This window comes from Cetorhinus maximus, chromosome 9 (genome assembly GCF_964194155.1).
Source record: "Cetorhinus maximus chromosome 9, sCetMax3.hap1.1, whole genome shotgun sequence".
NCBI classification, from domain to species: Eukaryota; Metazoa; Chordata; class Chondrichthyes; order Lamniformes; family Cetorhinidae; genus Cetorhinus; species Cetorhinus maximus.
The window spans coordinates 24,688,857-24,760,945 of record NC_135887.1 but is presented as its reverse complement, the minus strand read 5'-3'; the positions used below and the strand labels follow the sequence as shown (position 1 = coordinate 24,760,945).

Below are 72,089 nucleotides of genomic sequence, written 5' to 3'. Positions count from 1 at the left end.
ATGGAGTCAAGCTTCTTTAGTTTTGTGGGAGATGCACTCATCCAGCAAAGTGGGGAGTTATTCCATCACACTCCTGACTTGTGCCTTGTAGATGATGGACAGACTTTGAGGAGTCAGGAGTTGAGTTACTTGTCGCAGGATTCCTAGCCTCTAACCTGCTCTTGTAGCCACAGTATTTATATGGCTAGTCCAGTTCAGTTTCTGGTCAATGGTAACCCCCAGGATGTTGATAGCAGGGATTCAGTGATGGGAATGCCATTGAATATCAAGGGGCGATGGTTGGATTCTCTCTTATTGGAGATGGTCATTGCCTGGCATTTGTGTGGCGCAAATATTACTTGCCACTTGTCAGCCCAAGCCTGGATATTGTCCAGGTCTTGCTGCATTTGGACATGGACTGCTTCAGTATCTGAGGAATCACGAATGGTGCTGAACATTGTGCAATCATCAGCGAACATCCCCACTTCTGACCTTATGATGAAAGGAAGATCAATAAAGAAGCAGCTGAAGATGATTGGGCCGAGGACACTACCCTGAGGAACTCCTGCAGTGATGCCCTGGAGCTGAGATAACTGACCTCCAACAACCACAACCATCTTCCTTTGTGCTAGGTATGACTCCGGCCAGTGGAGAGTTTTCTCCTGATTCCCATTAACGCCAGTTTTACTAGGGCTCCTTGATGCCACACTGAGTCAAATGCAGCCTTGATGTCAAGGGCAGTCACTCTCACCTCACCTCGGGAGTTCAGCTCATTTTTGACCATGTTTGAACCAAGGCTGTAATGAGGTCAGGAGCTGAGTGGCCCTGGCAGAACCCAAACTGGGCATCAGTGAGCAGGTTATTGCTAAGCAAGTGCCGCTTGATCGCACTGTTGGTGACCCCTTCCATTACTTTACTGATGATCGAGAGTAGACTGATGGGGCGGTAATTGGCCGGGTTGGATTTGTCCTGCTTTTTGTGTACAGGACATACTTGGGCAATTTTCCACAGAGCCAGTTAGATGCCAATGTTGTAGCTGTATTGGAACAGCTTGGCTAGGGGTGTGGCAAGTTCTGGAGCACAAGTATTTAGTACAATTACTGAAATATTGTCAGGGCCCATAGCCTTTGCAGTATCCAGCGCCTACAGCCATTTATTGATATCACGTGGAGTGAATTGAATTGGTTAAAGACTGGTACCTGTGATGCTGGGGACCTCTGGAGGAGGCCAAGATGGATCATCCACTTGGCACTTCTGGTTAAAGAGTGCAGCAAATGCTTCAGTCTTATCTTTTGCATTGGTGTGCTGTGCTCCTCCATCATTGAGGATATGGATATTGTGGAGCCTCCTCCCCACAGTGAGGTGTTTAATTGTCCATCACCATTCATGACTGGATGTGGCAGGACTGCAGAGCTTAGATCTGATCCGTTGGTTGTGGGATCGCTTAGCTCTGTCTATCACTTGCTGCCTATGCTATTTGGCACGTAAGTAGTCCTGTGCTGTAGCTTCACCAGGTTGAATCTCTGACAGTCTAGTGCTCCCTCAGTACTGGCCCTCCAACGGTGCAGCACTCCCTCAGTACTGACCCTCCAGCAGTGTAGTGCTCCCTCAGTAGTACCCTGCTGACACTGCAAAGTTCCCTTAATCCTAACTGAAAGTTAGCCTGGATCATGGGGCTCGAGACTCTGGAGTGGAACTCATTAAGGGGGTATCAGCCTCTGCCCAGACAAAATCAGTGGCACAGGGGATTCTCCTGGCTGGAATTATAAGGTGGGATGTAATGGGTGGTGGGGGGGAGGGATTTTGTAAACAATTTCAGTGCATCCCAGTTGGCATTGGGGGTATTTCTAGAGGAGGTGACTCCCTTGAAGGCCCAACTGCCAAAATTTCCCCTCCCCCGCCATGACATCCACCCCCATCCCCCAAACCTGGAACAGCTGTGTGTACCAGCCTTATGCTACCAGGGTGACCTCCCACTCTCCCAGTCAAAGGTCATCGGCTAGTGGGGTCCTGAAGTAATTGCTCTGAATGTTCACTCTCCATTGCTGGTAGGCGTCTGGTCGTACAGAACTTGAGTATTGCTGAAAAAAAAAGATTTTTTGTCTTGCACTCATCAGGGCAATTCACAAGTATACCAAATGAAAAGGGAACAACCATGTATACTGTAAGAGAAGAGAGTGCTTATTGGTTGGCAAGTGGACTCTGTTTGATAAAGGTGTTGCCATGGAGAATGTATCAGTTGATGGTGACTGACAGTTAACTGCCAAGCATTGTTTGAAATGTAAACCAGGCAGCTTGACTCTGATTGGTCAAGGCATTGCCCTGAGGAATAAACCAGCGAATAACTGTCACTCATTTTGTTTAGCTGAAACAAGTGCAATGTGTGTACATGTTCTTTCTGTCTGCAATGAACAGGGCCCCGTGTATAAATATATGTATCTTCCAGTACATGCAAATGCCCCACACTGCGTGCCCGACTGACAATCTTAAATTGGTTGTCAGCGTAATTCTTCGCACGCTGAGGATTATTTAGCAAATATTGTCCAATCACGGAATCGCATCTAATGTTGGACACTGTGTTTTGAGTTTTGCAAACACGGGCTGGTTGGGTACGGTCTGTACCTTGCCTGTTTTGAACAGTGGAAGGGATGTGCTGTTTGATACGATCCGCCAGTCTTTTGGACGTATGGCCTACATTCCTAGCATCACACTAGTACTGAAATTCATACACCACTTACTTATTTGTGTGATAGGCAGAATGTCTTTTTGGCTTGATGGCAGCATCCTGTTAGTGGCTACACTCATGTAGCAGCATAAAACAGCTAGCTTCATCTGTTGCTCAAATTTGAGATACTTTATCCCATATGCCTCCTTAACCACCTTATCTACCTTCCCACTACCTTAAGGGTCTGGTGGACATGCACACCAAGGTCCCTCTGATTCTCGGTACTTCCCAGGGTCTTACCATTCATCGTGTATTCCTGTGGCTTGTTTGTCCTGCCCAAGTGCATCACCTCACATTTATCCAGATTAAATTCCATTTGCCACTGATCAGCCCATCTGACCAGCCCATCTATATCCTCCTGTAATCTAAGGCTATCCTCCTCACTATTTACCACCCTACCAATTTTCATGTCATCCGCAAACTTACTGATCAACCCTCCTACATTCAAGTCTAAATCGTTTAAAAATACCACAAACAGCAAGGGGCCCAACCCCGATCCCTGTGGAACCCCACTGAACACAGGCATCCAGTCACAAAAATACCCCCTCGACCATCACTCTCTGCTTCCTGCCACTCAGCCAATTCTGGATCCAATTTGTCAAATTGCCTTGGATTCCATGGGCTCTTACCTTCGTTATCAGTCTCCCATGTGGGACCTTATCAAAAGCCTTGCTGAAGTCCAAGTAGACTACGTCAAATGCATTGCCTTCATCTACACACCTGGTCACCTCTTCAAAAAATTCAATCAAATTGGTCAGACATGACCTCCCCTTAACAAAACTATGCTGATACAGTATCCATCATTAGATTCTGCGATTGGACAACATTTGCTAAATAATCCACAGTGTGCCGAGAATTATGCTGACAACCAATTTAAGATTGTCAGTCAGGCTCGCAGTGTGGTACATTTGTGTGTACTGGAAGCTACATATATTAATACATGGGACCCTGTCCTTTGCAGACAGAAATAACATGTACACACATTGCACCTGTTTCAACTAAACAAAATAAGCGACAGTCATTCGTTGGTTTATTCCTCAGAGCAATTCCTTGACCAATCAGAGTAAAGCTGCCTGGTTTAAATTTCAAACAATGCTTGGCAGTTAACTGTTAGTCATCATCAACCAGTGCATTCTCCATGTCAATGCCTCTACCAATCAGAGTCCACTTGCCAACCAATCAGCACCCACTTCTCTTACAGTACAAATTGTTGTTCCCATTACACCTTGCTTTTTTGCGAATTGTCTTGATGAGTGTAAGATGAAAAGCTCTGACAAAAAATGTCTTTTTTTTCAGCAATTCTCCCTTGCTGATGGATTCCAACAGTTTTCCCATTAGTATCGAATTCAGTAGCCTGGGCTCTTCCTACTTCCCTTTTTAACTTTGGAACACTATAACAAACATGTCCAGAACTCTCCACGCCAGCACTACCCCCCACCCCCAACCTTCTCTGGATGTGGAGGTAATGTCTTCAGTTCAATTTTACCCATTGAATCTGTTGTGATAACACTTGTCAGTTCCTTGTACTGACATCTGCTATCGATGCTTTTCTGGGTGAATTACCCTATCCTCTTCCAACCTCGCTCTTTCATTGTTGAGCTCAGTTGGACTGTCCTAGCTTGTTTCACTCATCCAACTGTATCCAGAGAATTGCGTGCAATGGCTTCTCTTCCCAACTCTGCACCACCGCTTCTTAAGTCTGCCAACGATTCATCTTTAACCCACTCCTCTTCCTCACCTACATGCTGCCCCTTGGAGACATGGGTTTAGCTTCCCCATGTAAGATGAGACTCCCAGATATATCTCTCCCCTATTGACCCTCCATTATCTCCATGCTGTCAGATTGCTTGCCTGATATCCAGCCCAAACGAGCCGTAGCCAGCTCCAGGTAAACACTATGAAGTCTAAAGCCATTGTCTTCAGCCACTGACTCAATTCCCCCTTCCCTTTCAGGCTAAACAATATTGTTTACAAAGTCAGTGTCTTATTCAACACTGAGCTCAGCTTCCAACCGCATATCCTCTCCATCACCAAGACAGTCCATTTCCACCCCTGTAATTCACCTATCTCCGCCCCTGCCTCAGCTCATCTGCTGCTGAAACCCTCCGTCCCATGCCTTGGTTGGCTCTAGACTTGATTATTTCAAGACTTTCCTGGCTGAATAATGGTGAAGATGGGGCACATTAGACAGGTGGAAGTATGCAGTCTTGGTGATGACCGAGAAGGTATGGGGTGGGAGTTCAGTTCAGGATCAAATACAACACTAAGATAAAAGACAGTCTGGTTGAGCCTGAGATTACGACCAGGGCGAGGGAGGGAACCTGGAGCATGGGAACAGAGTTTTCTTTGCAGGGGGGGTTGATGTTAGAGGGAAGTACCAAAGACAATGATTTCAGTCATCCCAATGTTTAATATTCAATCCAGGGACGGAAGCCAAACCAACATCCTGATAATGTGGAGTTTTGGGGGAGGCAGTGGTGTAGCGGTATTGTCACCGGATGACTAGCCAGAGGCCCAGGCTAATGCTCAGGGGACACGGGTTCGAATCCCACCACGGCAGCTGGTGGAATTTAAATGCAATTAATAAATCTAGAATTAAAAGCTAATCTTGATAATATTGACCATGAATCGATTGTCGTAAAAACCCATCTGGTTCACTAATGCCCTTTAGGGAAGGAAATCTGCTGTCCTTACCTGGTCTGGCCTACGTGTGACTCCAGACCCACAGCAATGTGGTTGACTCTTAACTGTCCTCTGAAATGGCCTAGCAAGCCACTCAGTTCTATTAAACTGACAAAGTCTACAAAAAGGAATGAAACCAGACTGGCATCGACCTAGGCACCAGAGACAATGGCACACCCAGCACTGTCGACCATACAAAATCCTCCTTGTGCTAAAATTGGGAGAGCTGTCCCACAGACTAGTCAAGCAACAGCCTGACATAGTTATCCTCATGGAATCATACTTTACAGACGATGTCCCAGACTCCACCATCACCATCCCTGGGTATGTCCTGTCCCACTGACAGGACAGGCCCAGCAGAGGTGGTGGCACAGTGGTATACAGTCGGGAGGGAGTTGCCCTGAGAGTGCCCAACATCGACTCCGGACCCCATGAAGTCTCATGGCATCAGGTCACACTCCTGTTGGTTACAACCTACTGCTGCACCACTCCACACAGACACACACCCCGCCCCACCCCCCTCCCAACCTCAGCTGATGAATAAATGCTCCTCCATGTTGAACACCACTTGGAAGAAAGCACTGAGGGTACAGAGGGTGCAGAATGTACTCTGGGTGGGGAACTTCAATGTCCATCACCAAGAGTGGCTCGGTAGCACCGCTACTGGCCGAGCTGGCCAAATCCTAAAGGGCGTAGCTGCTAGACTGGGTCTGCAGCAGGTGATGAGGGTACCAACAAGAGAGAAAAACATACTTGACCTCATCCTCACCAACCTGCCTGCTGCAGATGCATCTGTCAATGGCAGTATCGGTAGGAGTGACCACCGCACAGTCATTGTAGAGACGAAGTCCCGCCTTCACATTGAGGATACCCTCCATCGTGTTGTGTGCCACTACCACCCCATGCTAAATGGGATAGATTTTGAACAGATCTAGCAACTCAAGACTGGGCAACCATGAGGCACTGTGGGCCATCAGCAGTAGCAGAATTATACTCAACCACAATCTGTAACCTCATGGCCCAGCATATCCCCCACTCTACCATTACCACCAAGCCAGGGGATCAACCCTGGTTCAATGAAGAGTGCAGGGGGGCATGCCAGGAACAGCACCAGGCATACCTAAAAATGAAGTGTCAACCTGGTGAAGCTAAAACACAGGACTACTTGTGTGCCAAACAGTGAAAGCAGCAAATGATAGATGGAGCTAAGCGATCCCACAATCAACGGATCAGATCTACGCTCTGCAGTCCTGCCACATCCAGTCGTGAATGGTGATGGACAATTAAGCAACTCACTAGAGGAGGTGGCTCCACAAATATCCCCATTTTCAATGATGGAGGAGCCCAGCACATCAGTGCAAAAGATAAGGATGAAGCATTTGCTACAATCTTCAGCCAGAAGTGTCAAGTGGATGATCCATCTTGGCCTCCTCCGGAGGTCCCCAGCATCACAGATACCAGTCTTCAGCCAATTCGATTCACTCCATGTGATATCAAGAAACTGAAGGCACTGGATGGTGCAAAAGCTATGGGCCCTGACAATATTCCGGCAATAGTACTGAAGACTTGTGCTCCAGAACTTGCCGCACTCCTAGCCGAGCTGTTCCAGTACAGCTACAACACTGGCATCTACCCGGCTTTGTGGAAAATTGCCCAGGTATGTCCTATACACAGAAAGCAGGACAAATCCAACCCAGCCAATTACCGCCCCATCAGGCTACTCTCGACCATCAGTAAAGTAATGGAAGGGGTCATCATCGGTGCTATCAAGCGGCACTTGCTTAGCAATAACTTGCTCACTGATGCCCAGTTTGGGTTCCGCCAGGGCCACCCAGCTCCTGACCTCATTACAGCCTTGGTTCAAACATGGACAAAAGAGCTGAACTCCCGAGGTAAGGCGAGGGTGACTGCCCTTGACATCAAGGCTGCATTTGACTGAGTGTGGCATCAAGGAGCCCTAGCAAAACTGGAGTCAATGGGAATCAGGGGGAAAACTCTCCACTGGTTGGAGTCATATCTAGCACAAAGGAAAATGGCTGTGGTTGGAGGTCAGTCATCTCAGCTCTAGGGCATCACTGCAGGAGTTCCTCAGGGCAGTGTCCTCGGCCCATCTTCAGCTGCTTCATCAATGACCTTCCTTCTATCATAAGGTCAGAAGTGGGGATGTTCACTGATGATTGCACAATGTTCAGCACCATTTGTGACTCCTCAGATACTGAAGTAGTCCATGTCCAAATGCAGCAAGACCTGGACAATATCCAGGCTTGGGCTGACAAGTGACAAGTAACGTTCATGCCACACAAGTGCCAGGCAATGACCATCTCCAACAAGAGAGAATCCAACCATCTCCTCTTAGTTAGGGGCTGGATGAGCAGCAGCCTTTACCAGTTCAAAAGCTGTAAAACAGATGTGAGTGTTGGAGCTGACACCAGCCACCAGAGATATGAATAAATAACCTGCAACAAATACTGGGGTAAGCGCTGGGAGGGTTTGAACTGTTCGTCTGATTTCGATCCCTGCCCTGTCCTTACCTGACCCTGAACCAACACAATCCACATGGAATGCATTTAAAATGCACTTAACTTTCTCTCACATCAGGAATACTCAAACATTGCAAAGCTCTTCACAAACGGAAACTTACTTTGAAGAATGGTGCCTGTTACTCAGGTGAGTTCGGTAATTCTACACCACAAACTGGAAAAAATCAAACCAGCAGGTGTCTTTCATGTTCAAAGATTCAAAGAAAATCAGGAACAGTGTAACAACAAGAGGGACTTGCATTTATACAGCGCCCTTTAAGATAGAAAAATGCCCCAAGGTGCTTCACTGAGATGTAATCAAAAAAAAAGAAATAGACACAGATTGAAATCATGAAATATCATAAAATGATACATCAGATAAGAAGGCCATTTGGTCCATCGTACCTGTGCTGACTCTTTGAAAGAGCTATGGAATTAGTATCACTCTCCCACTCTTACTGTATCCAGTTCCTTTTTGAAAGTTATTGTTGAATCTGCTTGCACCGCCCTTTCAGGCAGCACCTTCCAGATCACAACAACTCGCTGTGTAAAAAAAATTCTCCATGTGGAGCCTTTGGTTCTTTGACCAATTATCTTAAATATGTGTCCTCTGGTTATCGGCTCTCTCACTACTGGAAACATTTACTCTAGCAAAGCCCCTCATGATTTCAAACACCTCTATTAAATCTTCCCTTAACCTTCTCTATTCTAAGGAGAACAATAACAGCTTCTCCAGGTTATCCATGTAGCTGATTATTTATTTTATTAATAGACAAGATGAGCAAAGGTTTGGCCAGGAGGCAGGTTTTTAGGAGGGTCTTTGAAACAGGAGAGCTCGGTGGAGAGATAGATGGTCTTTGGGAGAAAGTTTTAGAGCGTGGGGGTTGAAGGGAAGATACATACCAGGCTGGAGTCAAAGGGATGGAAAATTTGAGTGAGGCGTGGGGAAGGGTTGTAGAGTTGGGGGAGGTTACAAAGATAGAGAGGGGTGAGGCCATAAAGGGATTTAAGGATAATACGGAGAATTTTAAATTTGAGATGTTGTAGGAGTTGGGAACCAATAAGGTTCAGTGAGCTAGGGGGGGTCATTGGTGAACAAGACTTGGTGCAAGACGTGATAAGAACAGCAGGCTGCGCTGTTCTCACTGCCATCATCGAGCAAATCAATCTTCCCAAATCAACATCAGAATATTTCAGGATCAAAGCAAAGCTGCAAAGCTTTGATGTGTTTGTGTGTATGTGTGTGTTTGTGTGTATGAGAGAGCGTGTGAGTGAGTGAGTGTGTGTGTGAGGGAGAGTGTGTGTGTGTGTGTGAGAGAGACAGAGTGTGTGTTTTTGTGTGTGTGTCTGTGTGCATGAGAGTGTGCGTGTGTGAGAGAGACAGTGTGTGTGTGAGAGAGAGTGTGTGTGTGTGCGTATGTGCACGTGAGAGTGTGTGCGTGTGAGAGAGTGTGTGTTTGTGTGTGTAAGTGTATGTGTGAGAGTGTGTGAATGTGTGTGTGTATGAGAGAGAGAGTGTGTGTGTGTGTGTGTTTGTGTGTGTGAGAGAGGGTGTGGGTGTGTGTGTGAGAGTGTGTGTGTGCGTGTGTGTGTGTGTAGGAGAGGGGATGTGTGTGAGAGAATGTGTGTGTGAGAGAGCATGCGTGTGTTTGTGTGTGTGAGGGTGTGTGTGTGTATGCATGTGTGAGAGAGGGAGTTTGTAAAAGAGTTTGTGTGCATGTTTGTGTGTGTGTGAGAGACTGTGTGTGTGTTTGTGTGTGTGAGAGAGAGTGTGTGAGAGAGAGTGTGTGTATGTGAGAGTGTGTGTGTGCGTGTGTGTGTGCACGTGAGAGAGTGTGTGTGTATTTGTTTGTGAGAGAGTGTGTGTGCATGTGAGACAGAGTGTGTGACTGAGAGTATGTTTGTGTGTGTCTGTGTGTGAGAGTGTGTGTGAGAGAGGATGTGTGTAAGGGAGTGTGTGTGTGTGTGTGAGAGAGACGGTGTGTGTGAGATGCGTTTGTGCGTGTTTGTGTGTGTGTGAGAGTGTGTGTGTGTGTGTGCATGAGAGAGTGTGTGAGCATGTGTGTATGTGTGTGAGAGTGTGTGTGTGTGTTTGTGAGAGAGTATGTGTGTGTGTGTGAGAGACAGAAAGAGTATGTGTGTGTTTTTGTGTGTCTGTGTGTGCATGAGAGAGTGTGTGTGTGAGAGTGTGTGTTGTCACAGAATCACAGAATCACAAAGTGCAGAAGAGGCCCTTCGGCCCATCGAGTCTGCACCGACATGTGAGAAACACCTGACCTACCTACCTAATCCCATTTACCAGCACTTGGCCCATAGCCTTGAATGTTATGACATGCCAAGTGCTCATCCAGGTACTTTTTAAAGGATGTGAGGCAACCCGCCTCCACCACCCTCCCAGGCAGTGCATTCCAGACCGTCACCACCCTCTGGGTAAAAAATTTTTTCCTCACATCCCCCCACTAAAACCTCCTGCCCCTCACCTTGCACTTGTGTCCCCTCGTGACTGACCCTTCAACTAAGGGGAACAGCTGCTCCCTATCCACTTGTCCATGCCCCTCACAATCTTGTACACCTCGATCAGGTCACCCCTCAGTCTTCTCTGCTCCAACAAAAACAACCCAAGTCTATCCAACCTCTCTTCATAATTTAAATGTTTCATCCCAGGCAACATCCTGGTGAATCTCCTCTGCATCCCCTCCAGTGCAATCACATCCTTCCTATAATGTGGCGACCAGAACTGCACACAGTACTCCAGCTGTGGCCTCAACAAGGTTCTATACAAATCCAACATGACCTCCCTACTTTTGTAATCTATGCCTCGATTGATAAAGGCAAGTGTCCCATATGCCTTTTTCATCACCCCACTAACATGCCCCTCCGCCTTCAGAGATCTATGGACACACACACCAAGGTCCCTTTGTTCCTCAGAACTTCCTAGTGTCATGCCGTTCATTGAATACTTCCTTGTCAAATTTCTCCTTCCAAAGTGTATCACCTCACACTTTTCAGGGTTAAATTCCATCTGCCACTTATCTGCCCATTTGACCATCCCGTCTATATCTTCCTGTAGCCCAAGACACTCAACCTCACTGTTAACCACCCGGCCAATCTTTGTGTCATCCGCAAACTTACTAATCCTGTCCCCCACATAGTCATCTCTGTCGTTTATATAAATGATGAATAATAGGGGACCCAGCACAGATCCCTGTGGTACGCCACTGGACACTGGCTTCCAGTCACTAAAGCATCCTTCTGTCATCACCCTCTGTCTCCTACAACTAAGCCAATTTTGAATTGTGTGTGAGAGAGTGTGTGTGTGCATGTTTGTGTGTGGGTGAGAGTGTGTATTTGTGTGTACGTGTGTGTGTCTGTGTGAGTGTATGTGTGTGTGTGTGTGTGTGTGTGAGAGAGTGTGTGTAAATGTGTGTGTGGGTGAGCATGTGTGTTTGTGCACGTGAGAGATTGTGTGAGAGAGTGTGTGTTTGTGTGTGTAAATGTGTGTGTGTGTGTGTGTGTGTGTGAGAGTGTGTGTAAATGTATGTGAGAGAGAGGGCGTGTGTGTGTTTGTGTGTGTGTGTGAGAGAGGGTGTGTGTGTGAGAGAGTGTGTGTGAGAGAGAGTGTATCTGTGCATGTTTGTGTATGTGTGTGAGAGAGGGTGTGTGTGTGTGTGTGTGTGTGAGAGAGAGGGTGTGTGTGCATGTGTATGTGTGTCTGAGAGAGAGGGTGTGTGTGCGTGAGAAGGAGTGTGTTTGTGTGTGAGGGAGCATGTGTGTGAGAGAATGTGTGTGTATGTGAGAGAGTGTGTGTGTGAGAGAGAGTGTGTGAGTATGTGTGTTTGAGAGAGTGTGTGTGTGAGAGAGTGCATGTGCGTGTGAGAGGGGGTGTATGTGAGAGTGTGTGAGAGAGAGGGGATGTGTGTGAGAGAGTGTGTGTGTGAGAGAGAGAGAGTGTGTGTCTATGAGAGAGAGAGAGAGGTTCTGTGTGTATGAGAGAGAGCATGTGTGTATTTGTGTATGAGGGAGAGTATGTGTGAGAGAATGTGTGTGTGAGAGAGTGTGTGAGAGAGAGAGAGTGTGTGTGAGAGAGAGAGTGTGTGTGTTTGTGTGTGTGTGTGTAGGAGAGGGGATGTTTGTGAGAGAGTTTGTGTGTGTGTTTGAGAGAGAATGTGTGTGTTTGAGAGAGTGTGTGTGAGGGAGTGTGTGTATGTGTGTGTGTGCGTGCATGTGTAATTGTGGTGTGCGTGTGTGTATGTATGTATGAGAGAAAGCTAGAGTATGTGTGTGTTGTGTGTGTGAGAAAGACTGTGTGTGTGCATGTCTGTGTTTGTGTGAAAAAGTGTATCTGTGTGTCTGAAAGTGTGCATGTGTGTGTTTGTGTGTGCACGTGTGTGTGTGTCAGAGAGAGAGGGAGTGTGTGTGTGCGTGTGTCAGAGAGAGAGGGAGTGTGTGTATGTGTCAGAGAGAGAGGGAGTGTGTGTGCGTGTGTGTCAGAGAGAGAGGGAGTGTGTGTGTGTGTGTGTCAGAGAGAGGGGGAGTGTGTGTATGTGTGTCAGAGAGAGAGGGAGTGTGTGTGCGCGTGTGTCAGAGAGAGAGGGAGTGTGTGTGTGTCAGAGAGAGAGGGAGTGTGCGTGTATCAGAGAGAGAGGGAGTGTGTGCCCGTGTGTCAGAGAGAGAGGGAGAGAACGCTGAGGGCGTGGAGGAAGACCTCAGTAACCTCCAGGGTGGCAGGGTAACCAGGGACGCCTTGATCCAACACTTCTTCAGCTAGGCTACCAAAGATCAGCTTCAAACGCATGCCAGGGCTGCCACCTCCATCCCGGATATCTGAAAGGACCCCTTCATTTGAACATAAAGAACACTCAGTGCATGAGCAATAAAGTTCAGAGCCACTTACGTCCAGCATTAAACACTGACGTTCCCCACATCAATGAAATAAAAAAGGTGAAGCATACTCAGGCAATGATGACAAAACCACAATTTCTGCCATTCTGACAATTCCAAAATCTTAACAGAAGCATTTCTGGTATTCAACATCAGACCTATATACATAAAGTAAACAAAATGAACATAAAATCACCCGTGACCTGTCTCTCTTGTGTTCATGGAGCCTTTAATTTATGTTTCTGAGTGCTACATCTAGGTGTTCCCCCCTCGTTGGCAGCGGCATTGGAGACAGGTTTGGAAGGTGCTGTCTAAGGAGCCTTGGTGAATTCCTGCAGTGCATCTTGTAGATGGTACACACTGCTGCTACTGTGTGCCGGTGGTGGAGGGAGTGAATGTTTGTGGATGTGGTGCCAATCAAGCGGCTGCTTTGTCCTGGACGGTGTCAAGCTTCTCGTGTTGTGGGAGCTGCACTCATCCAGGCAAGTGGACAGTATTCCATCACACTCCTGACATGTGCCTTGTAGATGGTGGACAGACTTTGAGGAGTCAGGAGGTGAGTTACTTGTCGCAGGATTCCTAGCCTCTGACCTGCTCTTGTAGCCACAGTATTTATATGGCTGGTCCAGTTCAGTTTCTGGTCAATGGTAACCCCCAGGATGTTGATAGTGGGGATTCAGTGATGGTAATGCCATTGAACATCAAGGGGCGATGATTGGATTCTCTCTTGTTGGAGATGGTCATTGCCTGGCACTTGTGTGTGTGAGTGTCTGTGTGTGTGTCTGTGAGAGTGCGTGTGTGTGATAGAGAGAGAGAGTGTATGTTGTGTGTGTGTGGGTGTGTGTTTGAATGTCTGTGAGAGCCAGCTAGCGTGAAATCGCGGTCGGAGCCTGATCGCAGGCGTGGTTGTTCTTCCAGCTGTTCCTGGGCCTGCCCACTGTGCCCGCCCAATGAGGGGAAAATCCTGCCCTGTGTATGTATGTGTGTGTGTGTGTGTGTGTGTGAGTGTGTGTGTGGGTGTGTGTATGTGTGTGCATCTGTCTGAGTGTGTCTCTCTGAGTGTTTGTGTGTGTATGTGTGGATGTCTGTCTGAGTGTGGGTGTGTGTGTCTGTCTGTCTGAGTGTGTCTCTCTGAGTGTTTATGTGTCTGAGTGGCTGTGTATGAGTGAGCATATGTGTGTGTGGCTGCGTTGCCTATCGGGTGCCAGGGTTTGGGACATCTGCTCAGAGCTGGAGAGGAACTTGCAGTGGGAGGGGGAGGATCCAGACGTTGTGGTACATGTAGGTACCAACGACATAGGCAGGACAAGGAAGGAGGCTCTGCATAGTCAGTATGAGGAGCTAGGCACCAAATTAAGAAGCAGATCCTCAAAGGTCCATCTCTGGCAAATTAGCATTGGGCAAATAAGATTAGAGAGATGAATGCGTGGCTTAAAGACTGGTGTAGGAGAAGTGGGTTCTGGTTCAAGGGGCACTGGCATCAGTACTGAGGAAAGTGGGGGCTGTACCATTGGGACAGTTTACACCTGAACCCCGAGCTGGGACCATTGTCCTAGTGAGCCGTATAACTAGAGAGGTAGAGAGGGCTTTAAACTAAACAAGGGGGATGAGAGGTCAAGCTTGGGTAAATGTAGCAAATCATGGGGTAGAGTCAAGGCAGGAGAGCAAAATAGTAGCCTGGGAAATGAGGGTCGGAGAATGGCAGGAAGGGACAGAGAGAAACAAACCTAAGAATCCACCAATAGTCTAGACTAGATGTTACAAAGATAACAAAAAGACAAAACGAAAGACTCTGTGTCTGAGTGCACGTAGCATTCATAACAAAGTAATGAATCGATAGCACACATTGAAGTAACTAAATATGATCTGATAGCCATTACAGAGACATGGCTACAGGATGACAATGATTGGGTCCTGAATGTTGAGGGGCATATGATATTCAAGAAGAACAGGAAGCTAGGTGAAGGTGGAAGGGTGGCACTGTTAACTAAAGATGGCATTATGCAATAGTTAGAGATGACCTTGGTTCAGGATGTCAGGATGTAGAATTGGTTTGGGTGGAGATAGGGAGCGTAAGGGAAAGAAGTCACTAGTGGGAGAGGTCTACAGGCCCCCTAACAGTAACCACAATGTAGGACAAAGTATACACAAAATATTGGGTGCTTGTGATAAAGGGACGGCAATAATCGTGGGTGATTTTAATCTACATATAAACTGGAAAAATCAGAATGGCAGGAGTAGCCTGGATGAGGAGTTCATAGAATGCTTTCGAGAGAGTTTCTTAGAGCAGTATGTTCTGGAACCAACTAGAGAGCAGGTTATATTAGACTTGGTATTGTGGTAATGTAACAGGATTAATTAATGACCTGAGGGTTAAGGCAGCCCTAGGTAGCAGCAACCACAATATGATTGAATTTTACATTCAGTTTGAAAGGGAGAAGAATGGGTCTAAGACTAGTATCTTAAACTTAAATAAGGGCAACTATGTGGGCATGAAAGCTGAGCTAAGCTGAGAGAAGTAGTGGCAGGCATTTAAGGGGATATTTCAGAATACTCAGAATAAATATATTTCTACTATAAAGAAAAATTTTAAGGGGAGGGCCCACAATCCGTGGTTAACTAAAGAAGTTAGGGAAAGCATCAAACTTAAGAAAAAAGCATATAACTGCACAAAAATGAGTCGCAGGTCAGATGATTGGACAGAATATAAAGAATGGCAGAGAATGACTAAAAGATTAATCAGGAGAAAGAAATTAGAGTATGAGAAGAGCTAGCTAGAAATGTAAAAATGGATAGCAAGAGTTTCTACAGGTATTTAAAAAGGAAAAGAGTAAGTTAAGTGAATGTCAGTCCTCCAGAGAGTGAAAATAGGGAGTTAATAGATAATAACAAAATATATAAAGGATACAAAAAACATTCCAGTAATAGCTGTAAATCAGGAGGTGGAGGGGGAAGAGGTGAAATTACAATCACTAGGGAAGCAGAACTGAATAAACTGATGGAGCTGTGGCTGACAAGTCTCCGGGTCCCGATGGACTTTATCCTAAGGTCTTAAAAGAGATGGCTAATGAGGTGGTAGGTTTGACTGGCGCTAATTTTCCAAAATTTCTTAGATGCTGGAAAGTTCCATCAGATTGGAAAGTAGCAAATATTCAAAGAGGGAGGAAGGCAGAAAACAGGAAACTATAGGCCAGTTAGCTTGATGTCTAATGTGGGGAAGGTGTTAGTATCGACCATTAAGGAAGCTATTGCTGGAAACTTTAAAAAATTCAAGGTAATTGGGAAGAGTCAGCATTATTTTGTGAAAGGGAAATCATGTTTAACCAACTTATTGGAGTTCTTTGAAGGAGTAACATGCACTGTGGATAAAGGGGAACCTGTAGACGTGATGTGCCTGGATTTCCAGAGGGTATTTGATAAAATGCCACATCAAAGGTTATTGTGGAAAATAAAAGCTCATGGTGTAAGGGGTAAAATATTAGCATGGATAGAAGATTGGCTGGCTGGCAGAAAACAGAGAGTATGCATAAATTAGTCTTTTTGGGATTGGCAGCATGTGACAAATGGAGTCCCGCAAGGGTCTGTGCTGGGGCCTCAACTTTTTACAATTTATATCAATGCCTTAGATGAGGGGAGCTAAGGCATGGTAGTGAAATTTGCTGATGACACAAAGATAAGTAGGAAAATTTGTTGTGAAGAGGACAGAAGAAGGTTGCAGGTGGATATAGATAAATTGGGTGAGTGGGCAAAAATCTGGCAGATGGAATATAATGTGGGGAAATGTGAAGTTGTTCACTTTGGCAGGAAGAATAAAAAAGCAGAGCATTACTTAAATGGAGAAAGACTACAGAATTCCATGGTGCAGAGGGATCTAGGTGTTCTAGTGCATGAGCCACAAAAAGTTAGTATGCAGGTACAGCATGTAATCAAGAAGGCTTTATTATGAGAGGAATTGAACATAAAAATAAGGATGTTGTGCTTGAGTTATGTAGGCATTGGTGAGACCACATCTTGAACACTGTGTACAGTTTTGGTCTCCTTATTTAAGGAAGGATGTAAATACGTTAGAGGTGGTTCAGAGATGGTTCACTAGATTGTGGTTGTTGGAGACCAGTGATCTCAGCTCCAGGACATCACTACAGAAGTTCCTCAGGGTAGTGTCCTAGGCCCAACCAGCTGCTTCATCAACGATCTTCCTTCCATCATAAGATCAGAAGTGGGGATGTTCGCTGATGATTGTACAATATTCAGCACCATTCGTGACTCCTCAGATAATGAAGCAGTATGTGCCGCATGCAGTAAGATCTGGACAACATCCAGGCTTGGGCTGATAAGTAAATGGCAAGTAACATTCATGCCACACAAGTGCCAGAAAATTACAATCTCTAACAAGAGAGAATCTAACCATCGCCCTTTGACATTCAATGGCTCTACCATCACTGAATCCCCCACTATCAATATCCTGAGGGTTATCATTGATCAGAAACTGAACTGGACTAGCCATATAAATACTGTGGCTACAAAAGCTGGTCAGTGGCTATAAATCCTGCGGTGAGTAACTCACCTTCTGACTCCCTAAAGCCTGTCCACTATCTACAAGGCACAAGTCAGGAGTGTGATGGAATACTCTCCACTTGCCTGGATGAGTGCAGCTCCCACAACACTCAAGAAGCTCAAAATCATTCAAAACGAAGCAGCCCACTTGATTGACATCCCATCCACTACCTTAAACATTCACTCCCTCCACCACCGACGCACAGTAGCAGCAGTGTGTACCATCTACAAGATACACTGCAGGAACTCACCAAGGTTCCTTCAACAGCACCTTCCAAACCTGCGACCGCTACCATCTAGAAGTACGAGGGTAGCAGACACATGTGTACAACACCATGTGCAAATTCCCCTCCAAGTCACTCATCATCCTGACTTGGGAACATGTCGCCGTTCCTTCACTGACGCTGGGTCAAAATCCTGGAACTCCCTTCCTAACAGCACTGTGGGCGTACCTACATCACAGGGACTGCAGTGGTTCAAGAAGGCAGCTCACCACCACCTTCTCAAGGGCAATTAGGGGTGGGAAATACCTTACCAGCAACAGCCACATTCCGGGAATGAATAAGAAAAGAAATAAATTAAAAATAAATCAGCATTGTTTATGGACTCAGGTCAGTGAAGTACGGCTGCAATTGACAAATCCCTGACTCAGAGATGAGGCTATACATGAAAATAGAAAGGTGCTATATAAATGCGTATTCTGTCTATGGCAGTGCCTTTTGTGTTTGGTTGTGTGTGGCAGTTGCAAAATTAATGGGGATTAAATATATAGAAAATAAAATAAGAAATTGAACCAAACACCTCAAATTATCAATATGGGATCCAGGTAGCTTATCAAATGACCCCTGCCTGGCCCAGTACCACCCACTCTCATCTGATTGTTCCCTGTAGACAACGCACAGCCACACTTATCTGATTCATTCTCGATATGTGGGTGATGTGATAGAATCACAGAATCTTACAGCACAGTAGGAGGCCATTTGGCCCATTGTGCTTGTGCTGACTTTTTTGTATGATTTAGTCCCAAACCTCAGTTTTATCCCTAGAAGACTGTAAATTAGTCCTCTTCAGGCAAATGTCCAGTTGTCCTTGGAAAATTCCTACGAAATCTGCTCCCACCATACCTTCAGGCAGTGCCTTCCATACCCCGATGATCCTCTGTGTGGATAAAAATCTCATTGCCCCTCTCTATTCATGTTGCCAATTATTTTAGATCTGTGACCTCTGTTTTCAGCCCACCTGTTAGAGAAAACAGTTTTTCCTGACTTAATCAATTCTCATAATAAACCCTTCATAATTTTAAATACCTCCATTATGTGTCCCCTGCATCTTCTCTGGTGTCTCCCAAGGATTTGTTAGCAAGGCTGACATTTATTGCCTGTCCCTAGTTGCCCCGTCAGAAGCTGCCAGCAGGCCTTCTCCTTAAAGCATTGGTAGCAGGTTTGTTAGAACCGAGTGGTTCACTATGAACCAGGAGGTGTGGGACTGGAGTCACATATAGGCCCAGGCCAGGTAAGGAGTGCAGGTTTTCTTCCCTAAAGAACCAGTTGGGTTTCTACAACAATCCAACAGCTTCACTTTTACAACTACCTTTTCTTTTTATTTCAAATTGAATTGGAATTCTCAAATGGCCAGGCTGGAGATTTGAGCTCCTATTCTCTGCATGATTAGTCCAGTAACATAAACACTGTACTACTCATCTGTCCAGGCCCTGCAGAAGTTCTCTTCAATGTCCCCTTGGGTTGTTGAGTGACACTGCCCTACCATCTGAGGTCGCATCAACAAGGAGAAAGCAAGAGAGAGAGAGAGAGAGAGAGAGAGCGAAAGAAAGGCCCAATAACTTGCTTCCAAAAGACTTTTTTAAATGTGTGTCATGCGTTTCAGTTATTAATTGATTCCTATAATCCCATCAGAGTGTAAAATGTGGAGCTCACTATCAGAAGAAGAGATTGAAGTGAATAGCATGGATATATTTAAGAGAAAACTAGATAAAGAGATGGTGGAGAAAGGAATAGAAGGATATGCTGATGTGGTGAGGTGAAAGAGGCTGGGAGGAGGTTGCTGCTGAGCAGAAACTCCAGTACAGACCTGACGGGCAGAATGGCCTGTTTCTGTGCTGGAAATTCCATGCGAAATAATCTACTGAACACCTACCTCTCACTGGCCTGCTTTTTGAGAACAGCAAACAGCTTGGTGATGATGCAGTCTCTTTGTTGCCATGGATCTTACACACAAGCAGATGCAGTTACATCTTTTCTCTCTCACCGTGATCTCCTCTTCCGAGGACCCTGACTGATGCAGGGTACGTTCTGAAGGGAACAGTTCCCCTTAACAACCCACAAAGGGGGGCATTCTCTGTGTGTGAGCTCAGTCATCGAGGATTGGGTGTTGTTGGATCACAGAGGGACATCACAGCTCAGCTCCAGCCTAACCTCAACAAATGTCTGTTCACATGCTCCTTCCAATAGGGTGTACTAGAGAATGACCAAGACCGGAACCTGGTCTAATCATCCTCCCCCCAACCTAAGATGCTGCAGAGCATCATAGAAAGTATTTGTATTTATATAGTGCCTTTCACAACCTGTGGAAGTGCCAAAGCTCTTAACAACCAATGAAGACTATTTGAAATGTGCTTACTGTTTTAGTGTAGGAAATCCAACAGCAAGCTCGCACAAACTGCGATGAAATAAGTAACCAGATGACCTACTTTGGGTGTTAGTTGAACAATAAATATTAGTCAGGAAATGGAGGGAACTTCTCTGTTCTTTAACATAAACAAAGTGGAAAATTTTATGTCCCCCTGAGGGGCCTGTAGGGTCTCAGTTGAATGTTTGACCTGAAAGGCAGCTCCTCTGACAGTGCAGCATTCCCTCAATGCTGACCCTCTGACAGTGCAGCACTCCCTCAGCACTGATCCTCCAACAGTGCAGCGCTCCCTCAGTGCTGACCTTCCAACAGTGCAGCACTCCCTCAGTCACTGTCGGAGGGTCAGTACTGAGGGAACGCTCCGCTGTCAGAAGGTCAGTACTGAGGGAGTGCTGCACTGTCAGAGGGTCACTACTGAGGGAATGCTGCACCGTTGGAGGGTCAGTATTGAGGGAGCACTGCACTGTCGGAGGATCAGTACTGAGGGAGTGCTGCACTGTCAGAGGGTCAGTACTGAGGGAGTGCTGCACTGTCAGAGGGTCAGTACAGAGGGAATGCTCCATCATTGGAAGGTCAGTACTGAGGGAGTGCTGCACTGTGGGAGGGCCAGTACTGAGGGAGTGCTGCACTGTCAGGGGGTCAGTACTGAGAGAGTGCTGCACTGTCAGAGGGTCAGTACAGAGGGAATGCTCCATCGTTGGAAGGTCAGTACTGAGGGAGTGCTGCACTGTCAGGGGGTCGGTACTGAGGGAGTTCTGCACTGTCGGAGGGTCAATACTGAGGCAGTGCTGCACTATCAGAGGGTCAGTACTGAGGGAGTGCTGCACTGGGAGTGTCAGCCTGGATTACATCAACTCCTATCGGAATATTAGCTGGATCAGATCTGTGATGTGGGTCTCTGTTGGGTCATTCCCACACTGGGGAATGTACTTGGGATGTTGAATGAATGTATTTTTATTCTTTCATGGGATGTGGATGCCGTTGGCTAGGCCAACACTTATTGTCCTCCCTAATTGCCTGTGAGGTGGTGGTGAGCTGCCTCTTGAACCCCCATATGTTGTAGGTACACCCGCAGTGATGTTAGGGAGGGGGTTCCATCTTTTTGGTTCAGTGATATTAAAGGAATGGCGACATATTTCCAAGTCAGGATGGTGTGTGATTTGGAGGGAACTTGCAGGTCATAGTGTTCCCATGTATCTGCTGCCCTTGTCCTTCTAGCGGGTTTGGAAGTTGCTGTTGCAGGAGCCTTGGTGAGTTCCTGCAGTGCATCTTGTAGATGGTACACACTGCTGCAACTGTGCATCAGTGGTGGAGGGAGTGAACATTTAAGGTGGTGGATGGGGTGCCAATCAAGATGCATGCTTTGAACTGGATAGTTTGGAGCTTCTTGCGTGCTGTTGGAGCTGCACTCATCCAGGCAAGTGGAGAATATTCCATCAAACTCCTGACTTGTACCTTGAGGAGTCAGGAGGTGAAATACTCATCACAGAATTCCCAGCCTCTGACCTGCTCAGTTCAGTTTCAGGTCAATGGTAACCCCCCAGGATGCTGATAGTGGGGGTAATGCCATTGAATGCCAAGGGGAGATGGTTAGATTCTCTCTTGTTGGAGATGGTCATTGCCTGGCACTTGTGTGGCATGTATGTTTTACTTGCCCGCTTGTCAGCCCGAGCCTGGATATTGTCCAGGTCTTGCTGCATTTGGACATGGACTGCTTCAGTATTTGGGGAGTTGCGAATGGTGCTGAACATTGTGCAATCATCAGCGAACATCCCCATGTCTGACCTTACGATGGAAGGAAGGTCGTTGATGAAGCAGCTGAAGATGGTTGGGCCGAGGACACTACCCTGAGGAACTCCTGCGGTGATGTCCTGGAGCTGAGATGATTGGGGTCGTACTTTATTTTATAATGCTCATGTGAAGTGCCTTTGGATGCCTCATTGCTTTAAAGGAGCTATGTAAATATAAATTGTTGTTGTCCTTTGAAGGCGAAAGTGTATTTTCAAATGGTTTAATGGAACATATCTTTCCTCTCAGTGGAAGGCATGGAGCAATTTCTTTTTTGAATATACATATATAATTTATGCATGCATTTAATAATGATGGTTTAGTAACAGTGTGTAATATTTAATATCTACGTGTACATTCTGTGCTCCATGCTCCCACAGTCTCTCCTCTTCAGTAAGTGGCTGGCGCTACTTTTCCAGTGTGACTGGACACAGTGGCCTTCGTCTCTCTTTGTGTCTGCGCTCCGCTGAGCCGCTGTACCCGCGCGGAGCGCTCGGCTTAAGGCGCGGTGCCCGGCGCTTTGTGCTTTGTGCCTTTTTTCTCTGACGGAGCCGAGGCCCGCGCCCGAGTATCCTTCCGCCTCGCTCCTTTTTTTTTTCCCCCCCGCTGCGCATGCGCGCACCTCATCCACAGACAAGAGGCAGCGGCGAAGGGGAAATTAGTGCGCCGACCGCATCACCACCGGAGCTCAAAGTGGGAGGGGGCGCAAGCGCTCGGGCAGCCGGGCCCGGAACTATACCCTGTCCGTCCGCCATTTTGGCAGCTGCTCGGCGGCGGGTGCGAGCTTCGTGTGTCGGCGGCTCAGCTGCTTCCTCAGGACGGCGGTCGCTTCCTCGGTGTCTGCTTGTCGCCTCTTCTCCATCACCTCCCTCTCACTCTTTTAGCGAGGAAGAAAAAAGGAAAAAGCTCCAGTGGTTTAAAAAAAACCTCTACATCCTTCTCCCTCCCCCCCCGAAAAAAAACAAAAACCACCCAACAAAAAAAAACCCTTCCCCCGCCCCCCTCCCCAACTCCCACTCCGTCCATCGAGCGCCTCAGCTCCCCCGCCGGAGAACATGGAGGACCGCGAGGACCTCGTCTACCAAGCCAAGCTGGCCGAGCAGGCTGAGCGCTACGACGGTGAGTGAAGTTTTGAGGTGGGGCGGGCGGGCGGGCGTGGGGGGTGGTTCGGGGATATTTTGGGGGTTTTTTTTCCTGGAGGGTGATGGTGGGGGGGGTTTCTCCTCCACTCCCCCGCTCTCTCCTCCCCTCCCCCGCTCTCTCCCCCGGCCGCCGGCTTCACAAAATGGCGCCCGGCGGCCGCTCGGTGCCCGTGTTCTCCTTCCCCCAGCTTTCCCCCCCACCCCCGTTACCCCAGCCCCACAAACACCCTCCCCGGGGTCCATGTGACCACCTCCCCTCTCTTCCCCGCCGCCCCCGACTGAGGAGGATGGGGTTGGGGTGCTGCTTCTCCAGAGACACACACAGCAAGACCTTAGCCTCTTTATTCACATCGACCCCTCCCTTTTACATCATGGAGAGGAAGATCTCCTTCATAGATTCCTCACCCCCATTTGTTTTCTTTATGGTTTCCCTTTTTATGTTCTATGCCCTCTGTTTCAAAATGCTATATCTGACTCCCCCCCCCCCCCCCCCCCCAAAAAAAAAACCCCACTAACCACCACCTTACAGAAAGGCATTGAATTGCCCCTGGGTGAAGGGTGGAATTTGGGGTTAATGGAAGGGGTTGTGGTGTTTTTACCCCTCTCTCGCATACTTTTAATTTTTTTTTAAAAGATTTTTAATGGGGACCCACCACCCAGCGAATGGGCCAACCTTGTTTTAATTTGTATTTTACATAAAATAAAATTTCTGGTCGGAACTACAAGAATTGGGATATTTTAATCTTATGTCGTTATAATTTAATTTTTTTGATGACTTGTCTAGTGGGATTGAGGGTGATTTTTTTTCTCTTTCATTCTGCTGAGGCGGAAGTTGCAGGTCACCCTTAGCGCGCACACGCTGAGAAATAAGGCAAGGGTGGAGGCAAGGAATTTCTCGTCTCAAACCCAGCTTCTCATTGTAAAGGTCTCTTTTTCCTGTCTCCTTTGGCTCATCCTGTGTCAGGTGGAATTTTTTATCTGATGAAGGTTTCGTGGTCTATTTGCTTTTCTTTGATCTTTAACTTAAGGGTTGGCTTGGGTTCTACAGTTGCAATCCTGGATGTGTGTAGTTGTGGGGTAAAGTGATAAAATTCAATCCTTTAACATGAAGCCAACTTCAAGTTATTTGAGTATAGAACATTTTTTAATACTATTCCGCATCTCTTGCCCCACCCAAGAAACTGAACTAGCTTGCTTACCTAAATGCTATCTGTTAATGAATTCTGCTAATAATTAAGAGAAAGCACATTTCCTGCCATCGGCATTTTTTAAATCAGTTTTTTGAAACTAAACTGTCAAATTACTAATATTAATTGTTATAAATCTAGCAGCGTCATGCTACTGTTGCAATAAATTCAGTTGTGACTGTGGTAAATGGCCAACTTTTTTTGGGGGGGGTGGCTATTCTTCCTTGCAGTTACGATTTAGGGAGGTTTTAGCAGATTATTGTAATTTACTGCACTTATGATGTGACATGTTTTCAACTGTTATTGCAGTAACTGCATGATATATTGTAAATCCAAAGTGAAAGGGATCACATTTTTTAATTGTAACAGGGACCTGTGCCTTGTAACTTTGTTTTGAGTGAAACTCCCACAGTGCTGGCCTGTAGTTGGACATTGAAACCTCTTAAGAGACTGTCAGCAGTAGAGTGGTGGGGCTGGTTTCAAATATTCTGACTGCAAGCTGAGGGATTTGCATTGTGTTTTTCTCAAATTTTAGCCATTTCAGTTGGTTTCACTAAAATGATTTTTCGCATATATTTAATTGTGCATTGTTGGTAGAAATGCAGTATAATCTTTGCCATTGCTGACATTCTGCTACGTGGGTGGCACAAGCAGAGTCCAGATGCATCTACCAGGCAGGCCACTGTTTCCCAGGCAGTGTGTGGTACAATGGCCAGGAAATGGAATCAATTTAAGATTCTTCGAAGATATGCCTTCTGAAAGAATGAGAATACCTGAACAGTTAAGTCCTTCCCATCTTGGTGCATTATGCTGACCAGACTAATAAGATTGCAGTGCTTCAGACATGACCTCTTTGAGTATTCAGTGGCTGAAGGAAATCTTAATCTATAAATGTGATTTAAATAAGGTCTTTTAACAGAAGGAATGCTAGTTTTTTCAGCAGGAACTGTGTTTAAAAACAATCTAACTTGGTGGCATTTTTGCACTTTCTCTCCGCTGAGATGCCAAACTAAATCCAGGCCTCGCCCTCCAATGTCAAGATGGCCTCCAGTTTCTCTTTCTGAAACTAATCTCTGCCCTGTTAACAGTTGTCGTAGATGTAGGCTGAATAACCTGTGCGAAATGATGGGAAGTAGAGAACTAGAACAATTGTGTGATAAACCCATTTTTGCAACAAATAAAACTGATTTGTAAACAAGTCTTCCATGTGTTTTTTTTTATCTCGTAGCAATAAAGCTGTCACTAGGGCATTGTCACTCTTTGAATTTTTCAGTGTTAAAACATTCAGTGGCTCAAGTTATTGATGTGTTGCATGCTATGGCATTTTCATGCAGATCAGGAAGATTCAGTATTTGATCTCTGGTGTGATTAATCCTGTTGTTAATTGGTCTGTGAACCAACTGTTACTTCAACCAAATACTCCATTATAAGAGGAGATCATGGAGTGGAAGGTTGAATTGTTTGTTGTGGAAGAATTTCTTGGTTACTTCAAATCTTTGGACCAGCCAGTACAGATCTTCCTAATCTGTGTAGACTTTAATCTATTGTCTCTTCTGTTTCAGTCCTATTTGCTTACTCATTTTCTTTGTTTTGATTGTGCTCCATGCCCTTTACCTGTCCAACTGTTCACTCGAGGCCATTTAGGAGGTGTGACTGTTGATTGGAGTTGGCAGGCTGTGACGGCTCGACAGATTGAAAGATGCCACTAACTGTGTGACTAAGTCATCAACTGCTGCCCACCAGTCATGTGGGTGAGACTTCTGCAATTTCATTTCGGTCATTGACTCATTTGGTGCTCAGGAGTACAGGGTCTCTTTGAAGCATATCACTGGGTGTGGTTTGTGGATGACATGGAACCTCAACAACTTTGGAGTTTGAAACAAGTTTTTAAAAAAAACAATTACAGTTTTCCTGTACATCTGCATGCTAGCAGACCCCCTTCCTCCATTAGTCATTTAAGTCCACATGCTGCACTTCTTAACAGAGACGTGAAACAGTGATGACAATTGGGAATGTACATTGCTGTGGGGCTGGGCAGGGAGGAGAGGCAATTGTTGCACCCAACGTCTGCCATGACTAGGATCAGCTAATTAAGTGCAGGCTGGAAATTGCAGTTGGTACCTTCTGCCTATTACCTATGTGGTTTAGTGAAGAATGATTATAGGAAGAAAGTGATTGCACTGGAGAGGGTGCAGAAGAGATTTACCAGGATGCTGCCTGCGCTGGAGGGTCTGAGCTATGAGGAAAGACTGGATAGGCTGGGGTTGTTTTCCTTGGAGCAACGAAGGTTGAGAGGGGACCTGATATGGTGTATAAGATTTTGAGGGGCATGGATAGGGTGGATAGCTTGTTCCATTAGCAGAGGGGTCAATAACCAGGGGGCATAGATTTAAGGTAAGAGGTAGAAAGCCAAAAGGGGAGTTGAGAAATTTTTTCACCCGGAGGGTGGTGGGAGTCTGGAACTCTCTGCCTGAAAGGGTGGTTGAGTCAGAAACACTCGTAATATTTAAGTATTTAGATATTCACTTGCATTGCCATTGCCTCCAGGGCTATGGGCCAAGCGCTGGAAAATGGGATTAGTGTAGTCAGATCTTTGTTGACTGGCCTCTGCATACTCTAGAGCTTTACAACTAATGACATTTTGAAGTGTGGCCTCCATTAATGTAGGTAAGTGGGATAGGCAATTTGCATGCAAAGTCCCACAATCAGCAAATAAATGAGTGCTCTTGAATAAATAAATGACCAGTTAATCTGTTTTTGGTTGTGGTGGTTGAGAAGAACGAGTTCAGACACTGGAAAAACACCGACTTCAATCGTATTGTGTCCACTTGAACAAGCCGGTGGAGCCATAGTTCAAGGTCTCATCCAAATGATGGCATTTCCAACCATAACTCACTGCATTGGAGTGCTTGCCAGCTCAATGTTTTTTTCTGTGGGAGGAAAACAAACATCTGTATTGTTAGATTGGTAGAAGGGGTGTGAAGTTCTAGAATCAGAATTGTACAAAGATGTCCACTTGGCCCATCATACATGGTGCCAGAGCTCAGAACTGACTATCTGGCCTAGCCGAATCCAGAGCAGGTCTGCAGCAAGGTGTAAACTGGCACCCTTCTGTCTGATATTAGAAATTCTCCCAACTGGACCAAGCTGTTGCCTTTACAAAATAAGCCATCAAGGGAGCTAAAAAGCAGCAAACTTAGTTGGAAAATGGTATAATACAGATGATGAACTAATTTGGAGTAGTGATCCCTTAGATAAAACTACAAATCTGTTTTCAATTTGGAATGTTTTCTAGGACTTAATTATAACATTGCCACTTAAATAAATGATTTGGAGCATTTACTTAATATTTTCTTAGAGGAACACCAGTGCTTTGACCTCCCTCAGTTCTTGCAAACTACCACCCTTTTTCTTTCAAGCCCTTTGAATGTGCTGTCACCTACCAAATCCGTTCCCATCTTTCCCACAAATTCATGTTTGAATTGCTCCCACTAGGTTTCTGTCCCAGCCACAGCATGGCTTTTATCAAAGCCTCAAATACCAACCTATGTTACTGCTAAAAGTAAACAGGCCCTCCTCGTCCTGTTTCACCCTTCTGCAGTCTTTTACACAGTTGACTACATCGTCGTCCTTGAACATCTCTCCACTGTTGTCCAGGTTAGAATTGCACTTGCCTAGTTTCATTGCTATCTATGGAATTGTAGCCAGAGAATCATCTGCAATGGCTTCTCTTCCCATTCCCACACTGTTATCCCAGTGTTCCCCAAGGAGCTATCATTGGCTCCTGCTGTTTCTCATTTACCTGCTGCCGCTCAGCAGCAACATGTAAAAGCACCGTGGCAGTTTCCACTGATGACACCCAGCTCTACCTCACTGTCCTACAAAATTTGAATCTCAAAGTTAGTATGCAGGTACAGCAAGTGATTAGGAAGGCAAAGGGAATGTTGGCATTTATTGCAAGGGGAATGGAATATAAAAGTAGGGAAGTTTTACTGCAGCTGTGTAGGGCCTTGGGGAGAGCACACTGTATTGGTCGTCTTTTTTGAAAAAAAGGATATAACTGTTAGAAACAGCTCAGAAGGTTCATTCAACTCATTGCTGGGATGAAGGGCTTATCTTATGAAGAAAGATTGAATGGGTTATTGGGTTTAGAAGAATGAGAGGTGATCTTATTGAATGAAACATAAGATCTTGAGGGGACTTGATTGGGTGGATACCAGGAAGATGTTTTCTCTTATTAGGGAGACGAGAACCAGGGGACACAGTTTAAGAATAAGTGGTCTGCCTTTTAAAGCTGAGATAAGTAATGTTTTCGGAGGGTTGTCAGTATGTGGAATTCTCTTCCCCAGAGAGAGGTGGAGGCTGGGTCATTGAATTTATTCAAAGCAGAGTTAGTTAGACTTTTGATTGACGAGAGCCAAGGGTTATGGGGACAGACAGGAAATTGGAATTGAGATCACAATCTGATTAGCCATGACCTTATCGAATGGCGGAGTAGGCCATTTGGCTTTAAGTCCTATGTTCCATCTCTTTTGGCCCCTCTACTGTTGCTTAATTGTCAGAATGCTTGTCCTATATCCAATAGTGGATGATCAGAAGTTTCCCCCAACTAACTATTGGGAAGCCATGGTCTTTGGTGGTGTCGTTTCCCCCCCCCACCCCCAACACACTTCCCTGCCATTGACTCCATCCTCTCCCCAGCCACTGCCTGAGGCTGAATTGACTGTTTGCAACCTTGGTGTCTTTTTAGATCCTGAGATGAGCTTCTGATCACACACCTGTGCCTTATATATAAACTTGCCTATTTACATCTGTAACATTGCTTGACACTGCCTCCGTGCATCTGAAACCCTCATCCATGCCTGTTAACTCTAGACTTGATTATTTCAAAGCACCCCAGCCAGTGATCCACATTCTTGCCTCTAAACTAAATGTCCAAAATTCTGCTGCCCATGTCCTTGCGCAAAGCCCCATTCACCTATCACCCCAGTGCTTGCTGATCTACATTGGCTCCTGATCAACACCTCAATTTTAAAATTCTCATTCTTCTTTTCAAATCTTTCCATAGCCTGGCCCTTTCCTTTTTTTAAATCTCTTCCAGCCCAACAGCGCTCACATCTCTGCCTCCTTCCCATTCTGACTTCTGATTTTAATTGCTGCACCATAGGCAACTGCGCCTTTAGTTGCTGAGGCCCTAAGCTCTGGGATTCCGTCTCTAAATCCCTCCACCTCTGTAAGAAAAAAAATAGGTGCCTTTTCATCTGCCCTAATATCTCCTTATGGTTCAATGTCAAATTTTTTGACCCTCCTGAAAAGCCTTGGGACTTTTTTTCTACTTTAAAGGTGCTATATAAATACAAGTTGTCGATTGTATAGTGGAATTTGCCAGTTTTCTAGTTCAATGGCTAAGTGATCGTTATTCATTTATCACTGCTTTTTTGTATACACATACAAACTATACTACTGTACCTTGCTAAGTTTCCAAATCAAATTTGGGTCATTTTGATCCGTATTATAAATCACCAGTTTCTGTACCCTGCCAGTGCTTAATTTAATGTGAGAATCAATTCACCTGTTTGCATCCCAGTTAAATATTTGTCACAACTCTTTAGCTTATTATAAGTGCAATATAAACAGATTCTCTCCAGAGAGACTAGGATCTGGCCTCTGCCTTTTAGCTAACAGTGAGTCCTGGTGAGCCATTATTAGCAATCAAGTAGGTAAGTATCAATGCTGATAGCACAGATCATTAAGTTTGAAAGGGAGGAGGTAAATCAGGAAATGATCCGTAAGATTTTAAATGTTTGAAGGTTACGGTAGAGAGGAGAGATTGCGCTAGATAAATTTCTCAGTTTTAAATCTTGAAGAAGGGAGTTTGTTTCTGCTTGAGATCGGAGGAGATGATGAATCAGTAATAAGGTGGCATGGGGTGTGGCACTAGAATAGTCATCAAAAGTAACAGGTGGGAGCTGTTTCTTGAATTGGTGAGAGGTGTGAAGAGACTCTTTGGAGAGCCGAGAGATTACAAATTGTTCCTGTTTATGTAAGGGAATTGAGATTTAGCTGTTGTGATTCAACCTTTACAAGAATTTGGAGGTTGTGAACACAGGACATGCAGTCTGAAAGCTGATGAACGTGGTCATGGGTGAACAGATGGAATAATGGAGGTAGGTTAGTGTGGAAGAAGCGATCGAAAGAGACTGCTTCGTGTTTTCCGTGGATTAAAAGCAAACAACTGTATTAGTTTGGCAGGAGGGGTGTGGAGTCCTAGAATCAGAATTTTACAAAGATGTCCATTTGGCCCAGTATACATGTGGAGAGTTCAGAATTATCGATTTGACCACGTGCTTTTCACGATTTGGCCAGTTTTTGCATTATGGATTCTGCTTTCGACAATACTTTTGGTTGGACATACAATAACCTAGAAGTTTTTAAGTAAAAAAAACTAACTTTTCCCATCTGTTATTCTGAAGGTAAATTTATGCCATATAATCACTTTCCTGACCTTATCAAAACTCCATAATTCTTGCTACTAGCCTCTCTGCTTAATATCTGCTGCTTTATTTTCTACTTGGGGTTCTAGTTTCTATAATCTTTTAAACTGTCATTCCGAGTATTGGTAGTGAACCTCTTTTGAATCTTGCCATGAAATTAATAATCCAAGTATGATACCAAGAACTGGATGCTATTCTGATTAATATAAGATTAATATTCTCTAGCATGTGCTGCTATTTATAGAATATAGGATCCTATTGTTTTGTATTTAACTTGCATTTATCATACTTTATCAATTTATATTGATCACCTTCTGCTCCCACCCTTAAAAATGTATCTTAAGCCCAAGATTTTGCCAAGTAGTGTATGTGCTCTCCTCATCCTCCCAAAACGTATCACTTCACCTTTCTACACACAACTTCATCTGACATCTTTTTTGTCCAGTGTCAGATCTGTCTGTCCGCCTAAAGTTGATTACAAGGATTTCAAGGTGAGACGTGGTTGATATGCTGATTGGAATTTTGTTTTCCCTCTTGTGACTATGTAACTTGTTCACTCATTTAGGTAAATGAGGATTCCTCATTCCCATTCATTCTGTTGGAAAACTTTATTTCTGAGGGGAGAGATTTTAAAAAAGAGAAAGAGGACTTTTCTGGGTAACTGGATCTTGCACAAGACAGCCAGGGAGATGATGTCCTGTCATGGGTTATAGTTCAGAATCTGGAAGCGATCTTCTATTTTATATAAGATGACCCACTGAAGTTGGGTAGGGTGCTCACTATTTTTATATCATAACCTAAACATGAGTTTTACTAATGGAACTAAGTGAAGTTGATCATAAATTGCTTTGTGAGTGCCACCCATTGATGACATGGTCTGTCATCAGAATGATTGCAGTAGTATACCTGTGAAATGTGCAAATATCCCATCTAGTGATTTTCTTCCATTGCCTAAGTAAGGCACTGAGTCAACTGTTGTAAAAGAAAGATGTCCTGTTCGTTTTGTAACCTGGATAGGTGTTGGCTGGTAATCATGCCACGTGCCCTGCCTGTTAAATTAATGGTGTCTAAAAAGCTTTTTGATGAACAGGTAGTGCGGAAAAATAATTTTGATGGGTCAGTTTCATGAAGCACGACCAGTGGTTTCAGGCCCATGGTGGTTTAACTGTTTGTGGTCTAATATAGAATGCTGTTTATTGGCTGCATCATTGCATTTTTTATGAGAAGTTGCCTATTTCTTTTATATCAGTATCTGCTGAAGGAGGGTCTGTTAGACAGTTGCTATTCCAGTGGTCTTTATTAACAGTGGGGGCTCGGGAAGTGCTCTGATGGTTGCAGGCATCTCAAGAATCCCAATGTCAGGGAAGCAACAAATCTAAAACTAAAACTTTGTTAGTCTTTCCACCCCGCCCCCACTAGAGCTGTACCTTGAGTATCCTGCCTTCCATTCTTAATTAGCACTTTTCTTAGATAATATGAGCACCTTCAACACCTCTTTGATCCTTTTGTCTGTGACATCTTTTGATTATCTGCTCCTATCACTGCTTGCTTATCCCCACAATCACCCCACCCTCAACTTCTCTCCCCCCCCCCCCCCCCCCCAACCTTAGACCAGCTTATATTTCACCTTTCTCCTAACTATACTCAGTTCTGCCGAAGGGTCATGAGGACTCGAAACGTTAACTGATTTCTTCTCCACCGATGCTGCCAGACCTGCTGAGTTTTTCCAGGTAATTCTGTTTTTGTTTTGGATTTCCAGCATCCGCAGTAGCTTTTAGCTTTTTGTTTTTATCTCTGTGTTTAATTGACTGCCACCCCTCTTCAAGAAATGCCCTCTCTGAAGAAGTAATGTTATACTGCATGAGAAGAGTGTGCTGATTGGCAAGTGGACTCTGGTAGAAGCATTGCCATGGACAATACACCAGTTAATGGTGACTGGAAGTTAATTACCAAGCATTGTTTGAAATTTAAACCAGCTTGACTCTGGTCAAGGCGTTGCCATGAGGAATGAACCAGCGAACGGCGATCACTTGCTTTTGATGCTGTCAGACCTGCTGAGTTTTTCCAGCATTTTCTGTTATTAATGGCTGTCTCACTTATTTTGTTTGGCTGAAACAGGTGCACTGTGTACACGTGTTCTTTCTGTCTGCAAAGAACAGGGCCCTGTGTATCAATATATGTATCTTCCAGTACATGCAAATGCACGTGCCCGACTGACAATGTTAAATTGGTTGTCAGTGTAATTTTTAGCACATAGCATTATTTAGCAAATGTCGAATTGCACAATCACATCTAATGTTGGGCACTGTTCTGAGTTTTGCAAACAAGGGCTGGTTGGGTACGGCCTGTACCCTGCCCCTTGGGAACAACGGAAGGGACATGCTGTTTGATATGATCCGCCAGTCATTGGGACGTACGGCTTACATACCCAACATTACACTGGCAATGAAATTCATATCCCACATTACTCATTTGTGCGATAGGCAGAACGTCTTTTTGGCTTGACAGTAGCATCCTGTTAGTGGCGAATGCCACTCGTGTTGCTACTGTTTAGTAGCAGCGTGAAACAGCTAGCTTCACCTGTTGCTCAAATTTTTGGTATATCTTGCCTTTCCAGGATAATGAGAGGTAAACTGGGCACTTTTCAAGGAAAGTGACGCTCTTGGGCTTGCACACTCTATTCGTACAGCATGAAGTTGTTGCTTCTCCTGACATTGGTATTCTTGCGATTGTCCTGATGAGCGCAAGATGAACAGCTTCAACAAGATGTCTTTTTTCAGCAATACTAAAGAAGAGCTCGTTTGGAAACTCAGTCTTGAGAGCAGTTGTCTTATTGGAAGCTAATGATTCAGGAAGGAGAGTCTTGGGTATGACCTGTAGACCAAATTTTTATTAGAAAAGGGCAGAATGTGGTTACAATGTCCCACTTAAGAGCAGCGAGAAGATGAGAATTGAGGCTAACATTCCCTGTTATAAAACACCCTTCAGAAACTGTTGCAGACAAATTGGATGTTCAAGTATATTTACCAGTAGAAATTCTGCTACTGTTAAATTTATCCCACTTACAGATGTAGGCAGCTATTTTTGTAGTGATAGAGTAACTTTCCAAGTTACAGGCAACACCGATCACGCTATAGATGAAATGTTGGATGCAGGGTGATGCTACACCAAATTAAATGTTAAATTGTTACAATGTAACAGTGTTTGAGTTTTTATATAGTTACTTGCCCATGATTGTAATTTCTGGAATGTTTTAGTCTAGAAATACAATCACGCCAATTTTTGAATCGGGGCTTGTTCTATTTTGAAACTTGCCTCAACATTACTTTGAGGTGAGGCATCTTATTAAATACTTCTCTGGGGGATACTTTTGGGCTGAGTTGACGTACGAATATTTGCAAAGTCAATAATACTTGTTGGAGGCCAATCATCTCAACCCCAGGCATCACTGCAGGAATTCCAGGCTCAGCCACCTTCAGCTGCTTCATCAATGACTTACCCTCCATCATTAGGTCAGAAGTGGGGAATGTTTGTTGGCGATTCCACTGTTCAGTACCGTTCTCAACTCATCAGATACTGAAGCAGTCCACATCCATGGACAACATTCAGGCTTGGACTGATAAGTGGTAAGTGACATTTGTATCACACAAGTGCCAGGCAAAGACCATCTCCAAAAGAGAATCTAACCATCTTCCCTCGACATTCAGTGGCATTACCATTGCTGAATGTCTCACCATCAACATTGTGCAGGCCACCAAAGTCCAGAAACTTAACTGGACAAGCCATATAAATACTGTGGCTACAAGAGCAAGTTAGAGGCTGCAAATTCTGCAGCAATTAACTCGTCTAACTCCCCAAAGCCAAGTCAGGACTGTGATGAAATACTCTCCATTTGCCTGGATGAGTGCAGCTCCAGCAACACTTGAGAAGCTTTGCACAATCCAGGACAAATTAGTCCACTTGATCAGCACCCCATCCACCACCTTCGCTCACTCCCTCCACTGCTGGCACACTGGCAGTAGTTGTGCCATTTACAAGATGCACTGCAGCATCCTGGCAAAGCTTCTTTGACAGCACCTTCCAAACCTGTGATCCCTACCACCTAGAGGGACAAGGGCAGCAGATGCAGTGCAGTTCCTTCAGTTGTCACTGGGTCAAAATCCTGGAACTCCCTAACAGCACTGGTTGGACCTATACCACATGGACTGCAGTGTTTAAAGAAAATGGCTCATCGCAACCAGGGCAATTAGGCATTGATGACAAATGCTGGTCTTGCCAATGATGCCAACATCCCATGAAAGAAAAATTAAAAAGTTTTAGCCTTTTGTATTTGTGGCCACCACCACAACACACTGCTCCTTTAGGTCTTTGCTAATTGGAGTCTGTGGTTACTACAACTTTGAGAAAAATTGCCAACTTGCTGTCATTTCTTCCATCCCATATTAGGAGTGCCTTTACTCTGAGACCAGGAGATTTTTTAATATCCAGTTTAGGAAAACTGTCCTCACGCTCCTACCTAATCTTTGTACATTTAGGATTAACTGGGCTAGTCTGTTTAAAGACTCAGCCATTAATTTTCAGTTCTGATGCATAGTTAATCTTATTGCTATTTTGCATTTTCCCTGAGGTCATCAGTCGAGACCTTTTTTGGTCCTGAATATCTCATTAATTTCTACTGCACAGCTTGTACTAGTGTTATACACTAACATTGTAAGAAGCAGTTTCTTTTCCTGTAGCAATTTCTAATCATTATTCAAATTGGTTTTCAATTTGAAGGAAACCCAATGACGTGGTACTGGTCAGAGATAATAGTTGTTAGTGCTTTCAGAAAATTGCAAGTAGTAGGGTAGGTGAAAAAGGAAGGCAGGACATCAAGAATGTTTCGATAAAACGCAGCTGAGCCACGAGCTGTAAGCCTGTTCCCTTTTGCTGATCTCCGCAGTTATATTCCTGGGAATTCAAATTATTCAGCTCTGTTAGCTTCTAAACTCTAATATGGCCCATCAGATTAACATGGAGGTGGTAGGAAGAGGCAGCTCTTTTTTCAACTTAGATCCAGAGGTACTGATTAGAGCTGTGGAAATGGATACCTTTTACATAAGTGACTAAACTTTATTAATTTGGTTAAAGGCATTTCCTGAAAATACCAACCATATGTAATCTGAAAGTTGGCAAGTATTTGGAGCTATGATTATAAAAGGGAGTGCAATGTCTGAGGTTCCCTTTGAAACGATACATCATTAAGAAATGTTGCAATTAGATGTGGATTTTTAAAATTTGTTTGTAATTATCTCCTCACTCTTGGTTTTCTATGCAGAATTCACTGTGCCTTCATGTTCCTTTGTTTTGAAACTTTACAAAATGCAACCCAGTCATTTTAAATTTGCTCTTGGATCCTATATACTACTGATATTTAAATATGGACTTTGTATTATGCATTTAAGATACATAAATTCAGAGTGATTCGGCTTTAACTAGTGACTGACTACCTTTTATAAATGCATTGATGATGAATATTGCAAAGATCTACCTAATGAAAACAATGTACACAGAGTAATTAGACAGCTTAAGGAAATCTAATAATAGTCTAACTGAAATGGTGTTGGGCATTGTGGAATTGAGCTTTTAAGCATTAATCTTCTGGTACTAAGCATGGCTTTATATTTGAAATGAGAGGTGTACATCATTAGAAGCAGCTTTTGAGTGGTAAGATCTCACAAACTGGAATGTTTTGGGAGTGATGAATTATCAAGCCTGGGTGTAGTTTGCTTTTCAAGTTTGCTTTTAGTGTGCAAGTCTTCCAAGTTACTGATAAAACATTCTGACTAAGCTTTTCTGTGACTCCAGTATGATCCAAACACTTAGTGAACATGTGTTAAACTGATTAAAAACCAACTTGTATTTCCTTTAATGTTGATACTCATGCTTCCTGCTTTTTGAATGTGTATGTCGGATGCTTCAGACACTCAGTTTAAAGTTTGCTTTAATACAAGCCTTAGAATCTCTACAATCTGTGTAATTAATTTTCCAGCTGAGCATCTTTACAATGTCAACAACCCTTACAGCTAACAAACAAATCTAGTCTAGCAGTTTTTTTATTCTTTCATGGGATGTGGGCATCGCCGGCTAGGCCCGCATTTATTGTCCATCCCCAGTTGCTCTTGAAGGGTGGTGGTGAGCTGCCGCCTTGAACTGCTGTAGTCCATGTGCTATAGGTATGCCCACAGTGCTGTTAGGAAGGGAGTTCCAGGATTTCGACCCAGTGAGTGTGAAGGAAAGGCAATATACTTCCAAATTAGGATGGTGTGTGGCTTGGAGGGGAACTTGCAGGTGGATTATGTTCCTATGCCCCTGTTGCCCTTGTCCTTGTAGGTGGTAGAGCTCATGAGTTTGAAAGATGACTTGGTGAGTTGCTGCAGTGCATCTTGTAGATGGTACACACTGCTGCCACTACGTCAGAGGTGGAGGGATTGAACATTTAAGGTGGTGGTAACAATCAAGCGGGTTGCTTTGTCCTGGATGGTGGGGGATTCAGTGATGGTAATGCCATTGAATGTCAACGTGAGGTGGTTAGATTCTCTTGTTGGAGATGGTCATTGTCTGGTATGAACTGTGTGGTACGAAGGCTACTTGCCACTTATCAGCCCAGGCTGGATATTGTCCAGATCTTGCTGCATCTAGACATGGACTGCTTCACTATCTGAGGAGTCATGAGTAGCACTGAATATTGTGAAATCACCAGCAAACATCCCCACTTCTGAGCTTGTGTTGGAGGGAAGGTATTGAAGTAGCTGAAGATGGTTGGGATGAGGACACTACCCTGAGGAATTCCTACAGCTATGTGGGACTGAGATGTTGACATCCAGCAACCACAGCTGCCTTCCTTTGTGCTAGTTATGACTCCAACCAGCGGAGAGTTTTGCCCCGATTCCCATTGTCTCCAGTTTTGCTAGGGCTCCTTGATGCCGCACTCAGTCAAATGCTGCATTGATATCAAGGGCAGTCACTCTCACCTCACCTCTGAGCAAAATTCAGATGCAGTTCACAAGTGCAAAGCTTTTATTCCAACCAAACCCAGTGTTTTTTTTTCAAAAAATCCTTGTTGTGCTCTTCAACTGTTTTAACTATGCCATCTTGTTTAAGGATGAATATTTACGAATGTACAAACATATGAATTAGGAGCAGGAGTAGGTCATTCAGGCCTTCAAGCTTCCTCTGCCATTTGATAATATCATGCCTGATCTGATTGTGCTCTCAACTCACTTTCCTGCCTACCCCCTTCCCCACCCCAAACCCTCAGATTCTCAACTTACAAGGGAGTCAGTCTAACTCTGCCTTAAAAATATTCAATGTTCCTGCCTCCAACACTCCGGGGAAGAGAATTTCTCAGACTCATGATCCTCAGAGAAATTTGGAGTAAAATCCTGTGCATTCAAAACCAGATCAGTGAATTAGATGTTGCTGTTGTAAATTTGTTGTTCTGTATAAAGGGTGCAGAGTTTTATGGCTCCGTTTTGTAGCAATGCTTGGGTGTAATTGTAAGTTTATTCATGCACAGTAAGAGGGCTATTCAAAAATCATGATTAAACAACGCCTATTTCTGATTCTAAAAACTGCAGCTAATACATCAGGGTTTTTAGCATTCAGCAGCCTCAACGTATTTACTTGTAATTGTATGCAAACATCCTGCAGTTATACATTTAATCAGGTACAGTCATTTGAAACCAGCCCCAATGGCCTTGCAGGTAAGTTATTTCAGTCAATGCCACTAGGATTTTTTAATGGCAGAAATAACATTAAAGCCAGATACTTGAAAGCTGTGGATTACTTCTGATTTGTTGCCAATATTGCAGTAGTGATGAATTGCTTGAAATATTCTGTTCAGAAATAATCCCACCTTTGGCACCCATTTTTCTCCCCGAGATACTTTACACAGAAAAGTTGCAAAATTTCTGTGACTTTTTTCTTTAGGCCTTCAATGAAGTATAATGGATCTGAGATTTTCAGAAATCTGCAAAAGTTGTGAAACACCCAGCAGTCTAACTGATGTAAGTTTGGCCACAATTATAGTATGCCTGAAAATGACACCTTAAACATTGTAACATTAATGAATCTGTCTGCTCATAGTGTACAACTTCCCATCACAAGAGCTAGTGTAAGGACAGATAATTGGCAAAATTAAAAAGAGGCGAATCATGCTTTTCCAGTTCCGGGTGCCCAGCCCCCACAGATGGTTTGTCTGAGAGCAGGCTGTGTGCCTATCAGGATATCTGAATGGGTGAAGGGAGTTAACATTTTATGGGAATGGGGAATTGGGAGAATGGAAACCTAAGATCAGAAATACTCTCATAAAACAGCTAAGAATTGTGTTGTGAAACTCAGCAGCTGGTAATGATAATTAAGTTTTGATCTCATCAAAGGCTTGGAAATAAAATGGCAGACTAATTTCTGTAAAACCTGTTAACTTCTGGCTTAATATATTAATTTTATTATCTACTAGTTTGTTTGATGTGTGTTTTGAACTTTGTGAATCTTTGTTAATCTATTACTTGTTAAAATTTAAAATCTTCCTATGACAAATGGCCTCTTGGTTGGAGTGTTAACCCAGTAGTTAGGAATATTTCACAATGGTGGAACTAAAAAGCAAAAAATACAGCAAATTAGTCAGGTCCTTTATTGCCTCCAAGTCAAAATCCTGGAATTCATTACGTAACAGTTCTGTGGAAGCACTTTCATAAGGACTGTAACGGTTCCAAGAAAGCCCACCACTGTCTTCTTGAAGGCATTTGGAGATAGCAATAAAACAATGCCCAAAACCCAAGAATTAATTTTTAAATTCATCTGTAAAGTTAATGTTAATGTTTTGGCTTTGCACCCTGCAGATTGTCATTATCGACATTTCAAGGAGGTAATGTTCATTTGAAAGCTTTGAAACTCATCTTATATGTTCCCTCTATCCTCCCCAAAGGTCAGTCATCATAGAAATCATTATGGTATTGATGGGCTAATAGACCAGATCTATCTGTAGTCCAAAAGAATTGAACTTCCAGTTTGTGACAAATTTCATATAGAATGGCAACAGAATTATGTAACTATTGTATAATGCTTTGAAGCCGAGCAGCAGGGAAATACTGGAAATGCAACTTTGTCTCCCAAGGATATGTGCTGCTTTCATTCAGTATAGTACTTTTATAACTGGTGTTTACTGAAAAGGAGATGATATCTTGAAACTTGCATTTGAGGCGGGGGAAGGCGGAGAAATCTTTTCTAATTTCACATTGTGAAGTATCCTGTTTGTTTTGATATTTTTCAACTGTTCTCCATGAAGGTGGTGGTTGTTGCTAGCAAACAGTTACATGTTTACCATCAGCCTTCAGTTACCTCTTCCTTGTAGCCACTCCGTGTGTGAAGTTAAAATAATTGCAGACTGTTCAATTGTTCAGGGCATCACAACTGAACCTGATATCAAGGTGCATTTTGAGCAAGTGTGACTATGGAAATTGAGCAGGCCCACCTTCAAGGCACTGAGGCTTATTTGTAGACTCCTCAATATTGCCTCAGTTGAGGTCAGCTGACTCAGCAGAGTCTACAAATTGAAATTAAACTCAATTTATGTGGCATAACGCTACATCGTGAAGTGTCCATGCATTGCTAGACTTTCAAAGGAACTATGTTGTATTTGCTCTTGCTTGCTAGGCCATGTCACGACTCACTGGGAACCTCATACGTAGCTTCAACTCCTAATACTCGTATCCACCTGTCAAAACTATTTTGCTTAATCCTTTCAAATTCAATGTAAGTTTGCCCAGGCTGTTTCCTTAAATTTCAAAACTTTTGTGTTTAAGGGACCAACTCATATGCACTCAAAATGGCTCTTTTCACCACATCATAACCCCTAGAAACCTCCTCTGACAGCGAAGCATCAATTTCGTGTGCTCTGTCAGTTTACTCTGCATGGGCTATGTTCAGTTTTGCTTTTTGGCCAGTTCATCTGTTTAGCTATCTTCTCAAATGAAATAAAGAATGCTTCAACGTCCCTTTCCTCAAACTTCGGAAGAGCTTGTACAAATTTAAACATTTCCCTACTGGGTTCTGATCTGGAAACAAGTCCTGCCTCACCTACTGGTGCTTTTTTTTTTAACTGCCAGCATTTTAAGCCTGAATTCTGTCTTTCTCTTTGTTCCTGTTCAAGTTTGTTTGTCCATTTCTAACCTTGCCATTTCTAATTCCCTCTGGATACCAAGTTTTCGCATTTGCATTTCCATTTCCCATTCCATTTCTTTTTCTAATTCCCTCTCATTTTCTTTCTCCTTTCTGCCTGTTCGCTTTGGAATTCCCTTTCTCTTTCCTTGTCTTTTTCTTCTGCCTCTAGTTCCAGTTTTTTTAATAGCAACTGAATTTGAGCCCATTCCAGTGAACCACACCTTGAAGAACTCGGTCTCTCGGGTCTTCTTTGCAGTTTCAAATGCTGTGCCGTCTCTTCGATTATCTCTGCCTTCCTTGCTTTGGCAGGCAATCCTACTCTTAACTAACTTGCCAATTCGATTAACCTGGCTTTTGGGGTCCCTTGTAAAATCATCAGGGACATGTCTTCCACTTGAAGGAAAGCTTTAGCAGTTTCCAGTGCCATCTTATTTTTGACAGTACAAACGTGGTGTTTCCTTTTAGCTTTTTACTTACTAAATCTACACCCCAATCGTCGCTGTCTTTTGTTCCAAAATATCTCGGTCGGGCCCCCAAACTTTGTCACGACTCACCGGGGACTACAGTGCACTACGCACTGAAATATCAAGCCCCACTGTTCCCTGAGCTGTGACAAATGTGAAAAAGCTTTATCAAACCACCAGATTGGCCCACTTCTACCTGTCTGTTTAATTTAGGTTAACGGAATACAAGCACCAGGCTTGTAAACTTAATAAATACATAACTTTTTTGAACAGACTGTTGTTAACCAGTGGCAAAAGAAAGAAATATAAACTGCTAATTTCTAACTCTATAACCTAAACTCTTCCCCATAAATCCCTATACACACACCCACACACACATACAAGACACACAGGAACATGGATTTTAAGGGTGGGATAAAACAGTTAATTAGCACCAATTCCAGAGAACGAGATTCGATGTCTTCCAAATTTCTTTCAGTTCTTGTCGATTACACGAGGTGATCTTCCAGCACTTTCACTATTTAATTCACTGGTTGAGCACTTGCCTTTCAATGTCTGACAGTGATTTTCCCCATTGCCTCTTGACAGGGGTTTTCAGAGAGAGAGAGCAGGCTATCAAGATATGAGAAGAAAAAGCCAGCTAGCTATTTTGGAATTACTGGAATCTTCCACACACAGGAGGAAGAGGTTTTAGGTCTTGTTCCTTTCAGGCTAGGAGCTATTCAGCTCCCCTGCTTCGCTCTCAAAACCTGGTCACCTGGTCAGGAGCCAGTTAAAATGCTGTTGTCAGGCAGCTCCCTTGGTCCAGGATTCCTTTCCGACACCATCCTGTCTTTCATGGCACATTCTGTTCCAGGGCTGCAACATTATATATATCTTTCATCCTGTTCCAGTGGACAAGTCTTTCAACCTGCAGCCATTGTAATTTTAATCCACAATCCAACAGAAAATAAAAAGGTATGTTCCTTACAGGCAGTACACATTATTTGAAACTGAGGTGCTACAGCTGCTGAAAATCAGTCTCTAACTGTTCAATATTAGCTGCTGTTGGACAGGGAGATAGTTCGATTGTATTTTATTGTTCTCAATGACCAACAGATCTTAGTAAAAATGTTCAGAGTCAGGGGGTATGATGCTGTTTTCACGAGGTATGCATGTACTTCCTGTAACAGCTAATATGTACAAGGACTTTAAAATATTCCTGATTTGCTTTAACCACACCTACTACTCCAGAAATTGAGTGCTGAATAAACCATCACTGCCTTTTTTAGTTTTCCTGTCAGTTCAATCTCATTTGTTCTATACTTGCATCATTCTCTTCATTTTGTATGCAAAAGCAAATCATTGTTGAATTTATCTGCCTTGTTGAGTCATTCTTGTCTGAATCATTCTGCATTCTGTCTTCCCATTGTATTCTTGACCAGCTTGTATTTAGTTTTGATAGTCATTAATGCAGATGTAATGGTGACATTTTTTACATTTGAGAGTTTTGTTACTTACTGCAATGATCCTTTACATGCTGTTTCTTTTGGGTGAAAAGACTAAATTAACAGTTGTGCCAGTACCAAATTGCTGGGAATCACATTTGGATAGCTGAAGTCCCTAGGGTAGAATACATCGAATGAAAGTGCAGGTTTGGCTGCAATAAGTGATAACCAGTAGTACACAGTTTCACCCTTTTAGGGTTTAAATTTATATTTTGCTACTCGACTGAACAGAAAACAAATTTAACTCTATCTGTATAAGTTTGGGCCTTTGTGTAGCATAGTGAAATTCTGATTCCAGTGTAAAATCTGTCTGATTTATCAGGCTTAACCCCACTGCAACAATCTTCTGCAGAAGGCCAAATGTCATGACTGCAGTCTTACATAGCATGCTAGTTTCATGACCGGTTGATATACAAGTTTCCTTAATTATGACATCAAGCAGTTGGATGACAGTGGAAATGTTCTTTGCTAATCTGTCAGAAACTGGTACCATTAGGGAAAAGTTTGACTATTTCTCCTTTTAGTGTGATCAGCTTTGTGCAACTCAGGCATGATTAATTTTGTAATAAATGAGAAATTACATTCAGTCCCCATAGTTTGCACAGCTAGCAAGAGACTTGATAACACTAAAGGCACCAACACATCCCAGTTTGCCTGAACAAAAATGAAATTGACCAAACTATAAATGTCAGTCTGTGCACTTTTAGAATCTGCCTGCAAGGATCCTCTATTGATTCAGTGAATGTTTGTGTATGTAAAGATGTTCCCAGATTTGAGTTAACCAGAATAGTAGTAGTGGTAGCAGTAGTGGTTCACTTGGTCTTTGGAGCCCTGGATGCAGTTTCCCATTTTTGATAGCTATATCTCCCAGTCTCTCAAAGTTTGATGTATTCTGTTACCCCCTACAGTTAAATAGCCTTCTAATACTCCTTGTTGAAGTCTGTAGTCTGAACAGTGACTATTTGGGCCCATCCCAGCAAGGACTTGCTGGCTTTAAAAGAGATGAGAAAGGGAAGTAAATGAAATGCATAGACAAGGTGAACTTCCTTTGGAAAATGAACATTTTACCCATTATTGAAATGGTAGAACTATCTGTTGAAATAGATGGGTCAAAAGTGACAGGTTTCCACCATGTGCTAGTCAAATGAGGGTCTAGTTTAAGTTATGAAATTTGCAGCAAATGTAAATTTCTTCACTTGCCAAGAATGACTGCAGTTACCCTGCTGATTATCAGTTGGCGAAGTTGAGCCCATCACAGGCAGTTTGCATTTGTCCTGAGGCGAGTGAGTGCCTGGGGATTTAGCACTCGTTTTCAACGGTCATTTCCTTCCTTAGTCTGAGCTGTGCAGTGTTGCAAGAAATACTGGTGGTGTCAGCCTGCACTTTATGCTGGTTTGGAGGAAGGATCTGTGGACTCGTCTCTCTTTAGGGTCTGCTAAAAATTTGATTTCCAAGTTGGAACCAGGGATATTGTGACTATGCATAAAGGCCTAGGAAACAGGAAGGAAGGAAACAGGTGTTGCTACTGTAAGGTGCAAGATGAGAGCATAACTTAATCCCTGCATCAAACTAAGGATGGGTTTTTGTGATAGAACACCTAATTTTGCCAATCTGCTGTCAAATCTGATTAAGTAAAATAATATATGCATAAATAAAGAAATGCATTTGGCTGCAGCTGTAGGAAACATTTCAGAAGTGTAAGGATTGACAGCTGCTGCTGTTTGAACCAACTGTACCCTGACCATTCATTTTGCCAGTGTATGATATCTGAAGTTCACCTGGTGCAGAAACAAGGAACAAGGTGGCAAGGAGTGGATCTTGCACATTTGATGGCATTGGTAGATTTTTATTCACCGAAGGTGTTTTTTTTATTCATGGGATGTGGGCGTCGCTAGGTAGGCCAGCATTTATTACCCATCCCTAATTGTCCTTGATCAGGGGGCATTTAAGAGTCAGCCACATTGCTGTGGATCTGGAGTCACATGTAGGTCAGACCAGGTAAGGACAGCAGATTTCCTTCCCTAAAGGACATTAGTGAACCAGATAGGTTTTTATGACAATTGGCAATGGTTTCATGGTCATCAATAGACTTCTAATTCCAGATTTTTATTTGAATTCAAATTCCACCATCTGCTGTGGTGGGATTCAAACCCAGATCCCCAGAGCATTGCCTTCGGTCTCTGGATTACCAGTCTAGTGACAATACCGCTACGCCACCGCCTCCCCTTTGGCAAAGGCCAAAGATATATGGAGTTAGGTGCCAGATCAAGTATGATCTCATTGAATAGCGGAGCAGGCTAAATGACCACCTGTTCCTATAAACTGTTGCAGCTTTTTATGTTACTGGCCTTTTCAAAAATGTACTGAATCCCCATTAATGGCAATATGGCCATATCACCAACTGAAGTTGGTTCTTACTGTAGGATATGATGAATTTCTCTTTTTTGCAGTGTGATGGGTGATATTTCTTGGTTTAAGTTTGTGGCTTATGATTACATCTGTACTGATGCAGCCCAAAATCAGCATGCAATTTACTTGGTACTCTAATATATTCTCGTATTTTTTATTCCTCTCGCAGTATAAAGCCAAATAGGATTTGGAATAAGCTTTGTGTGAGGACTGTTGGAGCAGCTTGTTAAAATGGAGTGTTTGAGGGTGGTTTCTAAACCCAGTTTTCCTGTTACAGGGAGTGGTAAGATACAAGTTTGGAACTGCAGTTCTACAGATGTTAGGGAGTGGCCGCTTTCTAGCTTTAGGCTAGGAAAGGAGAAAATTGAGTAAAGCTTTGAATCTACTACATGGGAGCTCCTAGTTCTCTGTTTGTGTTGTGTCTCTTGAGTGAGGCCACAGGTTTTTCTTCTCACTTGATGACTTAGAAATACAAATTTCAGCTGTTGCCACATCACTTTTTGGCCTTCAGTTAAAAGGTGATGTCCTGGGTCAAGTCTTTTAGCTGAGGTAGTTTTATAAAGCTACAAATCTTCCTTAAAGGCATTTCCTTACAAATGGAGTAAGTACTGAATTTTGGAGTTGCTGTGATATGGGATTGAATATCCTGACAGTGCTCATACACAGAAATTAGGTGCATGCTACAGGAGGACAATCTGGAATTCTATGCAACAAGAGTTAAATGTTTCAAGAGGGCAGTGGAGAGAGACAGACAAGGGATGGGGAACATTTCTTAAACTAACATGATTTTATGGGCTTTTTGCTTCTTGATAGTTCTGTTCATTGATTTGTCTGTTGGAACAACTCAGACTTAGCCGTTTTGGTTCACAGTGTAGGAAGTTGAGTATTAAAATGAAGACTGCATTGTATCCTAGTACAGAGTATTGGGACAAGGAAAAAGTTGCCGCATTAGCAATACAATTATTGTCTGGGCAATTTGCAGATTACAGTGTAGTAAAATGAGGAAGTAGCCTGGCCTGTTGGATTACTTTAATTCCGTCTGTTAGCACTGAGTCATAGGGCGGGGCATTCACAGACGCAGTGAGTGGTTATGAATCAGCTATGCAGATCTCTTGTGACATTTGTTTCTATAGAATGCACTAATAAACTAGGGTGCAGTTGTATTTGTATTCCTGTTGATTATTTGTTTCTCTTTGTGACTGGCGAGCCTACAATTGTCACACTTTGTCGTTGATCATATTCAATTTAGGATTGTTGCACTCCAAGGAAACTGTTATCCACTGAATTTCTCCAGAACCTTGCTACCTGTACATTTTAATGCAGCTGTTCCCTCCATGCCCTATGTAAACATGTTTAGCTGTGATCTGGAACAAACAATTTGTCTCCTGTGTACCAATATGAATGGGACCAGTGATTATGAACAGCACACTCCTATGCGTAACAAAGTTATAGTGAGCTCAACAGAATGTATTGTCTCCAGTAATTTTTAGGAATACATTCAAAATGAGCATACACGAGGCTTCCATAATTGTTTTTTGCTTCTTTGCAACCCTCCATTGGAGAACCACGTGAAGTTGTGGAAGAATTCACAGGCTGGGTAGCAGGCCGGCTGGGTCTGCTACACAGTGTCTCTGGCTTAAATGCAAAGTTAACTTTAGCCATGTTTTCTAGATATTGTTACGACTGAGGTGGGAGCAGTGCACTGTCCGAGTTCCACTACTTCATGGGTCACAACATATATTTAAATGCTTTCTCCAGCTAGCTATATGGCCAAATATGTGCTTTACCAATGAATCTCAGAATGGCCACTCAATGCCCAGGTTTCTTCACTAAGCAACAAAATTATTAGTTTATTATAAAAGGAGACTTGTCAAATAGGAGGCAAAGCTTACTTACAAACCGTATGAAATATGAGAGTATATTACACTTTCTAAATCTCCTAACTTGCATGCGAGTGTGCATCCTCAGCTAAAATAGAGGAATTCTGTTAAAGACAATGGTTCAAAGGAAAAGGATAGATGATGGTGTCCCTGTTTGTATAGTTGGTGTCTCCACTGGTCTGCAAAACAATTGATAACTCTTACACTATTTTCCAGGCGAACTTTGCAGAAAACTTGCAGTCAGTCGACTTCAGAACGTAGAGCGACTTCAGAGCAACTTCCATTCGCTTTTTGCTTTTGACTGGGCCTGGAGCTGCAGGAGCTGTTGTCGTCTTTACTCAAACAGTTGATCCTTTGCTTTTCCCCCCCAAAGCAAAACCAGCCTGCCAGCTTTTAAAACAGCTTTCCAGACATGTTATTTTTCAAGGCCATAAACCACCATGTGACCCTTTCGTAAACAGTCCAGCAGGGTCAAGAGGTTTCCAGCTGCTTTAAAGCTGCTGAATTACCTTTTCTTGTAAAATGCTGTCTTCTCCAGGAACAGCAGCAGCCGGAGTCCTTGCATTAACCCTTTAAAGGACAGCATCTGATAAAACACACATTCTTCCAGAATGTTCTTAGTCCTTGAAGATGAACTATTTTCTGTGATTAAAGCATTTATGACAATATGTAATTATACGCACAGCTACCTTTTTTGGTTCTGATATAGTTCTAGACTCATGTTTTGTAAATACTGATCTGTTAAATATTTGAAGTGTGCTGGTGACACCAAGTGGCAATTAAAGCCTGGTACATGAATTTGCAACAGTAGCCATTCCCACCTTGATCATTTTTGGGTTAGCTATGCCTTCTCCCTGACTTATTTATATAATTGGTTTCATGAAGTAAATTTGTGGTGAGTTATATTGACTACAATATTTTCCCCTGTAACTTTTACCTCCACCTTTGAGATTTCATGTTTTCTAGAAGTTGTAACTAGCTGTGTCTCATCTAAAATGCTTGTCGAATAGGTAATCTTAAAAATAAGAGCTGCATATATACTGCATGGTATGATATTGAGCCAGGTCTGAACCAGCTTTGTCTTGGCAGCAGAGAAAGCAACATCTGGGCTTGATGTTCGGTGATCTTGACAGGAGGGTAGGGGCAAGAGGAGAATCAAGCATTCAAGGTTAATTTTCCTGATTATTATTGAAGAAGGCTGTGAAGAAGGTAGAGGAGATACTGTCAGTAGAGATAAGGTGGGTCTTTAGTTACGAGAAGCTTGAATAACGGGCTGTTTTCGTTAATGTTTGGGGTTCAGAGGAGGCCTGATAATTATGAAGGATTTTAATAAGTTAATCAAAATTAAGCTTTCTTGTAACTAGTAAGTCAGTTATTAGGCAAAAATTTAACATTAAAAGAATGGGGGAAGGATTAGGCAGGTGTCCTTTTTTACACAGCATTAACCCAAAAGAATGGTGGAAAGAATCTATTAATTTATAAAAGGGAAGGAAATAAATGAGAATATGGAGAGAAATGTGATGGCAGATAGCTGTATAAGATCTGGCACAGGTGGGATGAACTGAATGTCTATTTTACTGTAAAATTCTGGGTGTATAATTGGATGCTGGTACAGCTGGCTGTTAACTATATGGTTAGGCTGGCCTGCAATGTACCCTGCTGCAAGAATAGCTTGCTGACACGAATGTCAAAAGATCATACATGAAGATTTGCTATTCACATACACCTGTGATCAATAGAGGGAAAAAATTAACTTAATTTTCAGTTTGCGTTGGAAAGTCCAACTGTTTTGATGAAGATAGGTAATGTGCAGTATTGCCCTGATTATCATGATATCAGTAAACTATTTGCAACAGCAAAGCTGAAGCATATGTTTTGCCACTGGGCACACATCACTGAAGTAAAAAAATACAGATTAATCCTTTTGAGTACTGAATGTCTTTTGGAACTTGCACATTTGTTTACTGTTGCTGCCTGGCCTGTGCAATACTTGCTTTGTTTCCCTTATCTGATCTCTGCTACTTCTCAGTTGAGAATCTGTTTTATCCTAAAGGGCTATATACGTGCTCACACTTAATCAGTACTCAGTCGAATAGGCCATTATTGGATCAGACTTAGACCCATTAATGTCTCTTCATTAGTCACTTTTCTGCTGTCCTTAAGTTATAATCCTGTTAACTGGAATGGCTGCCTTTGATGGCTGGTATGTGAAGGGGCTTAGAAGTACTGGTTACTTTTCTGGTGTGTACATTTGAATGTTAAAAAGTTTTATATTGTTTTGAGGCCTGTGTAGTAAGAGTTGTCACTATTGGCGCAAGTCTTTGTACAATATGAAAGAAAATTCCAGGCACCATACTCTCATTTGCTGATTTTTGATAGCTTGTAGATTAGCTCTGGTTCTGGCACATTGAGTTTGATTCCAACCATCTTTGTGTGTTTTTCACTAGCTGTTAAAAATATCATTGCAAGAAGTTCACTAAAGCTGATTCCAGTTTGTCTTTGAAACAAATGGGTAGATAGCTCAAGACTTGACTCCGGTTTGGATCATCCTGTAGCTGTATATACATTGGTACCAGAAGCAAAACGGACATAGCTTGTCCTAAATTCTAATCTGTTTCTTTTTGTTCTGAATTGGCCTTGCTTGTAATATGGAGCAAATTTGACCACAGTGCGATATTTGGTTAAGAGCTTTTTCCAAAGCTAATGGAAGGTTCATACAAGGCAATAAAGCACCTGTCTGATCTGTGCGGGTGGCCTGAAAGTTTCTGGTCTCATGTAGACAGGATCAGGATGATAATCCGATCAAACATTTGCAGAAGGACTACTCTAAAACCAAGTTTGTTGATATGGAAGGGCATAAAAGTATCATCAATAAAGATTGTGACAATACTGAAGCCACTGATTTATGTTTTTCCCAGACAGAAACTAAATTCTAGTTTCAGAACATTGGTTAAAAATCTCAATTCCATGTAATGAGTTTTACTTATTTCACCATTAGAAAGCAATGAATGAAACCAGTTATAAAATGACAATTATAAAACAAATTTGTCTAATTCATGGAAAATTATTGGTCCTAAATACAACTTTTGAAGTGCTTTTCAGCACTTCTTCCTTAGCTGTGTGCAGTCTAGAGGTCAATGGCTAGCCCATTCCAGACTTCTCCAAGCATCTTCCTGTTCGGTACTAAAAGCTGTGGAGCTGGGTGGTTGTGTTGGGAGTTGAAAGTGTGACTTTTTCTGTTTAGAAGATTTTGGGAGTGATTGTTTGCTCAATGGCGTGGCTATCTACACTTTTTGTATATTATATTTACGTCAATTCTCAAACTGCATTTAATAGCTTTTTTAAAAAGCTGCTCGCAATGGATAAGATCTGGTGCTGTATGTTTTAAGTGGTAGGTCTAACCTATCCAGCTGTATTTGCTGGGGAAGAGCCTGGTATGTGGGAATATTACTATGTAAATATAGTCTGGGTGGAGATTTGGGGAGGAATGGGTGGAAAGTGTAACTTCATTCCCTGAAGAAGGAGCCTTGAGTACTTGGTAAAAGTTTATAATAGTGGAGCTGTTGTGCACTGAAGCAAAGTAACTGCAGGCATTTGACCAATATATGGGTGTGGTGCACTCAGCCCTTTTTATGGGGTGTCAATTGTGCAATGTCTATCCATTCTGGAACTAAATTACAGGTAAAGATTGGACTTGCTGCTTAAACTGCGCAGGTAATTCTTTACTGTGGGCTGATAGTCAGGTACAGACCAGTTCCTGCTGATTTTCTGTACATTTTGTTTAGTTCAAACCAATGCAAACCAAGTTTCCTGCTAGTGCAAGTTAATAAGAAAGTCTAATTAGCGTTACATAGGAATTCAGTTAAATGAAATGAACAAGTAAGGATTGGATTATGTTTTAACATTTAAAATGGAGTAGCAGCTGGACCATAGATGGTGTGTGTTACTAAAATGGTATATTGGGAAATAAACAAAATTTGAGCTGAGAAACAACAAATGGATTGGTTTAGCTTCTTGAGTTTAGGAGTTTGTGAGAGCATGGCATTTGGTGTGCAGTTTTACTCTAAATCTACTTTGTTACTCTGACTGTAGGAAGTCAGAAGTTGGGGTTCAAATACCATTCGCACTTTGGTTCTATTAATCTTCCTACTTCCGCTGAAAATAATGAAGCCTGAAACTTGCAAAGTTTAAGGATTAGCCCACAATGCATTGATCATCACTAGTTACTTTGATTTATGTTTCTTTCCTGTTACACAGAAATGGTGGAGTCAATGAAGAGGGTAGCTGGCATGGACGTAGAGTTGACGGTTGAAGAAAGGAATTTACTGTCTGTGGCCTATAAAAATGTGATCGGAGCACGGAGAGCGTCCTGGAGGATAATCAGCAGTATTGAGCAAAAGGAGGAAAACAAGGGTGGCGAGGACAAACTAAAAATGATTCGTGAATACAGAAAAACGGTAAGGTCAAAAGATTTGCCACCCCCCGGCAAATTATAGAGATAGATAAAACAGACAATAAATCAGTTGTGTTTCTTGGCAGTGGTGTGATCACTGAACCTCCAAAGAAACTGGCAGAGTTTATGGTGGTGGCTTTTCATATTTCAGTATCTTTTTGGGGAAAAAATCTGTTCGATTCAATGTTGCCATCACCATCCCACAAAAACATGCATTGGAGAAAGTGCAAATATGAGAAACAGTACCCTACCAAGTAAGGTGATAGAGGGAGTATACCGTCCAGGCACGGTTGATCTACATGGGACTCCTGTCCCACACTACATGGTCAACTCTTGCTGCCCTCTGAGGTGACCTAAGCCATCAGTTTTCCAGGTAACTGGAAGTGGTAATAAAAGCAGTCTTGCTGGCATTCACAAAGCTGAGATTTTTTTAAGGAGATACAGTAGACTTTCTTATCCTTGAATTATGTTCTAATGGAAGCAGTTAGTGTGATAACTGTCTTATTGGCGTTTTTCTAAAACAAATCAAATTTATACAATCATTGCAAAGTAAAAGCTGAGACTTCAAATGCCAATGGATTTAATTAATAGAATAGAAAAGTAAAACACCAACCGATGTTAGAAATTGTAATAAAATACAGAAAATGTTGCAAACACTCAGCAGGCCTGATAGCATCTCTGGAGAGCGTGAGTGATAACATTTTCAGGGTGAAGACCTTTCATCACAACTGCTGAAAAGATTATTGACCTGAAACGTTAACTTGGTTCCTCTTTCCAGATAAGGCCTGACCAGTAGAGTATTTCCAGCATTTTCTGGATTTTATTACATTGTCATGCAGTCTGGAAGTCTTTGTCCTTGTGTTCTTGGAATCTTGGATGAAGCAGTGCTGTTTTGACATCACAAAAGAGCCCTCTTATAATCAGAATAATAGTTCATTAATTTCCAACAAATGTTGCTAATTTTTGTAATTTATCATTCCCAACTCTCTCACTTAAGCACCTTATTCACCAAGCTGCCATGTACGCCTGAACTTTAGTCAAATAATGGGCCCCATTTTTAAAAAATCCTGACTTTCTTCCTCCTTCAGTGTGCACCATGTTTTCCAGCCATGTGGTATTCTGGGTGTGTTTTTATCTTGAATGGCTTACACTGTCAGTGCCTTTTTTCATGCTAAAATGAAACTGGTTGCTTCTACTCTGTAGCATCCTACTAATTGGCTAAGATATGAATCTTAGTATGTAAGAAATTTGCATCAATGTCTTAAACTAGTTGCTGATTGAGAGAGTGCGAGAATGAGACTGATTCCTACAGTTGCTGTACAAACTGAAGAGTTGATTCACAATAACAATTTTATATAGTATCATTAATGTAAATAAGGCTTGCCATGGCATTTCACAAGAATGGAATCAAACAATTTTAATGCTAAGCCACCTCGCAGATATTAGGGCTGATGACCAAAAACTTGGTTAGAGATAGATTTTAAGGTGCGTCCTGGAGGAGGAGAGAGAGTTAGAGGTGGAGAGGGGTTTGGGCCTAGGTAGCTGAAGGCATAGTTGCCTGTTTTGGAGCAATTAAAATTGAGGCGCTCAAGAGGCCAAAATTGGAGGATCGCAGATAACCTGGCAGTTAGTGAGGTTAGAGGAGGTTACAGAGATAGGAAGGGGCAAGATTGCAGAGCAATTTGAAAACAAGGATGGGAATCTTAAAACTGAAGCATTTGCAGAACCAGTTTAAGTCAGTGAACACAGGTGGTGGATGAACGAGACTTGGTGTAAGTTAGGATACGGGCAGCAGAATTTTGGATGACTAAATTTTCAGAGGGTAGAACATTGGAGGCCAGTCGGGAATGCATTAAAATGATTAAGCCAAGTGGTTTTCCTGGGAGGTGGGTGATGACAGCAGATTTGAAGGGGATGGAGATCAGCACCTGAAGAGAGACAGCAGTTTACATATCTGCTAATGTGGGAGCTGGGAAGGGAAGTTGGGTGCTGAACAGTTTGGTTGGAATAGGATCAAGGAAGCAGATGGTGGGTCCAGTGGACAAGATGGGCTGGAGAGAGCAAGGCAGGCAGAATCCAGAGAAAGGTGTGTGTTCAAGCCTAGGGCAATGGGGAAGATTAGGGGAAGTCTAATTCAGTGAGCCAAGGGAATGAAGGGAAGCAGCAAAGGCAGCTGAACCAATGGACTCCATCTTTGGAAAAGTCATCCATACGCTCCTCTTGGTTGAAGATGAGAGTAGTTTAAGAAAACAGTTTGTTCTCTTTGCGTTCCTGGATGACCTTTGAATAGTGAGCAGTTTAAATGATGGAGAGCAGCACCCAATAATGCTTTGTGTGATCCAGCCAGATCTGGTGATGGCTAGTTAAACCACACTATCATCAAAAACAATCTAATCCATGTTCTTTGGACTGAGGAGAGCAGAGATGAATATACTAAGGGGAATGACGAGGATGAGGGAGAATAATGGTTTTAATGGGACAAGGGCATCAAAGGTGATGGAGAGGGTGTGACTTAGCAAATCGGTAGTTGTTAAATATCATGAATTGTGAACCTAAGATTTGATGGTTGGGAATTGAAAGCACAGTGGTAAGTGACTTGAGGGAGATTTTTATGCAAGGGTGAGCACAAGTTGGGTTGGGAGTTGGAAGGGGGATGTGGATAGTGTCATGCAAGAAAACGGTCATGACGGGAGTAGAGAAGCCAAATGAGATGGTAAGATTAAGGGATGGGTGTGAGTATTTATATGGAGGGAAGAGATTTAGAGAGGAAAAGACAGCATTCCATTAAATTCTGGAAAGAGAACAAGAGTTGGGTTGGAGATTGAAATTGCAGGATGAGAAGTCACTCGCTAATTAGAATGGTATTACAGGAGCTCGGCTGAGATTCAATTCATGACATCAGACTCTATTTGGAACGGTAAAGGGAGAAAATGTTATTTGCACGCTTCAGCTTTGGAAATTATTCTTAACTTCTCAGGGTTTGTTTCCCTTTGGAATGCAGCTTAGGAATTTTATTCTAATTTCATGTCCAGTAAATGTGAAAATTCCAAAAGGATTGGAATCCATCTAAACCCAGCTTGAGGCTCCTGTGCTTTATGGAGGTGTGGAATTTAACCCCTTCTGCCAGGTAGAAATTAAGTGGAACAAAAGTTGCAATTGAGTAGTTTTGATAACTGTGTGGATTTTATGTTAGTTGGTGAGGCATCCACCTGAGTCAAGCAGGGACCTTGTTAATACATTTTAATTTGCACCTTGTTGCTCAGATAGGATCCTGGGGTGATTTAAATGGTCTACTGGTTGTGGTGACTACTGTTCTTGAACTACAGACCCAGCCTTGAAAAATTAAGTTTTAAAAAGTAAAAGACCTCACAAGGAAAGTCTGCAGCCCCCTGATTTCCCAACCAAAGAAACCTGCTGGCACGTGCACTTGCACATTCATATCTTGTGATTTAAATGAGTGCTGAACAGCAGCCTCTGAGCTGCAAAATGTTTGCCCCAGCCACTAACATCAGTTGGGCCTCTTGTGGCAACTCCAGGCAAAAAGCCTGGCTCCTCTTCCCTGCATTCCAGCTGGGAGTTAGTCTGCGCTAAGGTGAGTTGTGTGTGTTAAACAGTACATTTTAGGTTATACTGTACTGAAATGTTTCTAAAGCACCTTTTATTTCAGAAACCGCACAAGGCCCTGCATTTGTAATCTGAAGCAGTTTTCTAAATGTGCTTTGGGTTGTACACAAGGGAGGAGTAAATATGGGTAATGAACCAACTGTAATAAAACTGATTATGGTATACTTGTGAAGACAAATGGCTTGTGCAGGCAAAGTACTAAATCTTAACTTTACTGAATGGCAGGCTCTTCATGCAGCTAGTTTTGAATTTTCAGCTAATGCTCAAATCAAGTGAATAGCTTTTCTAGAATTGTATTACTCCTCTGGGAAGAGGAAACACAATCCCCAAATTGCTCTGTGATTGAAAGCTGGTTTCATGGGCTCTGTTTTTTTTCCATTAATCTAAGCTCAAACTTGGAACTTTGCCTGGTAGTGTCATTGAAGCAGTCAGTTCAACATTTTGCACTTAGGAATGTGACACATGGTGCGTCAGGCATTTTGTGCAACAGTTGACCCAGGAAATTGCTGGGATAAAATTCCTTATGCCTAGGAGTGCTTTTTTTTCCCTCAATGTTTTACTGCTAACACTAAACTATGAATTTTTTTTTGTCTCTGGTCTAAAAATGCACATGGTGAATTTTGATCTTCATGTCAGTCTGGATATCTATTAGCCACATTAAATGGAGATGAGAAAGGACAAGTCTAGGATGTTTGTTACATCCGCATAAAATGGATTAGAGTAGTGCTGATGCAGCTTCATGGCTGCATGTGAACAAAAGTAAACCGAATGCACTTTGCTGCTGTGTTGCATGGAATTGACAAGTCTGAGTTCCATGGCTTGTGATGTTTCTCTGGCTTTCTATACATATTTACAGATACATGATGAAACTCAAGACATTTCAGGGCAATTTTCACCCACATACAATTGAGGGTACTCTTGTATCTGGGTGATTTGTGGTGTTCACCTTTGAATTCATGTACCTCACTAATTTATGTTGTCACAGTAACCATACCGATAAGCTTGCAGTAAATAACCTTGGTCTGTTGTGAGAGTTTGATCTCTGATTTGTCATTTTAAATATTGTTGTAATTTCAGGTTGAGGATGAGCTGAAATCAATTTGTAATGACATTCTGGATGTACTGGATAAACACCTCATTCCTGCTGCCAACTCTGGAGAGTCAAAGGTTTTCTACTATAAAATGTACGTACTGGGCATTTCAGGGTATAGCTGGGAACATAGGAGCAGGCCATTTGGCCCCTCGAGCCTGTTCTTCCATTTAATTCTATCATGGCTGATCTTCTACCTCAGCGCCATCTCCCCACACTACCCCCGTACCCCTTAATGTCATTGGTTTCTAAAAATCTATCAACCTCTGTCTGCTTTGAACATACTCAATGACTGAGCCTCCATCCCTCTGGGATAGAGAATTCCAAAGATTCAGCCCCCTCTGACTGCAGAGATTCCTCCTCATTTCAGTCCTAAATAGCCTACCTCTTATTCTGAGACACTCCCCAGGTTCTAGACTGCCCCCCCATCCCGCTCCGACAACCACGGGGAGCATCCTTCCTGCATCTACCCTGTCGGGCCCCTGTAAGAATTTAATACACTTCAATGAGATCACCTCTCATTCATCTAAACTCTAGAGCAATTACAGGCCCAGTCTCCTCAGTCTTTCCTTATAGGACAATCCTAGCATCTCTGGGATTAGCGCGATGAGCTTTCATTGCACACCCTCTATGGCCAGTATATTCTTCTGTAGGTAAGGAGACCAAAACTGTACACAATACTCCAGGTGCGGTCTCACCAAGGCTCTATACAGCTGCTTCCTTATTCCTTTACTCAAATCCCCTTGCAATAAAGGCTAACATACCATTTGCCTTCTTAATTGCTTGTTGCATCTGCACATTAGCTTTCAGTGACATATGACTAAGGACACCCAGGTTTCTTTGGACATCAACATTTCCCAATCTTTCCTCGTTTAAGAAATACTCTGCATTTCTGTTTTACCTACCTACCAAAGTGGATAACTTCACATTTTTCCACATTATATTCCATCTGCCATGTTCTTGCCCACTCACTTTGTCTAAATCTCCTTGAAGCCTCTTTGCCACCGCCTCTCATTCCCACCAAGTTTGTGTCATCAGCAAACTTAGAAATATTACCGTTGGTCCCCGACATCCAAATCATTGGTATTGATTGTGAATAGCTGGGGCCCAAACACTCATCCTTCTGATATCACTAGTCACAGCCTGCCAACCTGAGAGTGATCCGTTTATCCCTAATGTTTTTTGTCCATTAACCAATCCTCAACCCATGCCAGTATATCTCCCCCCACCCCCCCAATCCCACGAAAGTTGGTTATTACATCCTTTATATTCAATTCTAATTATTCGATGTCAGGCTAACAGTTCTACAGTTCCCTTTTTTCTCTCCCTCCTTTCTTAAATAGTAGGGTCACATTTGCTACCTTCCAATCTGTAGGCATCGTTCCAGAATCTATAGAATTTTGAAAGATGATCACCACTATCTCTACAGCCGCCTCTTTCAACACTCTGGAATGTAGATCGTCAGGCTCAAGAGATTTATCAGCTTTCAGCCCCATTAATTTTTCCAGCATTACTTTGTTACTAATACTAATCTCTTTTAGATCCTCAATCTCACTAGTCTCTTGGCCCCCCAATATTTCAGGGAGGCTTCTTGTATCTTCAGTGAAGATAGGCACACAGTATTTGTTTAGTTTCTCTGCCACTACCTTAATACTCATCAATTCTCCATTCTGTCTCAAATGGGCCCACATTTATCTTTACTAACCTTTTTACATACCTATAGAAGCTTCTACAGTGTGGTTTTATGTTCTTCGCCAGGTTAATTTCATATTCTACTTTCTTTATCAATTTCTTGGTTCTCTTTTGTTGATTTTTAAAATGTTCCCAATCCTCAGGCTTACTACTTACTTGGCAACTTTATATGCCCCTTCCTTTGATCTGATCGAATCCTTAACTACTTTTGTTAGCCATGGTTGAATCACTTTTTCTACTGGCTTTTTGCACCTCAAAGGAATGTAAATTTGTTGCAAACCGTGTATTCTTTAAATGCTAGCCATTGCCTGTCTACCATCGTACATTTCCATGCTGAAGTATGGTGACCTCTAACTCATCAGAGTTCAACTGACAGTGATAGCCGTTGCTTGCGTGCCACTGTGTATGGAGGTGCTGTTGTACCATAGCAGAGTTCATGGGCAAGAGCTTCGACTTTTTCTGTCAGTCAAAGAAAAGTTAACTAAGAAAATAATGTTCTCAGAATAGCCTGGGAGATAAACTCACTGCTTAGTATGGTAGTGAGGCATACTGACTGTAAGGCCCCAGATTGAATTACTGACCTGTGCTGTGTCAGCTGACCTCGATCAGAGCAGCTTTTGGGGGTACTACATGCAATTAGCCAAGTGTCCTGGTTGAGAGAGGGGAATGAACAAATTGGCCAAGAATCATGCTTCTGATTATTACCCAGTGACCCCTGATAGGAAATGGACCTCTTGCTATTCCCTATCAAACTATACCCCAATTAGGAGGCGGAGACAGGGAAGAAAGCAAATGCAAGTTCTTACCTTACAGTAGTTTTTTTTCGTATCAGCATGCTTCTCAATACTCTGTTCATTGTTTTTCAGAAGGTGGGGTTAGTAGAAGGTAAGAAGGGGAATGGGTAACTGATTAGCTGAGGCCTTGTTTTATGTTTCTTTAAAGTTGAACAGTATTCATATGAGTGATTTGTGTTGCTGGCTCTTGCTCTGTTTTCTGTAAAATTAACTTTAAAGCTGTGTTACAATGAAGGAGCCATTTGTTAGAGTTGAAACCATTATTGTGAATTTGCCAGGATTTACTTATTGAATTTTGTCCTGATTACAGGAAAGGTGATTACCACAGGTATCTGGCAGAGTTTGCAACAGGGAATGACAGGAAGGAGGCAGCAGAGAACAGCCTGGTCGCATACAAGGCGGCTAGCGATATTGCAATGACAGAACTTCCGCCGACGCACCCCATCCGCTTAGGCCTTGCTTTGAATTTCTCTGTATTCTACTATGAAATCCTCAATTCCCCTGACCGTGCCTGTAGGTATGTACAGCATATACAAACTGGAACAAGTGGTATTTAGGCTTACAGTTCTACTAAAGTTGCTGATCCACGTTACTGGTACCCTCTGGTACCTCATCTGAATGACCCCTCATGTAGAGGCTGAACAGTGAGTCAGTGTTTCAGCTGTGGAGGGCAAAATGTCAGCAGGGCTCAATTGAGCACATTGAGCCCTGAGTCAGAAGTGTTCAGGCTGATACTTCAGTGGAGTTATGAGGAATTGCTGCAGTGTCAGAGGCTGTCCCTTTGAACTAAGGTCCGATCTACTTGTTCCTGTGGTTCAGGTGGATGATAAAAGATCTTGTGGCACATTTTCAAGGGATTTCTCTTAGTGTCCTGGATAACATTCCTCATCACACAGTGCTGCCAAAACAGCTGAACAGGCCATTCATCTCTGCTGTTTTTGGGAGTTAGCTAGCGTAGAATGGCTGTTGATTTTACCCATGAACCACACTACTGAAATTCGTAGACTGAATGTCAGCCGTTTGAGATTGAAGTGCAAAGTGCCAGTCTGGGCTGTGAGATCTTAAAGTTGGCTGCAGCAACAAATATAAAAATCCTTGTCCCCACAGATTGGCAAAGGCAGCATTCGATGATGCAATTGCAGAACTGGACACCTTGAGTGAAGAAAGCTACAAGGACTCTACACTCATTATGCAGTTGTTACGTGACAACTTGACACTATGGACTTCAGACATGCAGGGAGATGGTACGTAATCTGCAAAAGTTATTGATTTCCAGGGAACCTTATACTATTTTCATATAATGAATGCAGTAAATTCCCTATTTGTTTTGCCTCAATGTTCTTGGCCTCACCCCACTGAAAGCAGAGTTGGGGAGGGCAGGTCATGTTCATTTAAGATGTTTAAATCCATGATCCAGCAACTTTGGTGTAGACAAGTGGGTGCAAGGGATCCTTGCAGGATTTGTACTGAAGATTCCCCAAACTACTGCAACCAAAGGAATGGTGGAAGCCTTTTTCCTATCTGGAATATTTCATGAGTGCATTCAAAGGGAAATGGGAAGGAAATAAAAAGACGAGCTACTGGGTCTTTCCTAAGGTAAGCTTTAACTCTGCATTTGCCTGCTCCCTCACCAAACAATTTATCAGCTGATTATCCCAGTTCAGTTGCAGGGAACTGTGCTCTAGTTTGGACAACATCTCTTGACCATTTGAAATTGACAACTTGGCCCAACTCGACTTTTTAATATTTACAAGGGTTGGGACTTCTCCCCTTCCCACGACCATGTGCCTTACTTAACCTGACACAGGTTGCCCCTTTTGATGTTGCTTTTATGAGCCGCGCAAGACTTGTGCTCCAGGAAGTCTCCTCACAGTGATGTGTGACTATGGCCAGGTTACATCACTTCGCTGCCATGCGCTGGTACACCCTAATCAGGATATTGTGAGTTCAGACCAGCCAAGAAAAAGCTTGACTGATAGGTATGGAGTTAATGGTGTACTTTTGTTTAATCTGCTGAATGGTACTTTGGGGAGCTCCCAACCTTGCTTCATACCCAGTATCATTTACAGTTGGATGTGAGCATTTACCAAAATAGGTTGCAGTAAGGATGTTGGCTGTAGCTATATCCAGCAGCAACAAACCTCTAATGCCCTGTGCGGTTTACTTCTCGGACTAAAACATTTAAAAAGCCAAAAAAAAAAACAAATCTTAATTCACCTCTGCCTCCTCTGGGATAACTGAGATAGTACAGTTTTTACAGCATGTTGATTATGGGACCAATTGTAACTTTTTTAATACAAAAATCATTCTTTTTTTGGTCTGTTTAAATTCTTAAATTCAATCTTCAGTTCTGAGATTTCACTTCCAAGGTAACTAGGAGTTAGTGTGTAGATTTAAGTCCAGCCATATGTTGTGTGCTTTTTCTTCCCGTATGTCAGGCATTCCTTTCATTGTGTCCTGTACACTTCCTCTTGTGCTCCCTCTTTTGCGCACACGCTCTCTATCTCGGCTCTCTTGCCCTCTCTCCCTGGGTCCAGTGTTGTAGCCTGGCTTGTTGCGAGTATAACACTGGGTGTAATCTTTAATGGTATTGACTAATATACTGTCTGCTCTTGGTTTCTCCACTGTTGGTTGCTGGGCGAATGATCACTTTGAGTCTAGGTGGTACTAATTGGTGTGAAGAAAGCAGTCACTCAGTATAATCATACCTCTTTCCATTTCATTGAGGAATCTCTTGTTTTATTTTTTTATGTGCCCTTTGTTAAATACTATTAAATTTCCCTCTGGATTCTGCATTCACATTTCCTGTTTTTTTTCCTCTATTCCTTTCTCCTGAATAGATTCCTAAAGGATATGAACCATTCATTCCCCCTGTAATCTGTACTTTGTAAGTCATTCAAAATGCCAAACAATTGTCATATCTCCAAGATGTCACAATACCATTTTAGAACTAGTTTTTAATGCATTGTTAGGGCCTTATTCTGGAGCAAACAGCGGGCGTGTTGGGAGAGCATATCATGTGACTGATCTTGGTCTATTTTGAGATTCTTGCTGTAAGCTTCAGTGACCTGAGGTAATTAGCTCATATTGGGGCAGTTGAGACCAGGTACAGCCTCCCTCCCACTCTATACCTCATCTTGGCAAATTGTTTGGAGTTAGCTAATGAAGATCAGATATCTCTGCTTGTGCCCTCCATCCTAGCAGCTTCAAAATGGCACGGCCAAGGTGGTGAGAGGGAGTGGGGGGGATGGCATGTGCTTGTGCTCTTGGCTGCAGGTGGCACATAGATTTGGGAGAGAAAAATGTTACAAAATTTACAGAAAACCAAAACTGCATTATATCACTCATTTGTTTATCTTTAGAAACCTGGGCCAGTAAGGGGATGGAAGCTTGGATTTGTGGTTTTCATATTTGTCTGGTATTGTGACATCTGTCCCATCCTTGCATTAACCTCTGTGTGGCTCGTCTCAGCTGGGTTTGTCTCAGATTAGAATTGGACATAGTTTGAGGAGCTGCATTTCAATATGTGGGCATGCTTGGACTTTCTGTTTGTGGTTTCAGTGGCTCGTGGTTTTCTGCTGTAGTGTTGTAGTTCCATCTATCGTCACAATCAGGGCAAATCAGTCTGGAAAATCTGTAGCCCTGCATCATAGGCAGTTGTCTTAATTTGGGGATCCAGTAGTTTCATTGTGTTGTAGGGAGGATAGTTTTGTCCTGAATCTGGGCACGCTCAAGACAAGTGGTTGTGTTTATATTTAATCTGCTCACTCTTTGCTTGGGCTTGTTGGTGTGCTTGCTGTTCCTAAAGCTGTAGTATTTCTACAAACTAGTCTTGCGTTTATCCTAATTCATACAGACTAGCGATTTTGGAGATTGGGTGAAGTATCTCGGGTAGGTCCAGTCCCACCAGAACTATTTAATCACCTAATCCCTGCCAAATGGAGGTTGCTGCCAATACACTGAAATAGATTGTCTAAACAGCCTTTTAGTAAAACCAATGATGATTAATTTAAACGATATTTATAATGCACTCCAGCCTTAAAGATGTAACGCTTGCAAAAGCATTTGGTGAGCACTTGTACTCGATGGTCACTTGGATGCATGCTGTAGTTGTAAATGGAAACAGGTAATCGGGCACTCTCCATACCAACTTTAAGTCTGTGAATTAAAACCATGCACTTAATTTCCCTTAATTCTGAGAGTAACCCCCAGTGTGTTGCAGCATGGATTACAGCAGGCTCCATCTACGCAGGATCAATTACATGTCCTAATTCTCCAACTTTACAGCATCAATTTGACACCGTCTACCTGCATCAGCCATCATTAAATGGTCTGGCTAACCTGAAATTGTGAAGAGTCTTGTGCTTTGCACTTACCAGTAGTGAGGCTACCAATAATTAATTTCACATGCAAGACCTGTTATTTCCATTGTTTTAGATTAGTTTGAATCCCAGTTTCAGAGGCGAGAGAATAGCACTAACTTACTGGTGTATAGACTTTTTTCTATCAGTTGTCCTGAAACTTGTAGATTCTGATGGTGCAAGAGTTGGTCTTCCTTTGCATCATTTCCTCAGTCTTTCCAATACAAATTAAAAAGTAATTTTAGCCCATGCATTGCCCTCAATTGACACTTGGTTTGAACACTGGACCTGGTATAGCGCAAGAAGTGATGCACTGCGCATAATATTTCTACTTTTAAAGCTACGGTCCTTTTAGTTTGATCTTTCTGGTACCTCTGACCTAATTTTAGGCTAATTTCCTTTTGTGGCTAAAGGTTGGCTGAAATTCTGCAAAAGTATTTACATTAAAGCTGTGCAGTTTAGCAGCACTGGAGTTAAACCACGGCAATAACTTGTGTATTACAACAATCCAATTGCTTTCACTCGGAAGAAAATGATCACTGCTCTAACCTACATCCGAGTGCTGTGTTTTTGGTGGGAGTGGAATAGTGCAACATTGATCAACCTCAGGACTTAAATGGCATTGGTGCATTCTGCAGAATAGTGCAATCGCCAATTAACCCAGACTTGATGCTGCTTAACCTGAATTCCAACCACCATTGCTTTTCACTGTTGTCATACAGGTGCTGGGTGATTAATTGGTGAAAACGTGCTTAGTTGCAATTTGAATTCTTGATGCAAGTAATATTTCCCTCTCCTGCAGCATGATTTGTCTTTAAGGCTTTTGAAACAATCAGCTATTTCATTCTGCAGTCAGGCATCCTAACAATAGTTAAGCTGAGGTCAGAGAGCTGTCTGATTAAGCTGCTCAACCTTCACAGCCAGATAAATTCTTCCTATATAGTAATCCTGATGTCTCCCCTGCTCCCAGATAAACTTCCAGAATGCATAGGTTGATTAGAATCCAGCTCATGAAATAGTTTGAGGAGCTGCTAGTCCTGACGTCTCACCATTTGTATATCTTTGGCTGGAATAATTGGGACTTTTGAGCCAATATAATGAACTACAGGAAATGTTCCCCAAAGGTAGTGAGTGACCCTCTAGAAGATAGTTTTAACCTGCTTTGGCTTGTGTGAAACACCAGATTGAGAACATGCGGCGGGGCTAGCAAGCCATTGAAATCTCCATTCACATTGGCAGGAGCAGAAGATCCCACAGGTGTGAGGGGCTGGAAAGTTCTGGCCACTGTTTGTGAAATTCCACCCTGTGCTATTTTAACTTGTATTAATCCATTCCAAAGTAAGCTGGCTAATACCCATGTTAAAGTAACATGCAAACAGGTTAAGCTTTTATATGTTAGTGATTTGTGGCCTCTAGTCCCATTATTGTATCTTATATTTGCTTATGCTTGAAGTGTAGCATTCACCAGATGCTCCAGCCACATGATCTGTTACTGGTCTGAACATGGACATAGTGCCAGGAATTTATAACCTATTGGTTCCCTTTCTCCTTTGTTTTCTTGTGTTGCTGAATACAGCCTCTCCAAAACCTTCTATGGGATGGTAGTTTTCAATAAATTATGCTGAAAGCATAAATTCTAACTCTGATCAGACCCTGTTCATTTTCAGTATTACCTTCACATGCTCTTCCAACTGAGGCTCTGTCAAATGTTTGTCTGCGTCATATGCAGAACTAACCCTGTTATTCCATGACCAGGTCCTGCATGCAGTTGTTCTTTCTTCCTCCTTTTGGGTTTTGGGGTGGAGGGGCTGGGTGGAGAGACGTCAATTGTCTGATCATTAAGTTTGCTTGTCAGCTGAGCAGACTTGGAATCTGGCTTGCTTCTCAGGATTGAAGAACAGTGAGGTCATAAGTGGAAGATGGATTGGGGCATATTGCCCGTGGCTTCAGTGGCTGGAATGCAACAGCTAATCTTTAGAAAGCTGCATGTATCTGAAAGCTGCTGCTGAGAATGCTGTAGCTGGTGTGTTTAGATGTGCTGCTATGAGTAAATTGATTGCCTTTCCTCTTGCCTCATTCCTTTCTGCGCAGGTGAAGAACCGAGTAAAGATGTGGTGCAAGATGTTGATGACGACAATCAGTGAGAAGACATGGCGAATGAGAAGACCCTGTCTGCCCCTCTCCTGTCCCTTCCCACAGTCCTAGTCCAAGCTGAGAACCAGTAAATTTGATGTTGGTGCTGGACCTCAGAATTAGCTATGTGCCCATTTGGGTTCCGAGGATTATTTTTGTTTTTTTTTATTTTTATTTTTTACTTGTTTAAAATAAAATCTAAAAGCAATGCTGGCTCTCTATGGATGTTTAACTGGGACCTGCTTTCTTGACTAGATACCACAATTCTTTGGAAATCTTTTTGAATAAATGTTCAATTCTACTTAATACAGCTTTGTGAATAATTGACGCCTCTACCCTTCCCCCAATTGAGATCTGAGCAGTGAATTTGAATTGGTGGTCGGTCATGAATCGCAATGATTGACAACTGAGCCCAGCTCCTTGGTGTGCTGTGACCCCTTCGGCCCTTTAAATGTGTTGTGTGTTTACAACGCACCAAACCGTCATATCCCTCTTAGCGACTGCATGCTCTTGGTTTGCTTTTCTCTTATTCCCCCAAAAATGTACTTGCATCAACCGGTGTGGCTAAACAAATAAAACTGTATTCTTTGTGAGCCGTTAAATAGTTTGCTCTGAAAGTCTGTGAGCCTGATGTGCACAGTGTTTTCCTTCAGTGCGTTAATCCTGAAGATAGCAGATGGCAGTTACAATCCATGGATAGTCCTTTGCTGTTATTTTTTGTCCATCCTGGCAGAGCAGGTCGTGTTTGAGCTGCTGTTGAAGCCTGCATGCTTTAAAACAAGTTTTTTTTTTTCCTACCCACTCCTCCTCCTTCCCCCTTCCCTTCTCTTTCTCTCTTTGTTCAGTATGTGTAACTTGAAGCTAATTTGTACTACTGGATATATCTGACTGGAGCCACCGATACAGATCTGTATCCTTCTTACTGAAACACAGCATGGATTAATATTAAACTTAAATAAACGAACCTAAATTAAGATCTCTTTTGCTGTTTATCCTGTCTGTGACTCTGCGTCGCCTGTTTGTTTTGCAGACATTGAGAAGAGAGAGTATATAGACAGATTAGTTGAAGGGAGGGGTATTTGCTGTTCAATATCCTCCATGTGTTGGTTTTTTGGTGCCAGAGTTTGAAGCAAGATTGTGGGGAGTAAGGAAGGTTAGAGAACTTTGTTTCAAAACCTGTTTGTTAAACTGACTTACAGCAAATATTCTGCTGGAAAATTGGTGCTTTATCCGTAGTTTGGATATTGGCATATTTTGAAGAATCCAGTCCAGCCTAGCCTCCCCGTATTACATTCTGGCTGTTGTACATGGTTGATTTTTGAGAGAAAGCAATAATTTTCCCCTCTGGTAGCTTAGATCCATGAACAATTCCTGCAGAGAGGGGGACAATTATACCATATTAAGCAGTTACAATGCAGACAGAACAAGTCATGTTGAAGGACTCTGCCAAAGCTTCTAATTGTCCGAAGAGATAATGACCTCCGATGTCTCACGTGTAGCAGACTGTTCTGAAGAAGAGTTATATGGACTCGAAACATTAACTCTGTCTTTCTCTCCACAGATGCTGTCGGACCTGCTGAGTTTTTCCAGCAGTTTTTGTTTCAATCATTTTCCCCTCATGAAGCCATAGAATTAAAAGCAGCACTGATCAATCATTGTAAGCAGCCCTTCACTTCTTTGCTGAAAAGATGAGTCTTGAACAGATGGAGTCAGTTCTGCCCTTGTCTCAGGCCTCTGCACATGTACACGTACATTTAGAGTAATTTAGAAGAGGTTTCCTTAGCTTAGGAAACTTATTGGCGTCAGCACCTTAGCCAGAACCTATTGTTCCATATCCGTTGAACCCTGCTACATGTGTGTGACATCTGAGGTCATTATCTCTTCAATTAGAAGCTTTGGCAGAGTCCTTCAACATGACTTGTTCTGTCTGCATTGTAACTGCTTAATATGGTATAATTGTCCCCCTCTCTGCAGGAATTGTTCATGGATCCAAACTACCAAATCACACTCTATAAGCATATCACAAAATAAATGTTGAATTATAAAGGGACCTTGTTCTTCCACCTAATAAATCCATTGAGAGGAAAAGGGTAAGTAATGACTTATAAGGCACAAGTAAGACTAGCCTTGGAATGATACTTTGAGTGCAGCACCTAGAGCTGTGTTCAGTTGTGAGCAAAAATGTCTTCAGAAGGGAGTAGGTCATTTGATGGTTGGAGACCTTTTGCTTACTGTTAGTTTTAAGGAATAAGGAGCCTGTTCCTGATGAGTGGATGGGAATGCAGCATGAGAAAAATGGAGCAAACTCAATCAACTAAGACTATAGAGAACGCACTTAAGAATTCCCTGGGCCCAGCCAAATTGTAAATGATATAAGTAAAATACTGTGGATGCTGGAAATACAAAACAAAAACAAAAAATGCTGGAAAACCTCAGGTTTCTCTGCATCTGTGGGGAGTGAAAAAAAACAGTTAAAGTTTCAAGTCCTTATGACCCTTCAGAGCTCGAAATGTTAACTTTTTTTTTCTCTCTCCACAGATGTCAGACCTGCTGAGTTTTTCCAGCATTTTCTGAAATTGTAAATGAAACTAATTGGCGAAATGCACGTATATAGTTTTGAGGCTGACGGGTACTCGGCAAGGGTAATGTTAATTGGATGTTTTGGCACAGCAGAGCTGAAGAATGGTAGAGATTGAAGCAAATCTAGAGCATTAAAAGACACCTGAGAATCTCAGCTAGTGAAGTCAAAAATGTTGTAATAATCTGAGCTACTTAAACTGAGTAATAGGCATAAAAAGCATTAAAATATTCTGGAGGTGAAGGGAACAGCACCAGAGTTAGTGATTTTCAAGAAGAATTCAGCTATAGATCATTTGATTTCACCTCTCGAAAAGCTTCCAAAGTGCTTCTCATGAGGAATTATTCACAACTGAGGAGGAAACAGTGTGTAAAGACAAAGTGATATTGTTATGAAGATTAGGTATAATTGACATGCATCTTTTAAGATGGATAATTAAGTGACTTGTTATTTTAAGAGTTGAGTTGTGTCTGGAGACTATAGACCAAAATTAATATCAAAGTATGATGTTTAAAGGATTCATTTGGAAAATAACCTTGGGAGTAAAGAAAGGCTCAAAAGGGACAGCTAACATTGTTACAGGAGAGGGGTCACATTTGAGTTGCTGATGTTTGACGATATTGATGTGTAGATCAGGGGAGTGTAGCTGGAATATTTAGTTTTGAGAACTTAAGGTTCCACATGATTTATGGCCCAGATGATGACGTAGATTGGGGAGATAAAAGTTTAAATGAGAACCTTTCAGGCAATGAAAGAGTTTGATTTCAAGACTTTTGCTATTAACATTTGCTTCTGTAAAATGTGCTGCTTTGCTCTGATTTCCCAAAAACTTTTAAACACCACTTGCTTCACTGTCTTTGAATACGGGTCTGTGAATTTTCTTCACTTCACCCAGGCCAGATCCTCCCACTTGAATTTCACACCCCAGGAGGAACTCATTCAGTCTGTTATGTCTTTGCCAGCTATCAGCTGCCCAGTTAGTTCTGTTTCCTTTTTCTCTCAGTTGTTTGACCACTTATTTTCCTGACCTGAGCTCCTGTTCACTTTGTTTTTCCACCTAGATCCCTTCCCTTGTTTCTTTTTCTGGCATGATCTGTCAGCGATATTGATCACAATTGTTTTAATTCTTTTCGGCCCCTGGCCGCACAAGGAAGGCCTCCTGCAACATAGAGCAAATAGCCCAATCCTTGCGGCTTTCTGAGCAATGCCACTGGAGATCCACTGTAGCATGTTGTGTAATTAAACAGCATATGCTCCAACTTCTTGTGCACAGTGCTGAGATTACTTGTATATGTGTAGTCCTATAAATTTACAGGTACCAAAATAGCAAACAAGATGCTAAGATTAAGATTTATAAGGAAGCAAAGAAGTGCATTATATATTAAACAATATTTGGACCAGGAATGGGATCTAGAGTGCTAAGTTTGAGTATGTTTTTCAGTTAGCGAGAAACTGTAAGACAAAGATGTTTGCAGTGAAGTGGACTATAGGTTAAGGGATTACGTTGTTTCTAGACCGCCTGGGAATACTGTACAATGCTGCGGTTGTAATTTGCTCTTACAGTTTAAAACAGAGCTTAATTATACTGTTCTTAACCAACCTAGTACTTCTAGAGTCTAAGCAATGCTTGTTCTCTTGTAATAATGCAACTAATGTGCATTTCTACTCTAGCTGGTATAGGCAAAAGTTTAATTTGCTTTTAAAGTTTCCTACTTCCCAGAAACTACCCACAAGGGATGTTATTGCCCTTAATGGGGTACTGGAGTGGGTAGCACAGTTAATTCTTTAGGAAAAGGAGACTAAATGGAGAACTGATTCAGGCAAACTGTTCACCTCTGAAAGAGCATGGGGGCAAGATTAAAGATTAAAGTTTTTTTGCTTCAGTGGTGGTGGAATAAGGTATCAGTGAAGTGAACAATACGAACGGGGGTTAAGATGTGTTTCTAGAGAGGAGTGTTTTGAAGGATATGGTGATTTCCCCCACATTTTGGGTTTCCTTCTACCCAGAAACTTAAGCAGTTGATTGACACTGGCTGCAACAGTAGGGCCTAGCTTGGATATTCTGTAACACCCAACTGTTCAAAGCCTCTCTCACCCTAGAAGAATGGAGTGCTGCAATACTGACTGCCTAGGTGGGCGCAACCTCAACAACACACTAAGTTTGATACCATCTAATATCCACTCCCTTAACCAGCACACTGATTACAGTATATACAAACTAAAGGATAACTGCAACAACTGACAGACGTTATTACTGAAAAGAGATGTGTTGTTGAAGCCTTTTGTCTTGCACTCGGGACAAATACAAGAATGGCAAATCTCCGATAATTTATACTACAGAAAAGGGTGCTAATTCGTTGGCAAGTCGACCGGTTGATGCATTGCCATGGAGAAAGTAATTGAACTATAGGCTCCTCGATCCCACACATTTCAAAAAAGCACAAGGCTTGAGCATATTCCTTTTGTTTGTAGAGAATGGGTCCCTGCTTATGAACGTACGTCGCTTCTAGCAAGGGTAAATGAGCCACGCTACGAACTTGACTCAAATTGGTTGTCAGTGTAGCTATTAGCGCACTCGGGATTGTTCAGTAAGTGCTGCCCAAACGTAGAATCACACAACAGACATTTTGTTTTGGGTTTTGCAAGTGCAGAATTTTGCAAGTTCAGTATAGCCTGTATTCTACCTTTCGCCAAGGTTACTTCAACAGAATCTTCCTCACCCTTGAAATGGGTGGATCTCTCGGAGCCTGTTTCTGAACATGTATAGATCTGATCAGGCAAGCAATGCCAACCTTATTCTATTAAAACCCAGCATTTTGAAGCTAATGAAAGTAGTAATCCACGGTAATGGTGTCAGTTAGCGTAACAGTCTTTATTAATGGAAAGTGTTTAGCATATAAAGATTAGTGGCAGTACAATTAAATAGGCTTAATTGAATGAAACCTTAATACAGATTATACTTTGAAGCAACTGCCAGACCATTGAAATTATGAATCCCAGTACAGAGTGCACCTTGTTGTAACTGCTTAGGCCTAAGTGCAGAGTTGGATCTATTGCACTGGATCCAATCAAAGTTTAGGAAGATTAAGAGATGAAGGCAGTTGTGCATTGCTGTTTAGCAATCTGTGTTATAGGAAGCAGGGAGATTGAAGCATTCTGTTAACCAGTGTAATGAGTTTTGGTTTCAGTGCAGGGGTGGAGGACAAGTGGGTAGTGCAGATGAGGAATGTTCAAAACAGCAACTGTTCTTGATGCTGACAGTAAAAGCTCAGTTGACCTAGTTACTGATGCCACTACAGTACTCTGTAGGGACCCTAAGCTGGCAATGCCCTCCATTGGGAGACACTGCATCTACAGAAGGTAGATTAGTTTCTTCATCTCATCATTCACATGGCAGCCTTGAAACTTCAATTTCAAACCACCGAAATCGGCCTCCTCTACTTTGTCCTTCTCCCGGTGTTCATCATGCTGCCTGTCTTTCATCCTGGGAAATGGAAAGAAACTTTTTCACTAAATTTGCTAATTGGCATTCATTTTTGTATTTGAGTTTTACTAGCTCTCTGTTGTAAACTCATTTCAGCCCACACCAATAAAGCCACGGTAGAGTTCTCTGCATTGGTAGGAGGAACGTCGGCAGTTTTCTGTTCTTGCTCTCGGCAAGTGTAATAAAGCTCAGTTTCACCACGTGAGGCTGTACATTGGAGGAGCTAATCTTCATTCCATTTTGTAATGAGTTATCTATCATGCTGTTTTTTCAAGGAGTTGGTGAACAGCATTAAATGTGCTTTATTGAAGAGAAGAAAGATCTTCAACATTTCCCTTAACGTCTCAAGTGCTGCCTCTCGCTGAGGTATGAGTGCTGATTCCCTGGAATCTCGGGGGTGGGGGTAGGGTCCAATTGATGGGAGTGAAGTGCAAGACACAACTTCTGTTATGATCAGCAGTAGTGGGTTGAAGGGAGACAATGGGGAATTTTGAAGGGCTGCCTATCTGGCAGGCTGCTACTTTTTTTTTGTAGTGGCTTTCGTGCAGCATAAGCTGTGAACTCGAAGACTTTGTTACAAGAGGAAGACTTGCATTTCTACAGCACCTTTCATAATTTCAGGAAATCTCAAGAGTTTTAAAATTAATGTATTTCCTGAAGTGTTGTCACTGTTGTAGGTAAATGTGGCAGTCATTTGCACACAGCAAGACCCCAAAGACAAGCAATGTAATAATCTATTGTAGTCACATTGATTGAAGGATAAGTGGTGACCAGGACACTGGAGAGAACTCCTCTATTCTTTGAGTATTACATCTAGGGAAGACGACACTCCAACAGTGC

At 42.7% G+C, this 72,089-nt stretch overlaps 1 protein-coding gene across 2 annotated transcripts; it reads left to right on the top strand.

The window, feature by feature from the left end:
- Positions 1-22,462: 22,462 nt before the first annotated feature.
- On the top strand, positions 22,463-66,161 carry ywhae1 (tyrosine 3-monooxygenase/tryptophan 5-monooxygenase activation protein, epsilon polypeptide 1). 2 transcript variants are annotated; one of them, XM_078548299.1, is made up of 7 exons: positions 22,463-22,893; positions 51,298-51,497; positions 56,195-56,301; positions 59,004-59,210; positions 59,801-59,937; positions 61,534-61,580; positions 65,146-66,161. In XM_078548299.1, exons 1-6 carry the CDS (start codon positions 22,830-22,832, stop codon positions 61,539-61,541), a joined length of 723 nt encoding a protein of 240 aa, XP_078404425.1. In that variant the 5' UTR covers positions 22,463-22,829; the 3' UTR covers positions 61,542-61,580; positions 65,146-66,161. The 2 variants fall into 2 exon arrangements, with proteins under 2 accessions (XP_078404425.1, XP_078404424.1); XM_078548298.1 differs by lacking the exon at positions 61,534-61,580.
- Positions 66,162-72,089: the final 5,928 nt, after the last annotated feature.

Coding starts and splice junctions, on each gene's coding strand:
- ywhae1 (XM_078548298.1), top strand. CDS start 22,830: ATGGAGGACCGCGAGGACCTCGTCTACCAAGCCAAGCTGGCCGAGCAG. Junction 51,498..56,194: donor TTCGTGAATACAGAAAAACG/GTAAGGTCAAAA, acceptor TTGTAATTTCAG/GTTGAGGATGAGCTGAAATC. Junction 56,302..59,003: donor AAGGTTTTCTACTATAAAAT/GTACGTACTGGG, acceptor TCCTGATTACAG/GAAAGGTGATTACCACAGGT.